The following is a 60,948-nucleotide window of genomic DNA, read 5'->3' as shown; positions in this document are numbered from 1 at the left end:
AATTGTATTGTATGTGGATTATAGCTCAATAAAGCTGTTAAAAAAGAAAATAAAAACAATCCAGGAACTAGGGACACCCGTAGAAATGGATTTCAACCCTAATTTCTTCTCACTTTATATTCGTTGGATTCAAAATAATGGTAGCTGGCAAGAGACACCACAGTGACTGTCTTGCTAGTGTGACTTGGGAGGATTTATGGCTGTATTAATTTAGGTTAGAATGGTAGAGTTGAGCCCATTGTTCATCTAAATTAGCTGTAACCAGCAGCTGTTTCAGTTAATCATTATAAGGACTGCAAACAGCACTCAAAGGAGGACTCAGTTCCTTCAGCAGTTTAAAAGAGTGATCTTAATGTGTTAAAATAATACCTTTTCTCATTCAGCACTTTTCCTTTCAAAAAGTAATGCTACAATGTTTCTTGAAATCTTATTTTCATTAAAACCAATGTGTTAAGTTTAAAATATTGCTCCAGATCTTTTAAACATTTCTTTTCTAGTTCTTAAATCTTGATTAGGAAAAGGTGAATCATTATTTACTAAATACCACATAGGTTCAAAATAGCTACAGAGAAAGGGAGTATGAGATTGAGCAGGTGGCAGTGCTTCCGTTTTCACACTCCGAAAAGGCCAAGGTTTCTTAGGGAAACATTCCTGGTATCTGTATTAATCAGTTTCATAGTTCCTCAGCTGGGGTGTGTGTGTGTGTGTGTGTGTGTGTGTGTGTGTATGTGCGCACTTCCAATTTCATTTGGCATGTGCTGACGACTGTTAGGTTTTTATAAAAATTCATTTCATTTCCCTTTTCAGCTTCCGTCTTGCTGCTGTGTGCATGCCAAAGTGTAATTCAGGCTTAACCACTTTGTGTGTAGGTTAGTTCATTGCCTTGTTTTATGTATGAGGAAGCTGAGACTCAAGGATGATAAGGTACTTTGATTTGGTTGAGTCACCCGTTAATGAGTTCTTCCAGTTGGAGCTCAGGTCTCCTGATTTCTGTTTCTGTTAGTGAAACATCTTCATTTTCTAGCCTTCAACCTGTATCTTTTCAAATCTTATACTTAGGAATAAATATCTGCATTGAACATCACTTTATGTTGGTTTTTCTTAGAACTGACTTTTGGACAGAAGAGGTGGTTATCTGTGTGTTGTAAATGGAGGAAAACAAATCAAAGGTGACTTTCCTTTTGGGCCATTCATTTTCCCAAGTAACAAAATTTCCCATTTATTTCTCCAATTGTAATTAAACAGCAGTAACTGAAGGACATCTAGATGTTCTTAACAAAAGGCGGCAAACAGAACCAGGACTCTGACCTAATGGATTTTAGAATAGGAATGTCAAGGTCATTGGAAATTAAAAATTTTCAGAAGTCTCTCTTACATAGATTACAAATCTCCTAATCTCCCTGCTTCCTCTGTGGTCTCCTTAAGATCCACTCTCCGCAGCGAAGAGCTTAAAAAAAATTAAACCATAGGTGTCTCTCCCCTATTTAAAACTCTCCAGTGCTTTCCACTGCACTCAGAATAAACTCCCTAATTCCTTTATTGGCTTACAAAGCCCTACAGGATGTAACCAATGCTTGTTTACTTCTCCAAGCGCATTTCCAAGCTTATTTCCTCTTACTTTCTCATACCTTCCCCCTCAAACCCTATTTAGGGCCTTTGAATTAGCTGTATCCTTTGCCTGGAATGCTCTTCCCTCTGATATTTGCATGCCTGTTAAGCCAACCACTTCTTAAATGTCTCCTCCTCAAAAGGGTCACCCCATCACAATCACCATCACATCATTCACTGTATTTCCTCTGCACAGAGCTTCACACTAACAGACATTTTTCTCCCCTTCCCCCCATAAGCTCCCTAGAACCTAGATTTATCTGTCTTCGAGGCAGCTCAATCAAGAGCCTGGAGGAGTGCCTAACATATGTAGGAGCTCAACAAAAATTTGTTAAATGAAGAAATGAACATACGAATATACGCTTTCTTCCCTGCCCCTCTCTCCCAACCAGGGCAAAACTCATAATGAGGATACACTTAAAATCGTCTTTCTCATCTATCAGGTATTTCCACCCTTGAGGAATAGATGTCTTCGAGGAGACTGCAACATCACTGGATTCGCCCTTCTGATTCTACCTTGTTTCTACATATTAGCTTTTCATCTAGAGCTTGGTTCCTCCGTGACCAATGCTTTTACTTCCCGATCCCAATACAGGGTAACGACGGAAGGGTGAGCACTAGGGCCCGGAGATCCCTTGATGCTAATTGTTGAGGTTAGGATAGGGCCGTTGGCCTGGTGCGCTGTGAGTGGTCCTCCCTAGAGATGCTGGGGAGAAGGGGCGGAGCTATCCCAAAGGATGATCCTTTCTTGGGCCGTCCGATCTGGTGGGGTTGCCGCTATGAGAAGGGCCCCGGGAATCAGAAGAAAGCAAAGCTAGCCTGGGGCGAAGAAGGAGCCCAGCTGACCCCAGGCGGTAAAACCAAGGGGACGAAGGAAAGGTAGCAGGGCTTTAAACCAAAACTGCAGAAAGAAAGCCAAGACTTGGATACTTTGCCAGAGGAAAGGGTTAAACAGTTTCCAAGGTAACGGACCAGGAAGCGCGCAAGACGTCTGCAGCAGGTTCGAAGGTCAGCCTCGAGTTTAAAGCTCCCCTGGCCCAGCGGAGTCTGGCCAATGGAGGGGCAGCTGGGCGTGGTCACATGATGCGCGGGGCGGTCCTGCTAGCTGCCCTGGAGCACGTGGGAAGGTTTTTCCTGTTCCTTCTTTCCTTTTTAAAAAAGCCCACCCACTTTTGCGCGGGCTTTGTCGCGGGGTTCTTCTCGCGAGAGGCGTGCGACCCTCTCGCGAGAGTGAGTGGGAGGCGTGAGGACTAGGAGGTGTTGCGGGCTGGAGTTGCTGCGGCGGAAGCCGGGGGTGGGCAGGCCGGGGGCGGGCCGCGGGGCGGGGAGGGGGGGAGGGTTGGGGGGCCGCCGCGGGAGGGGTCGCCCGCCTGCTTAGCAGCTCGTGCGGCTGGTCGTTGCGGGCCGGTGACATGCCTGTGAGCTGCGGAGGCTGCGGCCCCCAGGTGAGCCGGGCGCGGATCCGCCCGCGGCGTGAGCAGTGCCGTTGGCTGGGGTGGCGGCGGGGTGTAGGGCCGCGGTGGATGGAGCGGCCTGGCTCGGGCGCCGCAGCCCCTCCGTCTACCCGCAGTCCCTGCCCGGACTTCTGAGCTGCCCCGAGCTGCGCCTTCGCACGGCGGTGGGAGGAGGGCGGGAGGAGCGGGGCGGAGGTAGGAAGCTCGAGGCACCGGGCCGTGGGGGAGGGGTGTCCTCGGGCTCGAGACGGGTCTTCCTGGGGTCCGAGTGTGGCGGCCGAGTAGCATCCCCCTTGGATGACAAGCTCAGTTTCCATCCCGAGGGTGGTCTTCAGAGCCGGGTCCCCTCCGTGCGTGCTGCTGCGTATGCTTAGTTTGTGTTCGTGGTGCGCGCACAGGAGCATATGGAGGAGGAGGACATTGCACTTTGTCCTCGAACAGCATCCTTCACTGTCAGAACCCTTGAGCCCTGGAACCAGGCACAAACCAAATCTTGTGACAGAAACGGAAAGCGTCCAGCAGCTCCTCGGAGTGTTGAGATTTGGATTTGCTGTCAAATTTTCTTCAACGCTGTTAAATGGCTCAAATGCTGGCCATCAATATTCCGAGTGGATTGGGTATACTTACTCTTTTATTCCAGGCACTTAAACTGCCTTTATTAAAAAAAAGTGTATGTGACCAAAGTATTAAAAACGTTGGTAAAATGACAATGGCAGTAGAACCTAAACCACAGTGGTATGACGTGGTAACAGTTCCGCTTTCCCTCCTCTGAGACCTTATTAAACTGGAGGTGGTTTAGCTTAAGATGCTAAGGAAATTTCAGGGTGAGATATACTGCTGAGGTACATACCTAATGGCTTTAGTGCAGATTGTAGTTAAAAATTCTGGTTCTCTTTTCAACTTTGTAATTATTCAGCCCCTTGCAAAACTCATAAGCTTTACCTACCTTATTTCCACCTCGTTGGGGATGTTATATTGATTGATACTGATTTTGATATGTCTGGAAATAGAAAATATACTCAGAAAATTTAGGGTACTCAGCAATGCAAAGATTATTTTAATGTGTTATTATTATTTATGATTTTAGAATAAATGGCAGCACAGTTCCTAGCACAATCAGTGTTAGTTAAAATAGTGCCATTTAATGAATCCTTTTATATACACAGTCACGTTTTTCAGTTAGTATGCTGGTTATGCATACTTTTTTATGGTCCTTCTGGCAGAACTGACCCAAAGGTTGACAGTGAATTTCACTCTTAGTTGTAGCTGTGACTTAACAGCAGTTTATAAGTGATCAGAATATAAGGCAGTCAGAACAAATGGATTCCCAGGCTGGATGAGTGTCTGTACCCACATAGCTGCACTACTAATAAGGGCCTAGTGGTTTATCTCCAGGCTAATGATATTTCCCAGTTGTTGAGGATATGGGACTTGCCGAAGTCCCTGAACCACAGTGAGAAATTCTCTGGCTTCTGAACTCCTGGGATAAGTCTAGAAGCTGAAGAAGTCTTCCTTTGCCTTTTGAGGCTGGTAAAAGGATAGTACGTTTAAGTTGTTTTTCTTTTTTTAATTAAAAAAAATTCCAGGAACTTAACTGTCTGGGAAAGTAAATCAAACCAAATCAGATGATACATTTTAGGTTATTCTTAGGGAAATTTCTAGTTATAAATAGGCAGTGGAGCTGTCTATACTTGGAGAAAATGTGAAAAACTTAGGCAGTGTCTTTTTGAGAATGGGCGAAAGAGACCGGTATAGAGTTAAGAAGTTCTCTACCATTTCATCTTGGCGAACTGATTCTCAGGGATAGAAAAACGGAATTTTTTGCTGGTCTTTATCACTGTTTGGCAAGGGTTTCAAGCTTAGGATGTAGATACTTGTTTCATAGTGCCTTTGAAAAGTAATTGAAGTCACTTTGGGTAGGATAAATATTTAGGTAAGCTGAATTATCCTTTTTCTGTCAGGTGGCCTGAATTTTAGTAGTAAAATCAGCCATTTGGAGGAAATGAGGGGTGGGACAGGTCAGGAAAAGATCTAAGCTGGCCTGGGCTTGAGTTAAGGGTGTATAAACTGGGAAAGCTTATAAAGGAAAGGAAACAAAAATACTTCATCAATTTAAAAACAAACCAAACAGATCTGCCACTCATCTTTATATATACAAGTTTATTTTATTATAAAATACTAGCATAAAGGCATTTGAAATGTATAGGTTAGAGACTGTACAGAAGAAAAGTTAACATTTTTGGATTAATCTGAGAATGTTTCATGGGGAAAAAAAGAAGATAAATGGCATAGAGGCTTGGAACGGATTGGATGTTACGTGAATGAAAATGAGGTACAGTGTAAAAGAGTTTGTGTTTGGGAGTCCAGCAGATCTGTACATTGATGTTAGTGAAACTCTTTTTCTTCATCCCTGATAGGAGAGTTAAAAACCTCAAAGTTACTGTGAAGCACAGAGTGACTGCTTACGCAGTGTTTTTTTCTTTGACCTCTTCTGATGTCTTGAGATTATTTGGCTGCAAGGAACAGAAACCATTTGAATTAACTTACTTAAAAAGGGCGTTTGTCCTAAAGTTGCAGGACTGCCTCTGAAGCCCAGCTCAGCGTCCTGGAAACCAGAACATCTTCAGGCAGTTACTCTGCCAGTTTTTCTCTGGAAACACATGACATGGTCTTGTGTCTCTGTGACTCTGTAATGTCTGTTCCAATTTCTTTCAGATTGACTCTCTTTAAAGCTCTTGGGTTCTGCTTCCCCATACCTTTGGTTTGCATGAAACTTTGGTTTGCTGTGGTGACAACACAAGATATTTTGATTTTGTAGCATGGCTCTCAACAAATACCTCCATATCTTAATTCTGAACTTCTGGAGAGATACTTCAGTTGGTCAGGTACCTACTTGTAGTCCAGTTGGCTGAGGGTGGGGGAAGATGGAAATGGGAAAACGGGTGGGGGAGGAGATGTAGGTGTGTCTCACAGTTTGTACTTTTTCAGGCTGGGTACTGCAAGTTCTCTAGTGAAGGGGGTGTGAACAAGGGGGGAAAAGGTGGGTACTTCTGGTGTACTTTTAGCATCCTGCAGTTTTGAGTTTTTCCCTAGTACTGCGCTGAACTTGCTCTCAGCAATGATCTCCTTCAGGACAGATTCTCCTAGGTGTGTGAGGGGCAAATTATGTAAATGTTTTGTGCCTCAGTTTTCTTACGTGTAAAATGGGTACGATAACAGCAACTTCTGTTGTGAAAAACGTGAATTCTGTTTAACAGCAGTTAAGCAGTGCCTGCCTGGCACAGTGTAAGGATGTGGTGTGACTGTGACTGAGGGCAAGCTGTGTGGCGGGCACTGTGGCGTGGACTCCTGCAGCGTTTCGAGAAGGAAGGATATCATTCCTGCCATCAGGCATTTACAAGTCTACTGCTGACCACTCCATACTTAAAACCGTTTCTTGACTTCAGTGACACCTAAATTCTCCTAAATCTCTACCTCATCTGCTTTGACTGCCACTTATTTGTGGTTCTTTGTTTACCTGCCAGGAACCCTTTATCATGGTTGTCCTCTTAGATTCTCTCTTGATCCTCTGTTTTTTCCCTGTCTCTAGGATCCGCTTTCAAGCTCTGGATATGCGGATGATTCCTAGAGTAACATCTCTAGCTCTCACCACGCCAACTGAATGTATTTTTTAGGTACCCTTTGGATAGTACCTTGACATAAAATAATGCTGTCTGCCAGTTATTTCTTCTAGCTCCCCAAGCTTGAAACCTAGAAATTATCTTTCACAGTCTTCCTGTTTTTATGCCTCGTGTATTCTGTCGGTTAATAAGTTCTGCACAGGCTTTTAGAATGTCTCCTATGTGCCGAGCACTGGACCATCTGCAAAGCAGATCCGTTCACTCATTCCTGCTGCTGGCAGCTTAGGATAGAGCCTTATTACTATTTGCAAGAGCTGCTTAAATGCCTTTTCAGCAATATACTCTTAGAGTCATGGCATCACAGATGTTACTGATAAGGAAAACTGTGTTCCTGAGTTAAAATTCTGAACATATTTTTTGTTAAAAATAATCTTGTAGGTGGGAGTTATGCATAAGGTTAAGAACATTATTACTCTACCTTCTAGGAAGCATATTCACATTGAAAGCACAGCCTCAATATTTTAGGGTTTTTTTTTTTAAGTTGTGTTTATTTTTGGTATACAGGAAACTATAGAGAAGCAAATATCTTAATAGATAATCAATTAGGTTACAGTCACATCTTTTTTACATGATTGACTATTTTTTTGAAAGACAAAACAAAGTAGTAACTGATAGCTGTGGTATTTTTAGATTTTATAAGTTAAACAGCAGGTCTGTACCCAAGGAAGAAGCTAACATTTCCGTTCCTTCTATATGAGGTACTGTTTTTAAATGCATTATTTAATTGCATTCTCATAGCCATCCTATGAAGATGAGCCTCAGCTTCCTTATCTGCAAAAAAGGGATAGCATCCCTTTCCCACCACTGTTTGCTTATTAGGTATTACTCTGGTTTGTTTTTGATGGTTGCTCTGGGGTTTACAAGGTAACTTATCAATATCACTTCTTGTATAGTGTAGGGACAATATCTTTTCAGTTCCAGCACACCACATGCTATGTGTTATTTTATCATACACTTTACTTCTAAACCCCATATTACATTGTTATTTTCAGTTTAAAGTTATTCTTTAAGGAATTAAAAAAGGAGAAAATATTTTTTTATATTACCCTCATATTGACCCTTTGAGGTATTACCCTTAGTTTAGATCCAGATTTCCATCTGATATTGTTTTTCTTTTGCCAGTGGAATTTTTTCTTTTTTTTTTAAACAGTGATTCTAGTGATGGTTGGCTGGTGATGAATTCTCACAGCTTCCTTTAGTTCAAATTATTTTGCCTTAATTTTTGAAGGATATTTGGGAATAGATATCTGGGTTGACACTCTTTTTAGATTTTGCTCCATTGTCTTATTTTATGGTTTGGCATAGTTTCTGATAAGAAATTTGTTGTCTGTTTTTGTTCTTCTGTATGTAATGTGTACTTTTCTGTCTGGTTGCTTTTAAGATTTTTCTCTTTATCACTGGTTTTCAGAAATTTGGTTATGATGTATATTGGTGTGGTCTTCCTCATGTTTATTTTTCTTAGGGTTTGTTAATCTTCCTTGCATCTATCAGGTTATGGTTTTCATCAACTTTGGGAAATTCTGAGACATTTTGTCTTCATATATTGCCCCCTTCCCCCCCCCGCCACACACACTTTTTGGGATTCCAGTTATTCACCTTTTACAGTGAGTCATCGATGCTGCTTTGCTTGTTTGTTTTTAAGTTTCTCTGTGCAGCATTTTGGATAGTTTCTATTGCTATGTCTTTAAATTCACTGAACTTTTCTCTTGCAGTATCTAATCTGCTGTTGCATCTGGTATGTATTTTATTTTCATCTCTAGAAGTTCAATTTGAGTGTCTTCCCTCTTCTGTTCCTTCCCTTATCATGATCATGTTTTCCTCTCCCTTCTTAAGTGTATGGAACACATTTGTTCCAATAGTATAGTTTTAACATCTTTTCTGTTCATTCCATCATCTCTGTCATTTCTGGATCTGCACTTAGTGACTTTACTTCCTCCTGCTTATGGGTCATATTTATCTCCTCTGTTGTATACCTGATAATTTTTGACTGTGTGCCAGTCATTGAATTTATGCTGTTGCTCGCTCAGTTCTGTTGTAATCCTTAGGAGTGTTGGATTTAGTTGGGGTGTATAGGTAGCTTATTTGGAACCTGTTGGGTTGTTTTGAGGCTTGCCTTTAAGCTTTGTTAGGGTGAGTCCAGAACAGCCTTCAGCGTAGTGCTGACTTAGTTTCTCAACTAAAGCAGTTCCCTTCTGAGGAGTCCATCCATTACCTGATACATTACAAAGTTTTCCCACTCTGGTTGGTGGGAATGCGGACTATTCCCAAGCCCTGTCTGGCTCCAGGTATTGTTTGGCCTACTGCTCTCTAGAAGTTATTTCCCCAACCTCAGCTACTTGGCACGGATCAACATTCGGTCAAGGACCCTAGGGAAGCCCACCTGCAGATCTCTAAAGCTCTCACTCTTTCTGAGCTCTCCCTCCAGTATATCTGCCTTGCAAATTCTAACCACCTTGGCCTTCCCAAACTGTGACCTCTGTTTCTGCAGCTCGGTGAGACTGCCAGACTGCTTAGCTTTCCTCTCCTTGTGTTGTGACCTGGAAGTGTTTCTCTTCTCTCAGGGATCATAGTCTTGCGTTGTCTCTTGTCGGATGTTTGAAAAGCAGTATTTCATATATTTTGCCCTGTTTAGTTGTACTTATATTGAACAGAATATTTTTAACACTTGGACATTTGGGACTGGGCCAAAATATGTATTTGGAGCATTTATTATAAATATTATAAAAGTAGAAATTATTGGAAACTTTTAATTATATTTTCACAAGTAATTCATTAAATGTAGAAGTGTCCATTCCAACATTTAAAGGTCAACTTTGCTCTTTAAAAATAATTGCTTTTTATTTATTCAGCGGACGTTTGAATGCTTACTGTGCCAGAATACAAATACAATAAAAAACACTTTTGTCTTCAAAACTCACAAAAGGAGGGAAGCATGCAAACAATGGCATCAAAGGAATAAAGGGCAAACCACTTTGGGAACATAAAGGAGTTGGCTACTTGTTTTGGCAAGGAGGGATACAGGAGATGAGGCAAGCGTTCTCAAGAAGGGAGGTCCTTGAACTGATGTATGAAAAGTAAGTAGCAGTTCAGCTGATGGAAGAGAGGGTACATCTGAGGGAAGTTTAGGAGGATGATGGGTTAGGGTTTGGTTATTGACTAGATGTGATAGTCAGTAGTGACTGAGGGAAAGACCTACTGGCTTGATTGGTTTACTGGCTGTTAACTGATATAGAGAAAACAGGAGGAGATTGTTTAGAGAGGAAAGTTTTATTCAGTTTTTGAACATGCTAATTTTGGAGTAACTGGGATATTTACTTGGAGGTATCTAATAAAAATTGGATATAAGGAACTGAAACTCAGGTGCAAGAACTGAACTGGAGATGTATTTTGGGGAGTTATTTGCATAGTTAAACCAGAGGTAGAAATAAAATATCCTTGGAAAACTAAATAAAATGAGTACCAAAGAGGAGGTTAGAATTATTAGTCATTGAGTAACAAGTTATGAAAGAATTTTGGAAGGAGACTAATGTAATGGCTAAAGAGATAGATAGCTGTTTCTCAATCAGAAACCACATAGGGTACTTGTAAAAGATACAGATTTCTGGGTTCCATGTAGACTTCCTGAATTCAGATCTTGTTGGAGGGAGGTAATAGATATAAGCTGATCCATACAGGTACTGGAGTCAGAGAACTAGTGCAGGAGGAGGAGGGTCAAAATAGGACAGTATTGTTGATAGAGGGCTAGGAAGGAATTTCAGGGAGTCCTTGGCTCCGTTAACTCATGGTAAAAAAAAGATCAAGAAATATATGATGCTGACCTGAATACTTCTTAGGCCAGAGGAGAGGAGAGGAAAAACTTTGGAAATATTTTTCTTATTATAAAAGAATTTATGCACATCTAGAAACACACGTAATTGCATCTACCCAGATAAAATCAATGTTTATACCCATCTAGTGTATGTTCTCTTTTATATTGCATGTATTATATAAATGCACACATGTAGTCATAGAGGTTTTACACAAAATGGGATAATGTGAGCATGCTGGAACCTGCCTTATTTTATTTAATAATCTGTCATCTTTCCATATTATAGGTATTTGACATTTTATGACATTAAAAAAAAATCCTAGTTGTCACAAGTGGCCACTATCATGAGTTTAGTCTATATCTGTCATAGTATTTCCGAGGCCTGTAGAAACACACACACGAGTGTCAGAGTTGTGTGTGTATATAATTTTTTTCAAAAAAATCACAAGTAGCACACTATTTACATTGTTCTGTAACTTGCTTTTTCCCTTAATATATTGTGGACATACTGTCACATCAGTATGTGTTGCTCTCTTTCCAACAGCTGGGTAATAGTCATATGAAAGTATTATAATTTATTTGAATTGATGGGCTTCTAGGTTATTTTTAGCTTTTCATCCTTTTTTGTTTTAGTGAATATTCTTTCACATATATCTTTGTGAATTTTGTGCAAGTACACACGTAGGATAAATTGTAAGAAGTGAAATCGCGGAACCAAAGGGGTAGGTGTAATTTATTCAAAGTGTCCAATACCTGTTTACTGTTTATAATTGTTTCTCTATCTTTCATTTGTTTTCTCTTACATTCTGTGATATTTCTTAAAACTTTCTCGGTTGTAATATCTATTCTGCTTTCTTGCTGCTTCTCAGGGGATTTCATTTATTTTATGGTATTGTTTTTATATCCTGTGGCTTTCCTGAGCTCCAGCAGCTTACTTGTCAGTTGTCTGCGTTGTCCATCTGTACTTTCTTGTCTCTGATCTGCGTTTTAAAAAATTATCCAGGTTCACTTTAATTTGTTTGACTCTAGGGAAACGCCCTTAGTTATTCCCTATTTAGGACTCTTGTTTACTCACCAAGAATGGGACAGAAAACAAAAAAACATTAAGTGAAAAGTTTATTATCGTAACATAAAGGTGTTCCAAGGGAAAATACTATATTTTTACTCCTTTTGTGAAATCTGTCTAAAACTACATTCTCTCAAATTATGAAAGATGGTGAGGGAACCCTACTGTGTTACTTTCTCCCCCCATCTGCCTTTGTGTCTTTTCAAAGATGATTTTTGTTTCTTTGCTTTATCAGAAGTATGAGTCATGTCATCTCATGCTGGACTCACTTTTATGGACTGTTGCGTAGATATTCTCTCATAGGTTTTTTTTCTTTGTGAGGTTAATATTTTACTTATGTTTTAAGTTGAACACAAAGCTATGGAGTAGGATTCAGTAAGTATTTTTCTTCAATGAGTGAAGCAGAGTGTAAACGTGGAATTAAATTTAGTTTCTTTTTTATTAATATAAATTCTTAGGTACTATTCTAAAAACAGATAATGTGAGTTTCGGGTGGCATGAGTATATTTGTCTGGAGTGTTTTTCTTTCTTTAGTATATCTCTTATGTGGTTTTTGGTTTTGTTTTGTTTTTAAATGATTCTTCATAGGTCCATACTGGATTCTTTAGTACTCAGCTTTGAAAAGGGTGTTCTATTTAGGTCGGCTGTTCAGGAATATTGCAGGTAATGAACTGGGGTAGCTTGAGGTTTCAGATCCGGGATGTTGTATCAGGGCCCTCTGATCTTCCCCTACTTCTGTGTGACTGTTTCTTCCCTCAGGGGCTTGGCCTGTCGCACCTCCACCTTCAGGTGAGGTAATGGGTCAGTAGTTTCTTGCCTGGTGAAGCCTCCAGTGAGTTCGAGTTTAATCTTTGCTCGTGTTGACTTTAGTCAGCAGCTGCAAAGGTCATTGCTGTCTCTCATCTCTTTTCCCAACTCTGCCCTCTCCGCAAGGTTAGGGGTCTGAGAAAGTAAAGATGCTCTGTGTGCTGGTCCTCTGTCCTTCCAAGTTGTGTGTAATGGCTGCCCTCGTGTCACTGCGGGAATGCACTCTAGGTAGTTCAGTCTCTCTCCTGTTTCTGGCATCTAGAGTGCTTCTTATTTCTCTCTATTACAAAGTGTGATGAACAGCTTTTCAAGCCTGTATACACTACAGAGAAGAGGGTAAGAGCCTGGGTGCTAGAATTTGAAGATTTGGATTTGCATCTCAGCCCTCTACTGCTTACTGTGTGGGCCTGGTGAATTGTTAACCCCTTCCTCTTGCCTCTGTTTTTCTCACTGTAGAACTGGAGTACTGCTCTGCCAGTCCTAAGGATTAAATGAGATGTGCAAGGAAATCTCTTAGCACAGCAACTGGTGCATTATAAACTCTCCTTAGAACCCTCGCTGCTCCAGGAGCATCAGTTCCTTTGATGAATTCCCAGAAGTAGAATGGTTGTGTCATAGGCTAGGAATATTTTCAGGGTTTTGACATGCGTTACAAAATTGCCCTCCAGAAAGGTGGTGCCGGTTTACTCAGGAGATGAATTAGAGTGTTTGATTTTTCCGGCACCCTTGTGTTGGCCTCTATATTTTATATGTTTTATGTGAAGTTTGAGGCAAGTCCACTTGCCCCTGAGGGTTTTTGGCAGCTGAAGAGAACTGTATGGGGAAAAAAAAGGAGAGTGACTTGGCCTGGGACAAAGAAAAGAATTATTTTCTTGCCTTGGTTACATAAACCTGTGTATTTACACCTTGTTTTGAGAATTTTGGTCCTCTTGATCATTTTGGTCCGTAAGTAAATATTTTAATTTTCCTTTTACCTATGTTTTGTGGTTTCTCAAGTGCCTCATATAAATTTTCCATTTGATTCTTACAATAAACTTGTGCAGTAAGTAGGGTAGTATACATCGAGGTAATATACATAATAGACACACCCATGTAATATACATGGAGGAAACAGATGCAGAGATATTGCAATTTACCTAGAGGAAACAAAGCTAATGAGAGGTACAACAGGGACACATATGCTACTTTTCTGCATCCTGGTGTATGGTTCTTTATCTTGTGCTATTGGGACCTCTCTTGCCTTTCTGACAATTCTGCTTCAATTCCAGTCATTAATCAAATTTTATTGTTAAAGAGACCACTAGGATTTTTCTTAGTTCAGAATAGAATAGGAATTTTTTGTCTAAAAAATAGAATTCTTTGTGAAAAATCAGAATATAGAAATCTCTAAAGGGAGGTGCAGATGTGTGCCTGCCTGCACACACACTTCAGTTTTATCTCTGTTGTGGAAGAATATAAAATTAGAACTCCACTAAAATTTAGTTTAGTTTTTTTTTTTTTTTTTCAGTTCTGCAGGGGACTAGGTTGAAGTTTGCTTTTGCCTATAAATGTCTTCATAGTATAAATTGATATTAACTAAATGTCTTGAAAACCTCAACTAGGTAATTCTTAAGAAGACCAGTTTGATTGAAACTAATTAGCCATTTCTCAAATCTTTATTGATTCAATTTTTTTAGTGTTTAGTGATTTAGTATTCAATTCTCACTCCTACCCTTTACTGTAATAAAACAGTTTCCTTGTAAGACTCTGATCCAGATGGGCTATATTTGCCTTGTTCTCCTCTGTATCTATAGCATCTAGTGCAAGTAGATTTTGAATGAAGGGACAAGTTACTGTGGTCAGATGTGGATATTGAGTGGTTAATGCCCAGGTTGATTTAAGCTCTAAAAGATATTTCATTAAAACATTGATAAAAAGCTGAGACTTAGTTTCAGAGTTTCTCCCAAGGAGGGTGTGTATGTGTGTGTGTATAAACACGTCTGTGCATGTGTTTTAAATACTACGGTATTAATCATTTAACTTGGATATTTTTGAACTCTCGTCATTGGTATGCTGTTGAGATTCCTATATAAGGGCTTTGTTTTTATCTGATTTTATTTGATATGTACAGATTTCATATTCTCATTTGTTTATTTCATATTCTCATTTGTTTATTATTAAACCTTTCTGCCCAAGAAATAAGAATGTTTAGAGCATTCACAGTTGCTGTAGGGATAGAGTGACTTTTAGGAGGCAAGAAGGCTGAGATTCTTTTTGTGACGTTCTCTGCTTTAGATTTTTAAAAGGCTTTTGAAATATTATTGAGGCTTTCAAATATTTTCTTATTTGTAATAAAAAAGGGCGGTGAGATTGACTAGATAAGGATAAACTAGTTTATAGTAATTTTGAACCTAAAAAGATTTTTGTAATAATTTGGTATCTTGTTAAGGTGCCAATATTCGTATTTTTCAAATATTCATGTTGGATTGCTTAATAAATTTTTACGTCTCAGAATTCTTATGTTTTTTTTTTTTGTAAATGACTGAATTTAAAGAAGTTATCTTAGGACAAAATGCTTGCTTGAATCACTAAGATCAATAAAACAGTCATTTTCTTTTAATCTTTTTTCTTTAGGTCTTTTGTGGACTAACTCTTCACTGATTACCTACAACAGCAATATAGTTATGGCGACCTTCCAGACTTTCAGAAACACTCACATGAAAACTAGAGCATCTGTCAGAAAAGTAAGTTCACTATATTGGATTCCTTTTAGTGATAGTTTTAATAAAAATGTTGATCAGTTTTTTTGAAGTTGAAGTCTTGTTAAGCAGCTATGCTATGGTATTCTTGTTTTTAAAATGAATCTTATTATTGAATAACGATAAAATACTGAAAAGATTGGCATATATGAAAATAGTGATATGAAATCATGAAGACAATGAACTTTATTTCCCAAAGATCACGTCTCCCTATTTCTTCTCAGCAGATAGTTTTCTCTCTTCTTTTTAGCAATATAAGCATCAGGTGTGACTTTCCTTATACAGCTTCAGCTTTACCCCAAAATATTACCATCCATTCATTCACTCAGCAAATATAATATAAATTTGAGTGCTGCTTATATGCCAGGCCCCGTGTTAGGTATGGGCTGGATAATCAGTAGTGAGCAAATTGAATGTGATTCCTGATTGCTTTCTGCTTTCTTGTCTGAGAAAGAGCCCTCTCTCTTTTCCTCCCTTGAGACGATTTGGTTACCCTTTCATTTCTTGACATTTTTGTCTTTGCTAAAGCTGTCGGGGGGTGTTACTTAAAGGCAGAAAGGGAGGATGAATACTGGGGGATGGTCAGCAGTCTTGGTGAACCCTTTTTTTAGCTTCATCTTCTGCATCATATGACACTCTTGACAAGTCCTTACATGTTAAGACGGCCTTTGACTTCTTTCGTTACAGCTTCTTTCTTTTCTTCTCTCTTACGATAACACTTGTCTCCTTTGCACATCTTCTTTCCAGCTTCTAATTGTTAGTGTTCTTGTAAGCTGCTAGGCCTGCCTTTTCGTTTATTTACTCATTTCTTCAGAGATCTGAGAAATGTTTAGATTTGACTGCTAACTGGAAGAGAGTGGTTATCAAATTGAAAGGTGCCGGTGGAGTCGGAAAACAGAAAGTAAACTTATTTTGGAACAGTGTAGTAATTACATTTTTAAGTAATATGCCCCATGTGTTTTTCAGGTACCTTTAAACTTAGTAGGTCCCCTTTTTAATTTGAAAAAAGTATAATAAAAACTATTTTCCCTATTTCCACTTTCTGTAAAGTAGAGTATATTATACTTTTTTCAGATTAGCAATTGGACCCATAGCTTTAAATTAATATTTAAATTGTACTGATTGCTTTAAATTAATAATTAGAACTAAGAAATACATATATACAAAATATAGTAGTGAGCTAGTGATCTTGTTCTTCAGACGTTATACTACCTACCTATTTGACTTGAATTTACCAATATATTCCTGAAATAAGGAATTAGGCTGCAGCTGAAACTTTATACTATTAATTTAATGTCTTTTTTATTCAGATCATTATTTATATTAGGCCCATGATAAAGATTTGGTTTGAATTCACTTGAATACTTGGAAACCCTTTTAGATAAAAATACATGAATGTAAATATTATATACTGTTTATGTGTATGTGTGTTATGCACAGCCTCATAATTCTTTGATTGCTTCCTTGCTTTCTAGGACAAAATTGACCCAGTTTCACTTTCTACTTTACCTTCCTCGGACCTAGAATGGGCTATTTCTCCAAAGAACCCCTGAATAGTATTTAGAAATCAAGATCTGCGCTTTGTTCCTTCACTGTCATGAGTTTATAATGATTGCTCATGTTCAGATTTCACATGTTTTCCTTTTTTCAGTTCATGTTCATATCTTAGCCTGAAAACTTCCACTCATTAATGAAAACAGAATCACTTAAACTTTTGAATGTTCAGATATTGGGGGGAAAAACAGTTCAATAAACACCACATATACTCTTCACTTAGATTTACTTTCTGTTAACATTTTGCCACACCCATTCTGTGTGTGTACATATATACACACTTCCCTTTTGAAACTAAATGAGAGTAGGCTACAGACATTATTTTACTTCTCTTCTTAATATATCAGCATGCATCTCTTAAGAACATCAGCATTATTACCACCCCTCAGGAAATCGTTCATTCAGTAACACTGTCTAACATGCAGTCCATGCACAGATTTCCCCAGCTGTCTCAAGTATCCTTGTTACTTTTTCCTTGCCTCTCATCTAAGATCTAAGCGAGGTTGACACTCTGTGTTTGGGTATTGTGTTTCTTTGGTCTCCCCCAGTCTGCTCCAGTTCAATGGTCTAGATTCTTTTCTCATGATGGCAAATCTTTGGAAGAGTCTGTACCAGTTATCTTGTAGAACATTCCCATATTCTGAGTTCATTTGTTTTTCCCTGTGGTTAGGTTCAGCAGGAACACCTCAAAGATGATGTCATGGTCATTCCACTCTGTCAGATCAGGCAGGCAGTGCATATTGTTAGTGCCAGGCTTGACCAGGTAGATAAGTTGTAACCACCAGATATCTCCAATCTAAAGACACATAATCCCTTTGTAATTAACACTATTAATAAATAATGTGTAAGGTGATGTTGCAGAACAGTGTATCTTGTTCCCCAATAGCTTTTAACCCAGTGGATTAGGGTAATTGATGATCCTTTCCTAAGTCAGTAATTACATTGGAGGGAGTTACAAACGGAATTTTTAAATTTTGTCATTCTGTTCATATCTGTTAGCCAGCATTCTAATGTAAAGTAGCACACTCCCCCAATCCCCACCCTTTTTATCTGTCTCTTTTAATGGACTTGTAGTTTTTTTTTTAAATTCAGTTGTTATACTTCATTATCATTTTTATTTTTTGATGCTCAGATTATCCCAAATTTGGCCAATGGGAATTCGTTCAAGTTGGCTTCTGTGTTCTTTTGAAATAACCCAGTTAATCTGCATGTCCTTGCATTCTTTCACAATAAGATGTCCCAGCCACACTTCATACATTTCTGCCTCAGACCTGGAACCAGCCATTCTGTCAAGGGGGATCTAGTTCTTTTAATTGGTGAATGGTATTTAGAAATCAAAATCTGTGTGCTGGGTATGCTCATTGCTACTGAGGGTCATTGCTTCTATGATGTATCAATGGGAAAATGTAGTACATACATCTGAAGAATCTTGAGTTCATATTGAAAGTTCAAATTTAACATTGCATTTTTTCTTAATTGCTTTGATTTCATATTTGCATCCCTTCTCTTAGATAAGATTTCCACTAATTTTTAATTTATTAAAATTAGCGAACATTTATTGAGTTCATCTTGTATGTGACGTACTGAAATCTGGGGAAATAAATAGAGTAAAAGACAATCTCTGACCTCAGTAATTTGGTTTAATGGGTAGGAAAGACTATATATGAAAGCAGTTATTATAACATGTTGTGATATAGGTTAGATGATCTTAATGTGCAAACAATACAGTAGGAACTTAGAGATTTATTATGACTAAGGGATGGGAAAATCTTCACAGGTCTTGGGATGGGTAGGATTTCTACAGGGGAACATTGGGGAGTAAGGACATTTCTGATAGAAGAGCAGATCAACAAATCAGAAGGTAGAGAGAAATTAATGTTCTGTTTATGTCCAAATTTAATACCCATTTTTTTTTTTTAGAGGCAATTTTTTTTTAAAATACAATTTAATTCTATTTTAATTGATAGGAAATCACCTCCAAGTTTATGTAAATCTTTCAAATTCCTAGTACATTTATTTATTTATTTATTTTTGGCTGTGTTGGGTCTTCGTTTCTGTGCGAGGGCTTTCTCCAGTTGTGGCAAGCGGGGGCCACTTTTCATCGCGGTGCGCGGGCCTCTCACTATCGCGGCCTCTCTTGTTGCGGAGCACAGGCTCCAGACGCGCAGGCTCAGTAATTGTGGCTCATGGGCCTAGCTGCTCCGCGGCATGTGGGATCTTCCCAGACCAGGGCTCGAACCCGTGTCCCCTGCATTGGCAGGCAGATTCTCAACCACTGCGCCACCAGGGAAGCCCCCCATTTTTTAATGTAACTTTTTCCTCCCTCTGTTTCTTTGCACTTGTGACATCTTTCTCTTTCCAGTCTGGAATGCCTTCCCTCATTTTCATCATACAGCTGCTTTAAGACCCCTGAAAAGCCTTATTTTGAGTTATTATCTCTTTCTTTTTTTCCATCTCCAACTTTGTTATGAGAGTCATCACGTTGTTAGCATACCTTACTATTAGCTTCCACATCGTCTCCTTATATAAATTGCTGCTCCTGTTCTGCCAGTGACTTGGAAATCAGACATGTGATCTGTTAGGTTTTAGTGCAGGGTGAGAGTGAGAGAACCTGGCTGAGGGCCTCGTGGTCTCCAGTGGGTTGAGTGACTGGGCTGTGGCATGTGTGTGTTGAACACTTGGAGCTCTACTTTAGCCTTTTGTTCTTTCTTCCTCTCAGCTGAGTTGAGTTCTGTTACATCAAAAGGTTTCCAGTGAATATTCGTTGGAAAGTTAGTGACTCTTCATTTAATCCATCACCAGGATTTTTTACCTTGTCTTAGAATTAAGTAAATTAAGAATATCTTTTATTTTCAGAGCTTCAGTGAAGATGTGTTCCAGTCTGTAAAGTCTTTATTGCAGAGTGAGAAGGAACTATGCAGTGTATCAGCAGAGGACTGTTTAAAGCAGGATGAACATGCCAATTTGACTGAGGTTTGACAGATTACTCTCTATACCCTTTCCTAATGCAGCACAATGTATTTTCATGTATCTTTGTAGAACTGCATCGTCTATTTTTAGAATGCCTAAAATTTCTTCACATTAATACATGTGTGAGAAGTACCTGTTTTAAATATTAAATACCTGCTAACATTAGTGTATTATAATGAGCACATTTAATTCACTGCACAGGCATTACCTGCCACTCATCAGACACACAGCACTGTATTAGATGATTTCTGCTATGTTCAGTAATTGGGACTTTCATACTAAAATTTTCTACTCTGAAATAAAATATATACTTATTTCTTATATTTATTTTTTGGGTTATTGTTTTCTTGGTTGTTTAAATTCAGTGCTTTGGTTCAAAATGAAAAAGTAGTGGTACGTTTATTTTGAAATTAAGATATTTACCACCTTACGGATATGATATACTACTTGCTCATCTATTTCTCTGTTGCATCAGCGTTTCCAGCCTTTGTTTGAACTTACTACTATAAAAAGGAGTTAAATTTTTTTCAACAGTATAGCCATAGTCCATCAATACATTTATGTTACCAAAGAAGAGAGATAGGGTATTGGGCCATTGAAGCTCAAAACCAGTAAATATGTGAATTTAAAAATTTTTTTGAAATCAGGGTTCTAATAAAAAATCTTGATTATTATTTTTGGGAATGATTTTCTTTCATATTCCTTGAGAAACTGTATTTGAAGTAGTTCCATAGGATGGTGAGCACACCTTTCAGACCCTGTAATGGTCTCTGACCTGTGCCTCTTCTTTTTGTATCAGCTCAGTGCTGTGGCTCTTGGCTGTTCTCCTCTTTTTTATCCTTTTTTACTTTATTTTAGTAAAGCCAAGCCACTCCTAGTCTCCTCAGCTGTTGCCAAGCGTGACAAGTCTTCTGTGTCCTCTGCCCTCAAACAGTTTTCCAGCCGTCTCTCTCCAGTTGCTTACACAGTGCCCCTCTGAGCCCACATTCCTTAATCAATGGGAAATTCAAACTTCTACTGGCACCTTCAAAACCCTATGCCAGCTTATTTTCTCTTTTGTATTCAGTGAAAGGAAACTTGAAAGAATAGAAGGAATTTCTCATTTTAGGCTATAGATATCTCCAAGTATCTTTTTGAAGAAAGGAAGGAAACTTGTTATTTGAGTGTCTCTTTGTTATTGAGTGCCTATGATGTGCTAGGCACTTTCCTTCACATTATCTAATTAATCCTCACAACTGTGGGAGAGGAGGTGTGTTACCTTAAGTTTTATAGGTGAGGAGACAGGCTCCTGCAGGTTAATAACTTACCTAGGTACCTGGAAATTAACTGTAACGTTTCTGTGAAGTAGTACCCATAATTAATGAGAATAAAGATTCTGGAATAATCTAAGATTCTGACTTGCTTTTTAATTATCAGAAAGAAATCTCTAAAGTATATTGAGTGTTGCTTTGTATTTCAACTATGCTGTTTTCCATTAATGCTTGAGAATTGATTATCTGTATTGCTGCCATTTAAGTGCTTCATATTTTTAGTCACAGTACTTGCTTAGTAGACAGTTTACTAGTCTATCTTCAAGTGACCAAAATTTCTTCTTATGATGTCAAAGACATAAAAGGAATATAAATTTTTAAAATAATACTTTTTCAGGTTATAAAAGTGTACGTCATCCATATAGAAAAATAAGAAATACTGAAAGCATAAAAAAGAAAATGACTATCATTAATCCTGTGAATTAAGAAAGAAAAAACCATGGGGGAAAAGAGTAGAGAAAAATAAGATCACTTATAATTCCATCATTGAGAGTTAATCACTGCTTATAATTTGGTATATTATCATCCAGTATTATTTTCCATGCATATGTTTTTAAAAATAAGGTTGAAATTGTGTGCCTAGTCTATATCATATTTCTGTAACTTGTCCTTTTTACTTAATAGTGTGACATTTCCTCAGGCCATTAGATTTTCTTCAGTAATTTAATTTACATAAACTTTTGCAGAGAAATCTCTGTGTAAAGGCATTGAAGGAAAAAAGTGATGATATCCCAAAGAGTCAATCAGGAGGTAGCCTTGGGGGTGCCCAGGGAAGGCCTCTCTGAGGAGGTGACATTTAGGTTGGAACTTAAAGAATGAGGAGGAGCTAGGCATGTAAACATCCATGGAATAGAGATCCAGGTTGAAAGGGCACCACTCTGAAGCCCCTAGGCAAGAATGTTCTGGTGTGTTCTGGACCCAGAAAGGGGCCCATGTGTATGAATGAAAGTGAGGGAAAGTTGAAGGCACCAGCTAAGCCAGAGCCTTGGGCCCTGTGTTAGGACTTTGCACTGAGAAGCCTGGAAAGGTTTCGACAGGGAAATGACAGGATAATTCCTGGGGCAGGTGGGAGAGGATTGGAGGTGCACAGGTGAGAAGTGGCATCAGGGGCTATGGAGAGAAGTGGGTACATGTGAGATACGTTTGGGGACTAGAATTGATTGAACTGGCTAATGAAGTGGCTGTGGGGGAGGTTTAGGAACCTCAGTTCTGGAGCCAAATCTTTGGTGAAAATACTTTGTGATCATCTTAGAAAAAATTAATCATCCTGTCCACGACAGCAGCATTTTAATGCTTAGTGTGCTTTTTTTTGCTGTTTCTCAGCTCTGTCAACAGTCTAATTGAGACAAGACTTTAAAATTTTAATGGATCTTTATTCCTTTTTTATTCAGGTCACATTTCTAGGTTTTAATGAAGAAACAGATGCTGCTCATATACAGGTATGGTCGATTTATTGAACTGGAAAGGGCCCTGAGAGATTATGTGGAACAAATTTTAAGAGCATGGAAAATTTGCCTTATTAGCCCCAAATTTACATTAAACTATTCTGTTATCATTCCTATTTAAAGTTAAAAGATGACATTTTGAGATCAATTTTTGAGTGTGCCTTGGACATTTTCACTTTTAGTGTTTTCACCAAGCGTCCTTGTTATGACAGAAAGCAGTTTTAGGTTAAGAGACCACAAAAGTCACTTATCTGAGAAGGTTGCAAACTGCAGGCTGATGTTTTCTCCATTCTGTCATAATGTAGACTGAAAGGTTTATTTTTTATTTTGATGTTTTTATAATCTAGCTTCAACAGTCATATTCTTATGTTTTTAATTGAGATAGAGTTAAATTTAAAGGATAAAATTTGTAAAAAGTTGTGAAAATTTTAGCCTGTTTGATTTAGGCAGGTATTTGTAAAGGGACTGACAGTTGAGATTAGGATCAGCAAAGGAAAGCTCCACAGTTACGTGAAGAGGAGTTGAAGCTCGTGTAGATGTGGTAGGTGTACTTTTTTTCACCTTGTACCGCTTCTTAAAATTTGTGATTGCCGTGCTTCCTTTTGTGGCAGTAAAGCATCTCCTAGTAGAAGAAGCAACACTGCATTATTTATAAAGATAATGCATATCAGGTGATGATGAATGAAAACTCTGCTGTGTGTCTTGATTGTGCTCTTGCCTGAAAGAAATAGTTTAGACAGAAGGCACAAGAGAAGATATAGTCCCGAGAACGTAAGGCTGAAAGAAGTATCCAAAATATTTCTTTCATACTCTACCTCCTCTTTAAGAATTACTGATAAAACCAGGAAAATACCCTATGAAGGGTCAAAGATGTTAATAATTCTTTTAACTGGGCAAAACAGTTACATCAAAAGGACAAATGAGAAGAAAAACAAAGGCATTTTCTTTTCCTTTACATCTTCATAAAATTTTCAGTAAAGTCTGATATAATACCTTAGAGAGGAAAGGCAGAAAAATAGACTTGGATTTTATAAATATGTAACTTAAGCTCCAAAGAAGTATATTCTATAGGCAAGAATCCCATTTGAAAAATTCCATGGTTGACCAGAGCCTCCCATCAAGCCTCTTAGATAGCCTCAACCACCAGAGGGCAGACAACAGAAGCAAGAAAAACTACAATCCTGCAGCCTGTGGAACAAAAACCACATTTACAGAAAGATAGACAAGATGAAAAGGCAGAGGGCTATATACCAGATGAAGGAACAAGAAAAAACCCCAGAAAAACAACGAAATGAAGTGGAGGTAGGCAACCTTTCAGAAAAAGAATTCAGAATAATGATAGTGAAGATGATCCAGGACCTCGGAATAAGAATGGAGGCAAAGACTGAGAAGATGCAAGAAATGATTAACAAAGACCTAGAAGAATTAAAGAACAAACAAACAGAGATGACCAATACAATAACTGAAATGAAAACTACACTAGAAGGAATCAATAGCAGAATAACTGAGGCAGAAGAACGGATAAGTGACCTGGAAGACAGAATGGTGGAATTCACTGCTGTGGAACAGACTAAAGAAAAAAGAATGAAAAGAAATGAAGACAGCATGAGAGACCTCTGGGACAACATTAAACACAACATTCGCATTATAGGGGTCCCAGAAGGACAAGAGAGAGAGAAAGGACCAGAGAAAATATTTGAAGAGATTATAGTCGAAAACTTCCCTAACGTGGGAAAGGAAATAGCCACCCAAGTCCAGGAAGTGCAGAGAGTCCCATACAGGATAAACCCAAGGAGAAACACGCAGAGACACATAGTAATCAAAGTGGCAAAAATTAAAGACAAAGAAAAATTACTGAAAGCAACAAGGGAAGAACGACAAATAACCTACAAGGGAACTCCCATAAGGTTAACAGCTGATTTCTCAGCAGAAACTCTACAAGCCAGAAGGGAGTGGCATGATATACTTGAAGTGATGAAAGGGAAGAACCTACAACCAAGATTACTCTACCCGGCAAGGATCTCATTTAGATTTGATGGAGAAATCAAAAGCTTTACAGACAATCAAAAGCTAAGAGAATTCAGCACCACCAAACCAGCTCTATAACAACTGCTAAAGGAACTTCTCTAAGTGGGAAACGCAAGAGAAGAAAAGGACCTACAAAAACAAACCCAAAACAATTAAGAAAATGGTCATAGGAACATACACATCGATAATTACCTTAAACATGAATGGATTAAATGCTCCAACCAAAAGACACAGGCTTGCTGAATGGATACAAAAACAAGACCCATATATATGCTGTCTACAAGAGACCCACTTTAGACCTAGGAACACATACAGACTGAAAGTGAGGGGATGGAAAAAGATATTCCATGCAAATGGAAATCAGAAGAAAGCTGGAGTAGCTATACTCATATCAGATAAGATAGACTTTAAAATAAAGAATGTTACAAGAGACAAAGGAAGGACACTACATAATGATCAAGGGATCAATACATAAGGCAACTGCTAACAGCTATAAAAGAGGAAATCGACAGTAACACAATAATAGTGGGGGACTTTAACACCTCACTTACACCAATGGACAGATCATCCAAAATGAAAATAAATAAGGAAACAGAAGCTTTAAATGACACAATAGACCAGATAGATTTAATTGATATTTATAGGACATTCCATCCAAAAACAGCAGATTACACGTTCTTCTCAAGTGCGCACGGAACATTCTCCAGGATAGATCACATCTTGGGTCACAAATCAAGCCTCAGTAAATTTAAGAAAATTGAAATTATATCAAGCATCTTTTCTGACCACAACGCTATGACATTAGAAATGAATTACAGGGAAAAAAACGTAAAAAACACAAACACATGGAGGCTAAACAATACGTTACTAAATAACCAAGAGATCACTGAAGAAATCAAAGAGGAAATCAAAAAATACCTATAGACAAATGACAATGAAAGCACGACGACCCAAAACCTATGGGATGCAGCAAAAACAGTTCTAAGAGGGAAGTTTATAGCTATACAAGCCTACCTAAAGAAACAAGAAAAATTTCAAGTAAACAATCTAACCTTACACCTAAAGAAACTAGAGAAAGAAGAACAAACAAAACCCAAAGTTAGCAGAAGGAAAGAAATCATAAAGATCAGAGTGGAAATAAATGAAATAGAAACAAAACAATAGCAAAGATCAATGAAACTGAAAGCTGGTTCTTTGAGAAGATAAACAAAATTGATAAGCCATTAGCCAGACTCATCAAGAAAAAGACGGAGAGGACTCAAATCAATAAAATCAGAAATGAAAAAGGAGAAGTTACAACAGGCACCGAAGAACTAGAGAGCATCCTAAGAGACTACTACAAGCAACTCTATGCCAATAAAATGGACAACCTGGAAGAAATGGACAAATTCTTAGAAAGGTATAACCTTCCAAGACTGAACCAGGAAGAAACAGAAAATATGAACAGACCAATCACAGGTAATGAAATTGAAACTGTGATTAAAAATCTTCCAACAAACAAAAGTCCAGGACCAGATGGCTTCACAGGTGAATTCTATCAAACATTTAGAGAAGAGCTAACACCCATCCTTCTCAAACTCTTCCAAAAAATTGCAGAGGAAGGAACACTCCCAAACTCATTCTATGAGGCCACCATCACCCTGATACCAAAACCAGACAAAGACACTACAAAAAAAGAAAATTGCATACCAGTATCATTGATGAATATAGATGCAAAAATCCTCAACAATATACTAGCAAACAGAATCCAACAACACATTGAAAAAGATCATACACCACAATCAACTGGGATTTATCCAGGGATGCAAGGGTTCTTCAATATATGCAAATCAATCAATGTAATACACCATATTAACAAATTGAAGAATAAAAACCATATGATCATCTCAATAGATGCAGAAAAAGCTTTTGAGAGAATTCAACACCAATTTATGATAAAAACTCTCCAGAAAGTGGGCATAGAGGGAACCTACCTCAACATAATAAAGGCCATATATGACAAACCCACAGCAAACATCATTCTCAACGATGAAAAACTGAAAGCATTTCCTCTAAGATCAGGAACGAGACAAGGATGTCCATTCTTGCCACTGTTATTCAACATAGTTTTGGAAGTTTTAGTCACAGCAATCAAAGAAGAAAAAAATCAAAGGAATACAAATTGGAAAAAAAGAAGTAAAACTGTCACTGTTTGCAGATGACATGATACTATACATAGAGAATCCTAAAACTGCCACCAGAAAACTGCTAGAGCTAATTAATGAATTTGGTAAAGTTGCAGGATACAAAATTAATGCACAGAAATCTCTTGGATTCCTATACACTAATGATGAAAAATCTGAAAGAGAAATTAAGGAAACACTCCCATTTACCATTGCAACAAAAAGAATAAAATACCTAGGAATAAACCTGCCTAAGGAGACAAAAGACCTGTATGCAGAAAACTATAAGACACTGATGAAAGAAATTAAAGATGATACCAACAGATGGAGAGATATACCATGTTCTTGGATTGAAAGAATCAACATTGTGAAAATGACTATACTACCCAAAGCAATCTACAGATTCAATGCAATCCCTATCAAATTACCAGTGGCATTTTTTACAGAACTAGAACAAATTATCTTAAAATTTGTATGGAGACACAAAAGACCCCGAATAGCCAAAGCAGTCTTGAGGGAAAAAAACGGAGCTGGAGGAATCAGACTCCCTGACTTCAGACTATACTACAAAGCTACAGTAATCAAGACAATATGGTACTGGCACAAAAACAGAAACATAGATCAATGGAACAAGATAGAAAGCCTAGAGATAAACCCGTGCACCTATGGTCAACTAATCTATGACAAAGGAGGCAAAGATATACAATGGAGAAAAGACAGTCTCTTCAATAAGTGGTGCTGGGAAAACTGGACAGCTACATGTAAAAGAATGAAATTAGAATACTCCCTAGCACCATACACAAAAATAAACTCAAAATGGATTAGAGACCTAAATGTAAGACTGGACACTATAAAACTCTTAGAGGAAAACATAGGAAGAACACTCTTTGACATAAATCACAGCAAGATCTTTTTTGATCCACCTCCTAGAGTAATGGAAATAAAAACAAAGAAAAAAAAAAAAAGAAAAATTCCATGGTTAAACTTTAGGACTGCAGGTTGACATTTGCAGCTAAAAACTATTAAATGCCTAAATTGTCGTGGATGTGTGAGATAACCCTGTAAAATTTTGTTATAGCTTGGTATCATTATGTTTAAAAGGCTACAGAAATAGTCATTTAAAAATATTTTAGTACATTTTATTTTTGAGTTTTTACAAAATTGATTGTGGCCAGGAAACTGCGTATGTTAAGTATTAATGAAGTGGAAAATTTATTAACCAGTAGACCTTATGATTTTTTTATAAGGCCACATTATAGGGACTTTAACAAAAGTGTTATGCTACAGTGTTATTTATTGTGTTATTGCTTTAAATTAGGATTTGGCTGCAGTTTCTTTGGAACTCCCAGATCTTCTGAATTCACTGCACTTCTGCAGTCTAAATGAAAATGAAATTATTTGTATGAAGGATATAAATAAATCATCAGATATAAACAATGGTCCTCTAAACCAGGTAACTTTTATATATTATTTCTAATGAGTTTTTGTTGGCAAATTTTACAGTGACATTTGATTTAGTGTATTAAACTTTTAAATGCTTGGGTGAAGTTTCTTTTTGTTTAATGCCATCTCAAGGAAATATGATTCATAAGAAATCTAACTCAAGAATCTTTGAAATCACTGAAGGGTAAAATAATTTTGGTCATAGCTTTAAATTAGATTTTCCATGTGTGAAGCTCTATAAGTGGTATGCAAGTACATATTAATTTTTTTCTAAAATTTGATTATTTCTGGATTTCTTGAACTGCTACCTGTGTATAAGTCATAGGAATTTTTCCCTCTTATTTCCAGTTTCAAATTTGTGTAAATATTGTGCTGTATGTTTTAGAGAACATACTTTAACTCATTTTCTTGTTTAAAAAATTCCATATAAAATGGATATCTGAAGATATGTTCTTTGTTTATAAACAAAAATGTCATCATTTCCAAAAGGTCATTAGTTTTGTGACATTGAGCTTTTAGTTCTTTATTAAGTATTACTTTGTTGTTAATACTTCAAAGAAAACTGAATTGTATGTTTTCCCTCCTGAAAATTGAATTATTAGTATATTTAAAATTTGAATTACTTATTCCCTGAAGTATAAAATACCACTGTGTTCGTTATGAGATTTACAGATAAAGGTAGAACTGCTCTCTTCATTTCCTTAATTATATTTTTCATTTATACTTACTTTGTTTTATTTGCTAGGATACAAGAGGTGATTAGCTATTTTATCTAATTTCTAGTTTTTTGAATAAGTCATTTGTCAATATTTACATTTTTAAAAATAATATGGAAAAATCTGGCGACTTCTATTTTTAATCAAAGCTATAAACATTATTGTAAATTGAAATACTAGGGGAATTTAGGTAAAAGGAGGGGATGATTCTTTTATGATAGGAGAGAATGTGGTATCATACTAAAAGCTACGGGAAAATGGGATACAGAAAGACTAAGACCTGGTTCCTGTCCTCAAGCAGTTTACAGTGTAGTTGGTGAACTAGGTGAATGATCAAATAAGAAAAATCACAGGACTGTACAATAATACAGGAAAACATAATTGTCAAAGGAATGGATAGCAGGTTCTGTAACATTTAAGGAGATAGAATAGGTAGAATTTGAATACCTGGATAAGAGAAAGATGGGAGAAAAAGAGATTGAGAAGTGAGAAGTATTGTAGAGAAAGAATGAGGAAAAGAATTAAACATTACAAAACCAGGGAGCCTTTCAGGATGCATGTGTTTCTTTTCTTCTTCTTCTTCTTTTTTTTTAAAATGGGATCATGTTATTTCTAGGCTTCATTTCCAGGTAATATGTCTTATAAGTATAATATATTTTGAAATTAAAATTATTCTTATCATCTCTTATCTTTCCCAAGAGTCATCATCCTGGAATGCTTTGTGTCATGAGAGTGTCATCTACATTACCAAGACTCAGAATTGATTTTATCTTTAGTCTCCTAAGTAAATATGCTATGGGTATAAGGTACACCCTGGACACATGTTTGCATCAGAAGTGCCGACTTGAGGCCACTAATGAAGATGATGACGATACTAACCAGTCAGTATCTTCCATTGAAGATGACTTTGTCACTGCCTTTGAGCACTTAGAGGAGGAAGAGACTTCAAAGCCATATAATGATGGTTTGTTCTTTACTAGATTTTTTTCTTGAAATAGAGAATTAAGGTGTAAAGTTCAGTTTTAAAAGTTTTAAGGCAGACTTGTTCAGTTGAAATTTATTTTGAAATTTGATCAAGTTTAAGCATCTAAATCTTTTTTTCTGATTGAGGAATTAATTTCCTTGTGATTTTAAGTTCATCGTTATCTGGTTTTTAGTTTTGTTCTTTCTCTTCTTATTTAGGTAGTACTGTTCAAGTACTGTTTCCCTTATTACATTAAGCGTTTGGAACATGCCTAAGTTCAAATTTGAGCAGACTTAGCTGACAGAGTCACCTAAATATTAGTGTTTCTAACATGCGACAGTGTGCTAGGCATTCTGTAGACCAGGTATTCCCAGATGTGGGGTAAAATAAAGCATGTACTTGCTTTTAAGTATGATTTGGGATGAACCTGTTAAACAATATAGTGTAGAAGACACAGTACAAATAAATATTTCATGCTTCAAGTCTACTTATTCCCATTGATTTAAATTAATTAAAAAATTCTGTTCAAGAATAATAATTTTATTCTTTTTCTGTAGGAATAAACATTACTGCACTAAGGAGCCAGTGTGATGCTGCTTCACAGACTATTTCTGGTCACCGTTTAGAAACCCATGATTTCAGGGTTCTGGTTGGCTCTGGGTGGCAGAAGTCATTGGCTAAACCTTCTGCTTCTTTAATAAGTATTCTGGGACATAAAGAACTGCCTTCTGTGAAACCTTCAGTCACGACATCAGTTTCTGAGCCTTGGGTCCAAAGGAGTTTCTATAGGTCATCTACTGCTTCAGATAAAGATAGTGATGCTGATGTGCAGAAACAGTTGTTCTCTTCTTCTCCTGCCTACTCGTCTGAATCAGAATGCTCAAGTCCAAGTCCTGTTATTTTCTTGGATGAAGAAGGATATCAAAAAAGTTTAAAAGCAAAACTTGAGTTACCTAAAATTCCTGTGATGAAAGATGATATTGAGGATTCAGACTCAGAAGTAAGTGAGTTTTTCGATAGTTTTGATCAGTTTGATGAACTAGAACAGACTTTGGAGTCTGCTTGTCCATTTCTAAAAGATCCTGCCATAGGGAAGCTGTCACCAAAAAAAGGGCACAAACATGAAAAATTGTGTTCTGTAACCACTACAATGAATCCTCAAAAATTCAAGTTTGATCGTCCAGCTCTCCCAGCTAATGTTAGGAAGCCAACTCCTCGTAAACCAGAATCCCCTTACAGTAACCTGTGTGATGCTCCAGATTCTCCCCGCCCAGTGAAGGCATCAGGGGAAGACAGTGGTTTGTTTAGCCCTATTCGATCCTCTGCTTTTAGTCCTCTTGGAGGCTGCACTTCTGCTGAATGTTTTTGCCAAACAGATATTGGTGAAGATAGGATTCATGAAAATCATGATTCTGTGTATTATACCTATGAAGATTACGCAGATAGCCTTTCATGTGAAGTACTGGGCTCGGTTCTTTATACCCAACATACAAATGCAACATCCAACATTAATGGTATTAAAAAGGGAGAAAATAAAATGGTAGCTCTTAAGTGTGGAAGCCTTGATCAAAAAAGTAAATCTAAAAATAAATCCTCAATGATTAAAGATAGCATTCAGAAATTTGCAGCAGATCTTGTGGAGAAAAGTTTTGGCAGTGCATTTAAAGACTTACAGAAAGGAGTCTTTTCATGTACCAATGCTTTGTGCCAATTAGCCGTCAAATTGACATCATCCGTTTTTCAGATGGCATTTAATGAACTGAGAAGGCAGCGTGCGTTTTCGTTGAAAGAACGTGCCATTAGTGGTCTGGCTAATTTTTTGGTGAGTGAAGCTTTCGCAAATGCTCTAAAAGATTTACAGTATGTAAAGAAGCAGATCTTTACAAACACTGTTGCTAGGTTTGCTGCAGATCTTGCTGAAGAACTTGTTTTTGAAGGCATCATGGAAGTGTGTCAGTTTTCGTATCCTCCAACACCTGCATCTCCACAGTGTCTGTCATTTGACTATGAAGACAAAGTAGTGAAGTCCTATGCAAAAGATTTGTCTGAATCTGTAATACAGGAAGCGTTCATTGAGCTGTCTCAAGTTGACGTGACCTTCACGACAAAGGCAGCAGTTAGTGTTTCCACAGATAACATTAAGTACGTGAGTGCAGAAAATGTAGTGCCATCGACACAGACTTCTACATTTTCCCCTACTTCTAATGGTCAAACAATTATGGTGACAAAACCAGTGCAGGAATATAAAAAGGAATACACAGTACAACAGGCCTTGTTTTGTACTTCTGGAGTTGTTACTTCTATACCAGTGCCCTTGGCAGGAAGTGCCCTTCTCCCATATCATGTTTCATCTAATATGTATCAGGCAAAGTCTCATCCATCATCTGATGATAGTAATTTGAATGGTGGTTCTACCCAAGCAGGGGTTGCCACAAAAAACAAAGAAGAGGAGGTAGCTTGTCTCAGGAATATTTGTTTACCTTCAGAACACCATCCGGGTAACCAGAATGATGTTAAACCAACTAATGATGATATTGAAATGGAGAGCTCTTCAAAAGTAACGAGTGATCCTGTGATTATTAGCAATTTTTCTGTGGCAGTGGTGCATACAGTAGTAAATGAAACTTTAGATTCAGTGACATCATTCAAAGTTACAAAAACAATGGATAAACACAAAGACTGTTTAACTAAAACAGTAAAGGGAAAAACCCCTCCTTTTCACTGTGATCAAGCAACACTGCAACAGAGTGAGGCTAGCAAGAAGGACATGTTTGCTGATCGATTATCTAAATCTATTGTTAAACATTCCATAGACAAAAGCAAATCAGTGATCCCAAATGTAGATAAAAATGCACTCCACAAGGAAGACTTGCCTATTCCTGGAGATGAGTCACAGTTGACCTCGGAAAAGTTCCCCAAGTTTCCTGAAGCTCAAGATCATTTAACTCACTGTTCACTTTCAGAAAGAAAGGATTGTGTTCTGGAATGTAAAGGTTATATGGCTCATGGATTTTCTTTAGAGACACTACCACCTTGTCCAACTGCAGCAGGTCAGAAACCCGATTTGAAGGAAATTGCTAAGGACAAATCTGTGAAAAAGCATAGTTTGAATGATACAGCACTTGAGCCCTGGCGTTTTGGGCAGGAGAACCCTTTTGCCCATTCACATAGTTTCTCATCCCCAGTGCTCACATGTGCAGATGGTTTGCACGTGGAAGATAAACAGAAAATCAGAGACGGGAATGTGATACCTGATACTCCTCCATCAACTCCTCTAGTCCCATCCCAGGCTGCTTCTGAATGGGACGTCAGGAAGTTAACCAAAAAGCTCAAGGGGGAGTTAGCAAAAGAGTTTGCACCTGCCACACCACCTTCTACACCTCACAACTCGTCTGTCAGCAGTTTGTCTGAAAATGAACAAAATACTATAGAAAAAGAAGAGTTCATGTTGAAACTCATGCGATCTCTCTCAGAAGAAGTAGAAAGTAGTGAAGATGAAGAGCAGCCAGAAATGGACGTGAAGCCAGAGCCCTCAGGGAAGAAAGTTCAGTTTGCAGATGCGTTAGCAGTACACATCATTTCTCTCGCAACCGAAATGGCAGCTTCCCATTTGGATAATAAAATAATTCAAGAACCCAAGGTTAAAAGCCCTTGCTTAAATGTACAAAGTCAAAGAAGCATATCACCTACTTTTTTAAATTGCTTAGATGAAAACTTACAAACATTATGCGATTTTGCAGGTGATATGGCAGCGGAGGTCATTACAGAAGCTGAAAAAATAGCAAAAGTTAGAAGTTGTATGCTTTTCAGGCAGAAGAGGAACAGTTACGTTGATAGTGACCAAGATTATAGATCAGAAGAGAAGACGGATATAGAGGCTGTAGCACACCCAGGAGAAGTAGATTCATTTCTTCTTTCATTACCACCAAGTTCTTGTCTGTCAGGTCTGACATACAAGTATCCCAGCTGCGAAAGTGTGACAGATGAGTACGCAGGTCACATTATCCAAATACTAAAACAGGAAGGTGGTGATAGTGAGTTAATAATGGACCAGTATGCCAATAGACTTGCTTATCGGTCTGTTAAGTCAGGATTACAAGAAGCATCTAAGACAGCCAAAATGAAGTGCAACTCAAAAATGTTCCCTGTGCAAAGCTCACAGGTGAAAACCAATGATGAACTGTTACTATTCTTAAGTAAAGAACACCAGCAAGGAGTGGATAAAAAAAGACAAAGTAAAATAAGTGGAGGTTACCTTCATAAAAACCCGACTTGTGAATGGACACGGGATACATGCAGAAATGAGTGCTTGGAACTGTATAGTTTTTCAACCTCTCTCGCTCACAACATTACAAAAGATGTTAAAAAAGAGCTGACGACATCTACAGTTGGCTTGCCAAAATCCTTAACAGATTCTTGCCTTTATGAAAAAAATGGATGCGACGAAGATGCCGAGTCTCACCTCGAGCCAGAATTTCCCGCGTCTCTTCAGCCTTCCTCCCAAAATCACAGGTTTTCCCACAGTACGGGCAGCTTGAGTGGGTGTGGTTATGGAGAGACTGTTGTTCAGGCTATCGAACAGTATGCTAACAAAGTAGTGGATGACGCTTTAGAGCTGAGTTCAGGATCTGTAGTCTTCCACATGTCTGAGACCACAAAAGCGGCCGATAGGGTCACTTATGCAGAAAAGTTGTCACCTCTGGTAAGTCAGGCTTGCAGGTATTGTGACCGGAAGGAGCTCCATGACTGCACTGGAAATTCATGTCCACGCTTTCCCAGACCAGATTCACTTGCTAGTAGTAAGCCAGTTTCTAATTCAAAATTTAGCAACATCTACCAGAAATCTAGAATTTTTCATCTCGATGTCCCTCAAATTCACATTGATCTTGATAAGAAGACAGTGCTTGCTGAGAAGATAGTTGCGGAAGCGATTGAAAAGGCAGAGAGAGAGCTGAGCAGTACCAGTTTGGCAGCTGATAGTGGGATCGGACAGGACGGTGTCATCTTTGCTGAAAGCCTCACTACTGAGATAATGACATCGGCGATGAGGAATGTTGGACAGGCTGTTAGCAGGTAAGTTTCCGATTTCTTTCGGGTCTTATGATGAAGTGAAAAGTTAACTTGATCATTTGTGTCTTAGGTCCTGTTCAGCAAGACATGATTATTTTTAATCCTAAATTAACAAAAAATATTCCCTATTACATTTGTGTACTGTTTTATAGCCTACCTGTTACTTTCATAGACACTGTCTCATTATCCCACAACAGCCCTTTGAGGGAAGGAAGGTACGAACCGTTCACTGAGCTGGAAGATGTGGCTTAGCGTGGATAATCACCTTGCCCAAGTTTACAAAGCTGTGAAGTAGGTAAAGTTGAATCAAAGAAACAGCTGGAGAATTTTATACAGCAAATGTTGAGTATCACCATGTTAATGTACTATGAGATTAAATTTTTATTTCTGTTCACAAAGGTAAGTTTTCTTAAAAAGAGTGTAACTTAACCAAACTGCTCTGAAGAAAGCAAAAATTCTCCAAATACTTCCACTCCTGCCACCACTCCTCTTGATAGGCCACCATCTAAGGGGACTGTTCTTCCTGATGGTCCTGCGGTGTTCTGCATTTCAGTAACCGTGTCTTGTGCTCAGCGATACTAACGCCTTAGTTAAAATATTCACTTTTAACCTTCTTTCTCCCTGGGAAGACATCAGGACCAGCTTGTGTTATTAGTTTGTAGGATTATTTTTGTTAGTCTCACAGAAAGAGAAAATTTCTTGAATTGAGGAGGAATTTAATTAAGCCAAACGATAATGCCGGATATTTTAGTAGCTTTTGTCAAAGCCATGACAAGCACTGCCTCCTTTCTTGGTCATCTTAAAATAGGGAGATGCAGGAAGATAGTGCTGGGGGTGGCAGTGGGCAGCAGCCGGTGGGGTGCAGTGCAGTTTTCAGTAGGTAGTAGGGAAGCTGCTCTGACAAAGTAACATTTGAGCAAAGAGCCAAAGGTGGAGAGAGAATAAGGTTAAGTGGGAATCAGGCGGAACAGGGTTCCAGGCAAAGGAGTGGGACTGTGCATGTTGGGGAAGCCTCAGAGAAGCTTGTGTGGCTAAAGCAAGGGAGCCAGGGAGAGTAGGAGACCAGTGGAGGTTGCGAGAGGTTGTCACACCTGATGTATGCTATAAGGATTTGGACTCTTATTTTGATTGACGAGAAGCCACTAGAAGGTTTTGACCAGAAGATCAGCATTTTCCCTCTTCATGTTTAAAAATGTGGGGCAAGATAGGGGTATGCGGTTAAGAGATACCAACTACTATGTGTAAAACAAGCAACAAGGATAAATTGTACAGCACAGGGAAACAAATATAGCCATTATTTTGTAAAAGCTTTAAAGGGAGTGTAATCTACAAAAATATTGAATCACTATGTTGTACACCTGAAACTAATATCATAAATCAACTATACTTCAATAAAAAATTAAAATATCACTTTAAACTGTTACTCCAGAATAAAATGTAGAAGGGACAAATACAGTAATTGAACAGTGAATGACATTTCTTGTGAAGATGGAATAAAAATATAAATGTCTTTTCATTGAGAAAAAAATGAGAGAGGTTATGATCCAAGCTCAAAATCTTGAAGAGATTTGGCTAGTTTGATTATAGGCTTGACAGTACTAGAATTCCTTGAACTACTTTTTTTTGTTCTTAAATTAAGCCAGAAAAGGGGTAATTTTTGGTACAAATAAAATACCGTCTTACAAAAAGTTAGGAACTTGTGCTCCTTCATAGAGGTTCCAGTTGAAAATATGAACTGCTTTAAAGAGAATTTAAATAAATGGTGTGCTTGGGATGGATCCATAATAGATGAACAAGGTGAGTTAGGGATGTTGTGTAGGTGCCTCAGCTAACTTTGAAGTTAGTATGCTCTCCTGCCACGTCTCTTTATTAGCAGACACAAACCAAAGGTTAGATGGACACTGGTCTAGCTCTGAATATCACTTCTTGTTTTTGTCATCTTTATCATCAAATGGATAGACCTATAATTCAGAATCTGATGCTTTTGGACTTTGTTTCTTTCTTCCTTCCTTTTTTTTTTTTTTTTTTTCCAGGCCAAAAGAAATAGAAGACTTTCAGTCAACTGAGTCTTTTGGTAGCCAGCAGATGAATCTCAGTATTGGTGATGACAGCACTGGTAGCTGGTCCAATTTAAGTTTTGAAGATGAACACCAGGATGAAAGCAGTAGTTTTCATCATCTAAGTGAAAGGTGACTATGATTTTGTATGTAATTGCATAGTTCAGGTACTCAGACCTCAGAAGTAAGCTATAAATTTACATTGAGTTTGATTTTAAAATTCTGAATTTGAAAATCTGTTATTTTCAAAGTGTATTTTATTGTTCACAATATATTTCTAATGGTTTTGACATTTATTAAATACAATAACTAGCTGAGCTAATTTTCTTTGAATGTGCCAATAGTTGATTTGAAAAATACTTCATACATTTGATTCTATACCCTTTAAAAAGCTTTACTTGGACTTCTCATGAATTTTTGAGGAAAAAATTTTCTTTCTCACTTTAAAGAGGGTACTTTTTTTTTTCTCTAAAGGATAGGAAAAAGAACAGTTATCTGTAAAAGGCATCAAAATGCCTGTAATTTTCTTGACATGAAAGTAGTATCTTTTGGGGGGAAGGATTCCTTACTTGTCCTTTCAGGAACACTGTAGCTTGAGCATTTATACTTGAATCACTGAAAATATATAAACTCATTATAAAAATATGGTTTTGTACAGCAGAAGTCACTTCATATATCATTTTCTCAGTTAACTTTGTTCATTAAAATAGTTTTGGAATATTTTATTAATTATGATAACAGTTGTTTCTTATATTCTTAACTCTGTAAAGGCCTAAATGGCTTTTCACCTGTTAGAACACATCATCTCAGAGTATTTTGTTTGATGCTTGGATTAACCAGTAAGTCTTAATATTTTTATAAAGTATCTATTTTGTCATAATTTCTTAAAATGTGATGTAAACCACCAGTATTTTACAAAATCTAAATCCAAAAAGGCAGTCTTTAAAACTGGTAGCAGGAAGTGGGGGTAATATCATAGATCATCATTTGGCCCTTCCCATAACCTTAGATTAGAATATTGAACACTTAAATTCTTCTCTCATCTTTGAGAAGCAGGCTTCTAGAATTTCAGTTGGGGGTTGACGTTGCTTACGGAATCCTGGTGTTAAAGTGGGAGAACAAGGGTTAGAGGCTAGTGGCATTAGGAGGACTGTAGCTGGTTGAACGACTTGGTATGGAATGTTATCTAATTTGACGAAAAGAGGGAGGCGCCTACCAAGGTCTGTCCTTGGTTCTTCCTCTTCAGCATTATTTTATTAGTGATGTAGAACACTTAGTATTTGTGAGTGACTCAAAACAAAGATGAAAAGGTAATCCCATTAACAGAACCAAGGTTCAGAAAGACCAAATCAGGCTGAGGCTAAACTAATAATGTTTAACATAGGTAAATGCATTTAGGTTCAGAAAATTAATTATTTGAATTCAGGATGGGGAAAACCTGACTTGATAGCATTTTGTCAGAAGAACACCTGTGGTTTTAATTGACTATAGAATTAATAAGAACTAATGATGCTGTGTGGCCTTAAGGTTCAGGCACAAAGAAAAACTTAGTGGGGCTCATCCAGGGTTGGTGGTGTGCTTGCCTCCCAGAGATGAAGATTCCCTGGGTCATTGGAGGGTCCCAAGATTCTGCAGGCTTGATAAGTACCTCCGATTATTTTAAAGCAGGTGATTCAGAGACCACACTTAAGATTCAGAGACCTCACTTAAGATACATGGCTTTAGTGTGGAAATGGGTCAGAATTTTAATTTTGTAATTTTTTTCTGTGCTTAGATAATCATTCTATTAATAGAAGTAAATATGGTGTTTGAGATCATTAATTTTCTCTTTCTCTTCGGCTCACAGCTCTCTATCCATTCTGTATTTCCATATTTTCTCATTTTTGGTTTGTCTGGCAACAGACTACATGGGCAAAAATTCTGGTTGGTTTAATGGTTTTATAATAGATCTATATTTGTTTGAACATAGGGTCGAAAAGACACTGATCAGTTTTAACTTTTATTCTGTAATGCATTATGGTTTGTGACAGTTTGATAGTGCTAGAGTTAATATGGATATGTTAATTATTGAGATGGCCTGGAAACTAGAACTTTTAAATAATCATCCCCTTTTTTGGTAACCTTGTCAACATTTACTGATGCATGAAAGATGATTTTATTTTAATTCATTTTTTAGAACCAAAATTTTGGTTTGTGTGAATATTAATTTTTATAATTGTCTAGCCTAATATGGGGAAATATAGCTGCTTATCACTGCAAACTAATGTGTGCTTACTAATTATTTTAATGATTAGAATTTTTTTAAATTGCATGTTTAGATTTTAATCTGAAAAACTGAATTTAGTTTTGTTTCTGAACGCAGTTGCTTTTTGTGTTGTATCGCTTTGCCGCACTTGTAGAACGTAGCTGCTTTCTTCTTTTGATTAGGTAGCGTGAGAAGGTGTCTGTGTGGCGTTAGTGACTGGCTGATCAGACAAGTGTAATGCTTGATTAGACCTTGGTTATTCAATATTCTGAAAAAAATGTATATTATTTGCCACCTACTGAATTATACATAATTAATGAAATGAAGGTAATTGACATAATAAGAGTATTTTAAAATCAGAAGACAGCTTTTCTCCTAGTAGTTAGAAAAGGTCTATTTGGGACTGTGTTTTGGTGTCTGCCATCCCATTCCTTTCCCCATCCTCCATCACCACCCTGGCCCATCACTGTTTGCACTATCTAAAGACTTGAGAGAATGTTAACCTGTGGTTTTTTTGTTTTTAAACTTTATCCAAACTGAAGAGCATTGGCTTTCTACAAATTATATTCTAAGCTTTGCCATAGACAGTAATTTCATTGCGAAACTTCTTAGTTCATGCATTCATTAAAAGTCATTGTCTTAATCTGTAAAATAAATACACATTTAGAATAATTTTCATGAACTTTTGAGGACAAGTAAGAAAACTCCCAAATCTCTGAAGCTGTCAGATACCTTGTACAGTAGCAGCGATGGTCTTTACGTAACTCCACAGATGCCGCACCCACGGTGGCAGCTTCAGAATGTCCGCAGTTACCACTGACGCATGCTGTTCCAAGGAAAACCAGGGTCGTCTTTACCATTCATTTGCTAGTTCAGCTCTGTTCTTTTCTTCCTCTGGCAGTAATGGTAACAGCAGTAGCTGGAGCAGTCTTGGTTTAGAAGGAGATTTGTATGAGGACAATTTATCCTTTCCAACATCAGACAGGTTGGTCCAGTCCAGAAACCTAAACACTGATGAGTCTTTCACCACTAATGCATGATGTCATATTCTTAAAAGAATGTGGGTTACAGTGCCAATGTGTATCAACCTGCTTTTCTCCTATATTTTGACATGATTCTGCTTGATAAATTTACATCTAATGAAAAAATTCAACTACGCTAAGATGTGACTGACATCTAATTGCAAAATGTGTTTAATTCTATGCATGTGTTGCACTGCTTGCTATTTTTCATTCTACCAATTACTGTTTCATTAAAAAGAGCTTGCTTCCTACAGGATTTCTGTTGTTTTGTTTTGGTTTTTTGTTTTTGTATGCAGTTTTATTTATAAGAAAGGTATAGAACAAATGTTTTTACTATGTTAAAAAAAATACAAATGGCATCAGCAGAAGCATTAATAAATAATTATTCACGGCATTCTGCAATATTCAGATGCTGTGTTATCTAAAACCAAATTAGAATATTTTGGCTTTAAATTATTTTAAATTACATTTTATTATGTAATTACTTGACACTGTATAGATATCGTGGTTAGGTAGAACTTCTCAGTTATTGATAACTTACCTTCAGGCATCATTTGCAGTTCAGATTTTAACATGAAATGGTGTGAGAAGCAAAGCTTCCTTTTTATTGTCATTTCTCCCCTTTTAAAATATCATATGTCATATTGTATCATTCATTTTTTACCACGTTTTAAGAATTGGCTTTAGTACCATTATTAATTAAAGCTTTTTTTTTTTTTTTAACGGCTTCTGCTACTTCATTCGATAAGTGATGGGCCGGATGATAGAGATGAAGAGCATGAGGATGATGTAGAAGGTAACTAACTGACAATTTGTTTTTTCAAAGTGTTTGCATGTTTTTTTATAAGGTTCTTTAGAAAAGTCTTTAATGTTTGTGTTTGTACATTTTCATCAGATAGGCGCTGGGTTGTTACAAATCAGGGTTTTTACATTACAAACCAGGGTATTCTTTTTTGTTTTGTTTTGTTTAAATTCATTGGTTTATTTGCATAAGATTTTACTAGACTTGGAATATTAAGCAATACAGACATACAAAAATAAAAGACATTTATAATAACCTATATGAAGTCAGATTAAATGGGAAATACTAACTGAAGACTTTTAGTAATAACTGAGAAAAAATCATTTTACATTTCACAATGGTATTTTTTCCCTTCCCTTTTGGTTATTAATGTCTTTTGGGATCCCTTCAATACAATATTATTCATTTAAACTATTCAATGTAACTTGAAATAATATTCGTTAGAACAAACTTTGATTTATTTTTAAATTGTTTTCCATTAAAATTACAAAAATTTGTAACTAGAGTAGACCCAAGAGAAGTTCTTGTCCAAATTTCTTATTGTACAGATAATACAATAAAGGAATTGAAAGATGAAGAAATATTCCAAATCAAGGTATTCTTGACTAATCTAACCAGTGTCAGATCCTTTGCTGAGCAGTTTGTGTTATTTGATTGCTAAACTAAGGAAGTACTCATCAGTGTAAAGACCGAACTACTTTAAAAGAATTATTCAATTATTTGAGAGAGAAATTCATGATAATCTCTTCATATAATTATCTTTTTCAAAATATAAAATTCTTACATTATGAGATATAATTTATTATCATATCACATGTCAGTTTGTTTTGCTGTCAACCTTACATAAATCAATAAGTAAAAATAAAAGATATTTTAAAATAGATTCTTCCTTCCCTCAATTCCAGTCTTACACTCACACATATATTTGAAGAAAATATTCGTTTCTTCCTTTAATGAACATGGTTCCAAAGATATAAATACTAGATACCATTGGTCACAGGCTGTTCAGTATTGTTTTTGTAACTAGGAATAAACTGGGAGGTTAATTATATGTAGATATGTCATTACTCAGCTTTAGAGATTATAGTCATCTCTCATTATATAGAAAATTATAGCTAACTTTCAAATTTGTTAAGTTAGAAATTGGTAAATTAGGAGATGGATTGATGTATATTTATAAATGATTCAAAATTATGGAAATCCTAAGGCAACAAACTTCATTTTTTTGTTATTGTTTGTAATTGCAGGATGTCAGTTCTTTCTCTTTTCGCTAGGGTTGAGTAACCTCCCCAAAGACAAGTCATTCTTAGGCCAGGCAACCAGGAACCCTGAACTGAGAAATCCAGTGGTACAGAGAACATTTCAACCCCATGACCTCTGCAGAATTTACAGAATGGCCCAAAGACTTTGTCTGGTACCATCGTCTGCCAGACCCATTTTTGACTGAAAGTCAGAGGGGAGAGAGGAGAGAAATGATAATACATTTATGTTAAGAGAATAGTGTGGACCAATTTTTTTAAATGAAAAATTTTAGGGGTCAATACGAATCCTAAAAATGATTAGTAGTGGTCTAGAATGCCCTGCAAACTGTAAAAAAAAGAATCAGGGACACTGACCAACAAATGTCCATTACTGGTGCAAATTGGTGCCATGTCTACCAGCATGCCCCACTGCTGGCCTCTTGTGTGGGAGGCCCACCACTAAGCAGCAGTGTTAAACACACGATATTGGTGCACGGGCATTAGTTTTATAGTCAACAGGGATTCATCTTTTTTATGTTGAAATCATAATTTTCATTAAAACTTAAACTTGAGAACAGTGTCTTATTTATAATAAGGGTGTACCAGAAAATTCCCTGGTCTAGCTTTTGGGAGGTAAGTGGTTGCATATGACTTTTTTTTTTTTTTTGTATTTTGCCTAAAGAGTGAAGTGATTAAGAGCATGGAGCCAGACCGCCTGTGTTTATATCCTGGCTCAGCCATTTCCGGCTGTGAGACTCTGGATCTCTCTCTGCCTCAGATTCCTCACCTGTAAAATGAGATGATAGCAGTTCCCTCCTCACAGGGTGCTTGTGAGGATTAAAGGAGTTTGTATATGTAAAGAGATTAAAACAATACTTAGGATGTAATATGTGCAATACAAGTGTTCACTGCTGCTGCTATTTCTCTTAGTTCAGAAAGCTTTCTTAAAGTCCATTTAATATATTTATTTGAGGTTTTTATTTGTGTTTTATTTATATTTTGATTGTAATTGTAGCATTTCAGGTTTTTTTTTTCAGCTTTACCTATAGATTATATTTTGACACAAATTATGGCATTTGGGAATTGGCTCTTGAATTCAATACCTGAGAATAGAGTTTTGCATTTGTGCTGTCACAAATGATCAAAGCTGTTCCTTTGTTTTAGCATTATTTTGCCTTTTCAAAGTAATGCTTTAGTTGATGTTATGGTGCAGTTAAGAAAAGATGAATTTTTTTCTAGAATTCCTTGGACTCTTAAGAAATGGAAAATGCTTATATGTCCTTGGAAAGCAGAGCACTGAGAGTTGAATTGATGAGTTTCACTTCATATCGTTTCAATTTAAATATTAGGTTCAGAGCAAGATGGAAATACTCTGCTAATTGCGAATGTTGACATGGAGCCATGCACAGTAGACCCCCAGCTAAGGATTATTCTTCAGTGGCTCGTTGCCTCTGAGGCCGAAGTTGCAGAACTTTATATTCATGACTCTGCAAAGAAGGAGTTTATACAAGTAAGTACCTACCTTATAGGGTGGTTGTGAGGACACGGTATATGATGTTCTGTGTCACATGGTTGATAGAAAGTGGGTAAATGCCCAGGTAATAGAGTCCAGTGGTTGGACTCAGGTATCAGCTCCGCCTCTCTCTAGCAGTGTAACCTTGGGTAAGTTCACCAGTCTCAGTTTCTTTATCTGTACTGTGGAAATGAGTATAGAATTTACCTTGCAGAGGTTTGTGAGGATTAAATATAATACTGTAAAAAAAAATGCTTAATCTACTGCCTGGCACATCCAAAGTTTTCAAAGTTAGGTGCCTTTAATAAGCATTTCATGAGTTTTCTGTCTTATCATCGATTGGATGGACCTATGACTTCAGGTCAAATGCGCTGGAAAGAAGGAAATCAATCATAAAGAACTTGGGGAAATAAGAGATTTACAAAATTATAGTTATTTCTGGGCAAGTGATAGTGTTTGTGGAAATAAACCATGGAAAGGATGAGTCATATGATGTATGGTCTTTACACTCTGTAATGCTTGGGTCACTGATGTAGAACTGAATGAATCAATCCATATTAGAAATAGGGCCTTACTGGCAGCAGAAGTTCTGGGAAGTACTCCTTGGTGTGAGCCCTCCCAGAGTCTGCCATTAGCCCCACCAAAGAGCCTGGGTAGGCTCCAGTGTTGGGTCGCCTCAGGCCAAACAACCAACAGGGAGGGAACCCAGCCCCACCCATCATCAGACAAGCGGATTAAAGTTTTACTGAGCTCTGACCACCAGAGCAACAGCCAGCTCTACCCACCACCAGTACCTCCCATCAGGAAACTTGCACAAGCCTCTTAGATAGCCTCATCCACCAGAGGGCAGACAGCAGAAGAACTACAGTCCTGCAGCCTCTGGAGCAAAAACCACATTCACAGAAAGATAGACAAGATGAAAAGGCAGAGGGCTATGTACCAGATGAAGGAACAAGATAAAACCCCAGAAAGACAACTAAATGAAGTGGAGATAGGCAACCTTCCAGAAAAAGAATTCAGAATAATGATAGTGAAGATGATCCAGGCCCTCGGAAAAAGAATGGAGGCAAAGATCGAGAAGATGAAAGAAATATTTAACAAAGACCTAGAAGAATTAAAGAACAAACAAACAGAGATGAACAATACAATAACTGAAATGAAAACTACACTAGAAGGAATCAGTAGCAGAATAACTGAGGCAGAAGAACGGATAAGTGACCTGGAAGACAGAATGGTGAAATTTACTGCCATGGAACAGAATAAAAACAAAGAATGAAAAGAAATGAAGACAGCCTAAGAGACCTCTGGGACAACATTAAACGCAACAACATTCGCATTAAAGGGGTCCCAGAAGGAGAAGAGAGACAGAAAGGACCAGAGAAAATATTTGAAGAGATTGTAGTCGAAAACTTCCCTAACATGGGAAAGGAAATAGCCCCCCAAGTCCAGGAAGCACAGCGAGTCCCATACAGGATAAACCCAAGGAAAAACACGCTGAGACACATAGTAATCAAATTGGCAAAAATTAAAGACAGAGAAAAATTATTGAAAGCAGCAAGGGAAAAATGACAAATAACATACAAGGGAACTCCCATAAGGTTAACAACTGATTTCTCAGCACAAACTCTACAAGCCAGAAGGGAGTGGCATGATATACTTAAAGTGATGAAAGGGAAGAACCTACAACCAAGATTACTCTAACCAGCAAGGATCTCATTCAGATTCGAAGGAGAAATCAAAAGCTTTACAGACAAGCAAAAGGTAAGGGAATTCAGCACCATGAAACCAGCTCTATAACAAATGCTAAAGGAACTTCTCTAAGTGGGAAACACAAGAAAAGAAAAGGACCTACAAAAACAAACCCAAAACAATTAAGAAAATGGTCATAGGAACATACATATCGATAATTACCTTAAACGTGAATGGATTAAATGCTGCAACCAAAAGACACAGGCTCACTGAATGGATACAAAAACAAGACCCATATATATGCTATCTACAAGAGACCCACTTCAGACCTAGGGACACATTCAGACTGAAAGTGAGGGGATGGAAAAAGATATTCCATGCAAATAGAAATCAAAAGAAAGCTGGAGTAGCAATACTTATATCAGATAAAATAGACTTTAAAATAAAGAATGCTACAAGAGACAAGGAAGGACACTACGTAATGATCAAGGGATCAACCCAAGAAGAAGATATAACAATTATAAATATATATGCACCCAACATAGGGGCACCTCAATACATAAGGCAACTGCTAACAGCTCTAAAAGAGGAAATCGACAGCAACACAATAATAGTGGGGGACTTTAACACCTCACTTACACCAATGGTCAGATCATCCAAACAGAAAATTAATAAGGAAACAGAAGCTTTAAATGACACAATAGACCAGATAGATTTAATTGATATTTATAGGACATTCCATCCAAAAACAGCAGATTACACTTTTTTCTCAAGTGCGCACAGATCATTCTCCAGGATAGATCACATCTTGGGTCACAAATCAAGCCTCAGTAAATTTAAGAAAATTGAAATCATATCAAGCATCTTTTCTGACCACAACGCTATGAGATTAGAAATCAATTACAGGGAAACAGAACGTAAAAAACAAAAACACATGGAGGCTAAACAATATGTTACTAAATAACCAAGAGATCAATGAAGAAATCAAAGAGAAAATAAAAAAATACCTGGAGAAAAATGACAATGAAAACATGACGATCCAAAACCTATGGGATGCAGCAAAAGCAGTTCTTAGAGGGAAGTTTATAGCTATACAAGCCTACTTCACGAAACAAGAAAAATCTCAAATAAACAATCTAACGTTTCACCTAAAGGAACTAGAGAAAGAAGAACAAACAAAACCCAAAGTTAGCAGAAGGAAAGAAACTATAAAGATAAGAGCAGAAATAAATGAAATAGAAACAAAGAAAACAATAGCAAAGATCAATAAAACTAAAAGCTGGTTCTTTGAGAAGATAAACAAAATTGATAAACCATTAGCCAGACTCATCAAGAAAAAGAGGGAGAGAACTCAAATCAATAAAATTAGAAATGAAAAAGGAGAAGTTACAACAGGCACCGAAGAACTAGAGAGCATCCAAAGAGACTACTACAAGCAACTCTATGACGATAAAATGGACAACCTGGAAGAAATGGACAATTTCTTAGAAAGGTATAACCTTCCATGACTGAACCAGGAAGAAACAGAAAATATGAATAGACCAATCACAAGTAATGAAACTGAAACTGATTAAAAATCTTCCAACAAACAAAAGTCCAGGACCAGATGGCTTCACAGGTGAATTCTATCAAACATTTAGAGAAGAGCTAACACCCATCCTTCTCAAACTCTTCCAAAAATTTGCAGAGGAAGGAACACTCCCAAACTCATTCTGTGAGGCCACCGTCACCCTGATACCAAAACCAGACAAAGATACTACAAAAAAAGAAAATTGCGTACCAGTATCATTGATGAATATAGATGCAGAAATCCTCAACAAAATACTAGCAATCAGAATCCAACAACACATTAAAAGGATCATACACCATGATCAAGTGGGATTTATCCCAGGGATGCAAGGATTCTTCAATATATGCAAGTCCATCAATGTGATACACCATACTAACAAATTGAAGGATGAAAACCATATCATCATCTCAATAGATGCAGAAAAGGCTTTTGACAAAATTCAACACCGATTTATGATAAAAGCTCTCCAGAAAGTGGGCATAGAGGGAACCTACTTCAACATAATAAGGGCCATATACGACAAACCCACAGCAAACATCATTCTCAGTGGTGAATAACTGAAAGCATTTCCTCTAAGATCAGGAACAAGACAAGGATGTCCACTCTCACCACTATTATTCAACATAGTTTTGGAAGTCCTAGCCACAGCAATCGGGGAAGAAAAGGAATACAAATTGGAAAAGAAGAAGTAAAACTGTCACTGTTTGCAGATTATATGATACTATACATAGAGAATCCTAAACATGCCACCAGAAAACTACTAGAGCTAATCAATGAATTTGGTAAAGTTGCAGGATACAAAATTAATGCACAGAAATCTCTTGCATTCCTGTACACTAATGATGAAAAATCTGAAAGAGAAATTAAGGAAACACTCCCATGTACCATTGCAACAAAAAGAATAAAATACCTAGGAATAAACCTACCTAAGGAGACAAAAGACCTGTATGCAGAAAACTATAAGACACTGATGAAAGAAAGATGATACCAACAGATGGAGAGATATACCATGTTCTTGGATTGGAAGAATCAATATTGTGAAAATGACTATACTACCCAAAGCAATTTACAGATTCAATGCAATCCCTATCAAATTATCAATGCTATTTTTTACAGAACTAGAACAAAACATCTTAAAATTTGTATGGAGACACAAAAGACCCCGAATAGCCAAAGCAGTCTTGAGGGAAAAAAACAGAGCTGGAGGAATCAGACTCCCGACTTCAGACTATACTACAAGGCTACAGTAATCAAGACAATATGGTACTGGCACAAAAACAGAAATATAGATCAATGGAACAGGATAGAAAGCCCAGAGATAAACCCACGCACCTATGGTCAACTAATCTATGACAAAGGAGGCAAGGATACACAATGGAGAAAAGACAGTCTCTTCAATAAGTGGTGCTGGGAAAACTGGACAGCTACATGTAAAAGAATGAAATTAGAACACTCCCTAGCACCATACACAAAAATAAACTCAAAATGGATTAGAGATCTAAATATAAGACTGGACACTATAAAACTCTTAGAGGAAAACATAGGAAGAACACTCTTTGACATAAATCACAGCAAGATCTTTTTTGATCCACCTCCTAGAGTAATGGAAATTAAAAAAAAACAAATGGGACCTATTGAAACTTAAAAGCTTTTGCACAACAAAGGAAACCATAATCAAGACCAAAAGACAACCCTCAGAATGGGAGAAAATATTTTCAAACGAATCAATGGACAAAGGATTGATCTCCAAAATATATAAACAGCTCATGCAGCTCAATATTAAAAAAACAAACAACCCGATCCAAAAATGGGCAGAAGACCTAAATAGACATTTCTCCAAAGCAGACATACAGGTGGCCAAGAAGCACATGAAAAGCTGCTCAACATCACTAATTATTAGAGAAATGCAAATCAAAACTACAATGAGGTATCACCTCACACCAGTCAGAATGGGCATCATCAGAAAATCTACAAAGAACAAATGCTGGAGAGGGTGTGGAGAAAAGGGAACCCTCTTGCACTGTTGGTGGGAATGTAAATTGATACAGCCACTATGGAGAACAGTATGGAGGTTCCTTAAAGAACTAAAAATAGTATTACCATATGACCCAGCAATCCCACTAGGCACACACCCAGAGAAAACCATAATTCAGAAAGACACATGCACCCGAATGTTCGTTGCAGCACTATTTACAATAGCCAGGTCATGGGAACAACCGAAGTGTCCATCAACAGATGAATGGATAAAGAAGATGTGGTACGTATATACAATGGAATATTACTCAGCCATGAAAAGGAACGAAATTGGGTCATTTGTAGTGACGTGGATGGATCTAGAGACTGTCATAGAGAGTGAAGTAAGTCAGAAACACAAAAACAAATATCGTATATTAATGCATATATGTGGAATGTAGAAAAATGGTACAGATGAACTGGTTTGCAGGGCAGAAATTGAGACACAGATGTAGAGAACAAACATATGGACACCAAGTGTGGAAAGCAGCGGGGGGCGGGGTGTAGGTCATGGTGTGATGAATTGGGAGATTGGAATTAACATGTATACACTGATGTGTATAAAATTGATGACTAATATGATAATAAATTTTTCAAAAAATAAGCATTTCATGTATTCATATGAAAAGATAGAGTTATTCTTTGTATTTAATTGAGTCATGATTGTGCCTAGTAATTAGTGTGTCTCTTCTGTTAATCCAGTTTCATTAGTATGAGAAGCTGGCATAAGCAAAAGCCAATAAACATTTAAACATTTAATAAGGGACAGTAGTTCACTTTGAGCATTTAATAGGGTTCTAATAATAGAACATTCAGGTTAGATGCACTAATAGGATATTTTTATTGATAACTTACTGTGTGCCAAGTACCTTTTTTTTTTTTATAAATTTATTTATTTATATATTTATTTATTTTTGGCTGTGTTGGGTCTTTGTTGCTGTGCACGGGCTTTCTCTAGTTGCGGCGAGCAGGGGCTACTCTTCGTTGCAGTGCGCAGGCTTCTTGTTGCGGAGCACAGGCTCTAGGCGCGTGGGTGTCAGTAGTTGTGGTGCGCGGGCTCAGTAGTTGTGGCTCACGGGCTCTAGAGCGCAGGCTCAGTAGTTGTGGCGCATGGGCTTAGTTGTTCCGCGGCATGTGGGATCTTTCCAGACCAGGGATCAAACCCATGTCCCCTGCATTGGCAGGTGGATTCTTAATCACTGTGCCACTAGGGAAGTCCCCAACTACCTTATCAGTCAAGATTTTTAGTTTACAGTCTTAAGGTTTTTGTCCAGGAATTTTCCTTATCAGAACTTTGGTTTAATCTTACTATGTAATATAGAGTAGTCCAAAGAATAACCAATATAAGATAATCAGTAATAACAAAAAACGAATAATCAAGTTACTCTTGATTCCTGGTTCAGAATTTACAAAGATACTGTTGAAAGAGGTATGTTCAAAAGATATTATGTAAAAAAGTTTTTTTGTATTTTGTTGTCTTTATTTACACTTCTTGGATTTTTCCAGTATAGATTTCTGTTTTGAGGCAGAAGCAGAAAATAAGACAGAAAGGGATGCTCAGGACGTGAATTGTCAAGGAGAAAGAATGGGTAGGGGAAGTATTAGAACTGACCTTAGGGAGGCAAACATTTTCAGGTCATTTAGTCTTGGATGAACTGAGGGCTAAGGAAGTCCTTAGGCAGAGCTGAGTGTAATGGTGCTGGTGTAAGGGAACCTCATCCCCACGTAACCTAAGAAAACATTCTTGCAGTTCCTCAAAAAGTTAAACACAGCGTTATCATATGACCCAGCAATTCTACTCCCAGGTATATACCCAAGAGGAATGAAAACATATGTCCATGGCAGTGTTATAATAGGCCAAAAGTGGAAATATCCTAAATGTCCATTAACCGATGAATGGATGAATAAAATGTGGCATATCCATGCAGTGGAATATTATCTGTCAATAAAAAGGAATGAAGTAGAGATATGCTGTACCATGGAGGAAACTTGAAATCATTATGCTAAATGAAAGAAGCCAGGTCACAGAAGACCATATATTTTATGATTTCATTAAAATGAATGGCCAAAATAGGCAAGTCTATCGACTGAAAGTAGATTAGTGATTGTCTAGAGTTGAGGGGGTTTGGAGGAGTGGGGAGTGATTATTAACAGGTAGGGCTTTTTTTTTGGTGTGATAAAAGTGTCCTAATATTGATTGTGATGATGTTGCATTCAACTCTGTGAATATAATGAAAACCATTGACTGGTATATTTTAAATGGGTGATTGTATGGTATGTGAATTATATTGCAGTAAAGCTATTTTTAAAAAGGTTAAGCATATTTATATTACAAAAAATTAGTTTTTACAGAACTAAGTAGAAAAAAAATGAGTGAAGACATGTTCTGATTGGTGGTGATAGTTTATTTAAACGTGCATTTATTTACTTTTAAAAAAAAGAGCTATAACTGATATATAACATTGTATTAGTTTCAGGTGTACAACATAATGATTCAATATTGGTATATATTGCAAAATGATCGCCATAGTATTTAATATTTATTTACTTTTTTGGTTTTTTTTTTTTTGGAAACATTAACATTTTGTAACTTAGAAAGCCATGTTTCCGTTGAGGCTAGAGTGCGTATTCCAGGGAAAAAAACACACTATATGTTGTGGAAGGAAAATCCACATCCTTTTATTAAACTTGACATTGTCTTTATTATTTTATGTTCCTAATTGAGGGTATGGCAGATGTATTTAGTTAGGTTAAGAATTTCCTGTAGAAATGTAGCCTCTCTACGCCCACACAGAAGGCGTATATCTGCTGGGTGAGGTTTGTGGGATTCTGGCTCCAGCAACCCCAAAGTGGCATTCTGTGGAGGAGAGTACTTATAAAAGCCAGGAAGGAAAAATGTTTAATTTGTGTAAAGAGTGGTGGTTTAGGGGAGAAGACCTTGTTACAACTGGGAAACAGTATTTTACTGCAAACACCAGGATTCTTAGTTTTATCTGATGTTGGACTTACCTTTCTTTCTTACTAGCTTTCAAAACGATTACAAGAAAAAGGTTGGAAAGTGGGAGACCTCCTGCAGGCTGTGCTTAAATACTGTGAGGCGATGGAGAAGACGTCCAGCGAGGAGAGATCCGAGTCCCTGTTTGATTGGCTCTTGGAAAATGCATAGAACAAACTCCAAACCAGTGTATTTTATTATTTGTTTTGAGAGAGGAAGGAACAGATTAAGATGCATAGGGTAAAATTTGAATAGTGAATATTAACATTTAAAGTGAATTGGGAGGAAGGTAAATATAGCTTTTAAAGTGTGTTGTGTCATCACATGGTATATATAGTTCAAACTTTTGTAATCTCTCAAATATTATCTTTGTTTATTCTTCTATACACATGTGTAGTGTGTTAATACCCTAAGAACATGTATTTGAAGGCTTTCAGGGACATTGACTGACAGCATTCTTTTTGCGTCCAAATAGTGCTGCTAGAAATTGCACTGAGGTGGCTGAGGGTGGGTGACAGGGATAGGGAGTTATATTTTGCTCCTTTGCAAGCAAATGGTATCCTATTAATAACAAATCTCACATCAAAAAATAGCATCGAGGCTAATTTTTTTTCTGACATCTTTTGTCCTATTTTTAAGGGTCAATTTTATTTTCATAGTTCAGCCATTGGTAGCTTTTTGAATCCCCCAAGTTATTTAATTTCTTAGAAACATGAGTAGTTTAGGTTTCTATAAATATCGTAAGTGGTAGTTTCCCTAGCCTTTCATCAAATGACATTATTTGCTAATGTTACCAATTGTTCTGGCATGAAAGCAAGTGTGTGTGTGTGTGTGTGTGTGTGTGTGTGTGGGGAAAGGAGAACTTTACCTTGCTAGTGGTTGGTGCCCTCTTTTATTTTACTCTTTTCTTGTTAGAAACCCACTGTTAACATTAAAAAGGTGCTTTAAAATAAAATGTCTATAAAGATTGTGCAGTAAGAATTTTTATTTCTTTTTCACTCTTTTGGGTCCCCAACTTATCCTATAAATGAAAATAAAGGTGCAAAACATGTTGAAATTTTAAAACTTACTGTTAATTTGGAAATGCATTTAGAGAAGCCCAATAATTATTTTCACTGTTGGGATTTTGGGAAAAAAAACACCCCACTTTAGCAAAGATAAGCTTTTTCTAGAAAAAAATGGGACCCTCCCCTGAATCCCTTCCCCAGTAAAGTGTAGCTGCACTGTTTTGTAAAGTCCTCTGATATGGTCTTTCTGGGCTCTGCATTTTCTACTACTTGTCTTTAGTAACTGCGAGTTGACTTGAGTAGAGGACCAGGATTGTGTTTTGTATGTGAGGGTATGTGTGTGTGAATTTTTGGTTCTTCCATTAGCAGATTTTGTAACCCTAGAGTAAATCATTTTTTGTTGGAGGCTTTGGTTTTGCTCTGTTACATTTTCTTTTTTCTTGAGCACTGACTGTTCTGGAAGCTGCACAAAGTATAGAAGACATAGCACCCACCAGGGGACAAGGAATAAGGGCCCTTACATTAATTTGAATTATAATTACAGTAGAGAAATTATTTTATTGCTTTTTAAGAAAAATACCAAAATCTATTTAAATATTTCAAGGTTACACTGTGTAAGCTTTGGTTTTTCTCAATTTAAGATAAAGAAATAGAGCAGGCCTTAAAAATAAATTTTCCTGAAGTTTCTTCAGGTATTTTTTTAAGGTGGAGAAATGCAGGAAATGTATATAACCAGAATTGATTCTGTCTTTAGCTTCTCAGAACTTGATATGCAGCAGCACTGGACTGGGTTTTTTAATGTTAGGAACCAGGTTGTTATAACATAGATTGATTGATTATTAAGCTTAGATTGAATTTTTACAAGTGTATAACTGTCAAGTTGTGTTTGTTGACTTCGATGTATGTACGGGTTTTATTAACAGCAAAACTGAGTTCTGAATTTCTTTTAAGCTAAAGTGACAATGTATTAGTTCTGTAAAACTTTCTGTACTTGAAAATGTTTGTTTATTTCTCTTACGGTAAGATTTTCCTCATATCTTTGTTTTCTTTGCATTATCTGGAGCTGTGATGGATTCAGAATTCCCTTATTCAGCCACTGCGGACTGACAGACCAATCCTTAGACACTAGCATGCATAGTGCTAATCACAGTGGAACTCCACACTTCTATCAGTTCAGTGCAGGGGTGTAGAGAAAAATATTAAGTGTTGGCAGATGTGAAAAGAAACGGGAGTTAAGCTTCCGTATATAGAGAGAAAACATTGGAGTTTATAACAGTATGTTTTAATCAAGAACAGTGTAAACTTACTTTGTTTAAAGGCACTTTGTGATTTTTCCAAAGACGTTGTAGATCTATTTGGTTGTTCAGCCTTCAGAACAGATCTGTTTGTTGAGGACGACTCTGTCTTACTTTGTTAACAATATACTTGGCATAAGTAGATTTATTATGACAGTGTAATACTGCCATTCTGCACACGTTGGCCCTTATGAAGTATGATATTTTATTCAGAACTGTTAAAGTTGTGTTGTGCTTTGGGTTGAATTCTCTGTTGTATCAGTTTCAGAAACATCGAAGGATCTGTGGAAAGAAAGTGAAGGAGGCCTCTGATGGGGTTTTTAGAACATTGTTTCAGACTGAAATGGGGCACTTCTTTCATATTCTTCTTTTCCCAAGCCAAGATTAAATTACATTTATATTTTGGGTATTATTAATTTTGATTTTGAAAGTATTTCCTGATTTATACAAAAGGAATGACACGGAAGAAAATTACAGTATCTATTGGATGCTGTGACACAATTTAATGGAGTAATAAAATCTTTGAGAATATTCACTCAGTGAATATATGTGATAACATCTTCATATTTTGAAAAATGTTCCACTTACCCTTTCAGATATTTGATGTGAATTAATTCAATTCATAATACTTTCATTTTGCTTAAATAAAGGTTTTATTTTGCAGGTAGGAGAAGTTAATTACTTAATTAAATGCACCAGGTATAAAGTGGAAGCTAGTTTACCCACGTGACTTTGATATCATGCACGTTCCCCAAATGCAAAATTTAACCTTGACTCATCATCAGAGTCTAGATGCAGATGTCTTCTTAGTTAATTATTTAGCAAATATTATTCTTCCACAATTAAAATGATCAATTTCCCATCAATCTATTGCTTTAAATTTTGATTTTTCAAGGGAAACTTTCCACAGAATTTTTAAAGAGTAATGCATCCATATTCAGGGTGTAGGGAAAATACTTTCCACTTAAAACCCTGGCCACCTGTCACCAGCACATGAGAATTAGAGCTTCCGTGGGAATTATGAAATTGTACTAAAATGACATGCATTTTTTCTCATTTTTATTAGAAGACCCTGCACACACTTACTCACTCACTGTATTCCTGTTCTGAAGATGCAGATACAGTGTTGGTCACTCTTGTCACTTTATTTATTTATTTATTTGTTTTAACCGTCCATGTACATTCCTTTCACATGGGTAGAAGTATAGTTCTAGAAGTTCATTGTTTTGTTTTTGTTGAAATGTTTGAATACTATTTAATATCAGGTTTTAATATTTCTGGATTTACTACCTTTGGTTACTTGTGCAGTGTTAAAAGTAATTCACATTTTTGTTTAATATACCAGATATAGAGCAAAAGCAGCTTTGAGTAATTGTAGCTGTTTGTGCTGAATTACTACATTAAGATCTTGCATAACAGTAACTTTTTTTTTTTTTTGCTTTTCAGTAATTTAATATGTTCATTTACCAAAATACGAACTAAAATTTTGTTTTAGCAGTGGCTCAAAATAAACATTTCAGAAATTACTTTTGTAATAATGTGCAATTAATTGTTCTTTTATCTTTTTCCAGTTGTTTAAGTCTGTGATCTTTCTCTCCCAACTAAGAATTCCCCAATAAACTTAAGAAATGCCTGGCCTTGGTTATCAATCTGTAGTATCTTGTTAGCATACTCAGTATTGAACAAAAAAACAAAGGCATCGAAGTGAAATTGCTGTGATAGAAGGCACATTGAACAACCTCAGTACTTCTAACATGGTTTTCAAGAAGAACGGAAGCTAGGAATATTTTTAATAGGACAGTGAATCCTAAGTTCTTATTCAGGTGCCTCTGAATGCTGACAGAATGACTTGAAAGGCTATTTGCCCAATTTGTTTGTGGATTTTAGTGCAAAGTATCGATGGAATATTGTGATTGCCTTGAATATGAGCGTGTTAGGAAACACTTCTGGCCTGGATTGAGCACGTCTTCCATAGGATATAGAGATCAGACCTTTGTCATGCTGTATAGCATCAGGCACTTGAAAGTTACTAGGTGCCAGTTGTTTATTACTAATGGAATTTGACTTCGTTTTAAGTATTTTAAGCCTAGAAATTAGAGAATGATTTTCTAGCTTTTCATGAATGTTTCAGAATGCTAGGAAATAATGATAGCATATAATGGCTTGGGTGCGAGTGCCTCCCAGTCACCAAGAAAACAATTAAAAAAACGCTTTGCAACAGTAAGCAAGATTGCTTAGACTGCAATTCCAAAAAGGAAAAAAATTTCACAAGGAATGGGAAGTTGTGACAAATGACATTTAAACAACTTTGCACATTGCAAATTGGGATAATTTGTGACCTGTGTTTTAACTGGGATAGAGAGGGGGGTGAGGGACAGGGCTTGAAGAATTACCTCACATTTTTTAAAGTATGAAAGATGGAAGAAGTCACTCTTGGTGCTACTATGCAAGAAGTAAAAACTGAGCCTTTTGCAGCATCATTTACAGCAGGAACAATAAAGAGTGCAGGAAGGCTACTCCTTGGGAGTCGTGGTTGCATTTTTTTCTCCATCCTTTGTAGTTTTGTAATCACCTCACTCTCATTTTACTTTTGTGCTCTGGGGCAAGGAGGATAATATTATAGATAAATATTATCTATAGATAAAAAGAGACATTTTCAGGAGAGGATTGGCGCCTCCAATTTGACTTTTTAGGTCTTTCCTCCCGCCCTTCTTTTAAACAGACACCTAGATTTCTTAGTTTAGAGCAAGAGATTAAAACTGAACTCTTGTGTGCTGAATTCTGCCCACTGATATGCTTATGCTTTGGTCCAACGTGAGATCTGATTTTTCAAATAATTGCCAAAACTTAGAAGTAAGGAGATCTCACATTTAAATAGGTTTTGTATTTCAACTTTGCTTGAAACACTGGATGCCCTGGAGTACTGATTGGAATTGGACTCCTGTGTGGCAGCGGTTTGCCAGGAGCTAATAATGATTGCTCCTTTAGTCCAGTCCTTCTGTTTCTTTTTGCCTCTGGCCTGACGTGCTCCACTTGGCTCATTTGTGTTGCCCGCTGGGGTCCTATAGGTGGCTGAGATGCAAACTGACTTAAAGCAGGTGAGATACTTGATGTGCTTAGAAAATCTGAATGATACTCCTGGAACTCTTGCCTCCTCTAGGATTGTGCAAAGAGGGGAAGGAAAGTCTAGAAATTATAGACTTGGTGAGTTTATTGCTCTGAGCAGAAAACAAATCATAATTGTTAAAAGCATAGATTTTTAAGTATGTAGAGAAGAAAGCAGGGAGAGCCAGCCTAGGTTTACCAAGAGCAGATTCTATCAGATTTACTTTTCCTTTTTCAATAGAACGGGCATGTTCGAATACCAGAGACATAGTAGCTAAATATTTTAATGAGGCATTTTATATGGAGAAAGGAATGACTAATTGTGGCTTCCTAACTCTTTGAGAATGTAGAACAATAGTTTGATCAACAGTCTGCTCGACAGTTATGCTAGAAGCTAAAAGAGAATAACTTCAAAATGCTGGTTAAAAAAAGTCAAATCTAGAAATTCGTATCCTTCTAAACTACTTTTCAAGAGTGAACATAAAATTAAGGTAATTTCTAATAGACTGAAAGAATTTACACTTAACCTGTGCTGAGAAGAAAAACAACTGGAGTGGATACCACTTTTCCTAAGAAGGAAATTGAGCTCTGAAGAAACAGGGAAGAAGCGATGTTTAAAAAAAATAATTAAAATAGAAAATGAAAGAAGGAGCAACCACCCAAATGCAATGCTTGTTCACATAATAATCCTGTTTCCTATTTATGGCAAGCACTTCATGTCATTGAATCCAGACTTCATCTTGTCATTATTATTCCTATTTTTCCTGTGAGAAAACTCAGGGTCAGAGAGGTGAAGTTTTTTACACAGCAGGCATAGTTGTAACGCCCAGGTCTGCCAGGCCCCAAAGCCCAAGTTCTGCTCATTACACTACACTGTGTCACCATAATTAAAAACCAAAATATGAAAAGATGACAACTAAAATCACCTGTAATAACGTAGAGACAACAACTATTTACATGTTGGTGTGCTTCCAGTTTTTTTCCTCCCATACATATATTTTTCATGTTGGGAATTTCCCTTATTTCATAAATATTTGTCAAAAACATTTTTCAAAACTCCACACTCACCTTTGGACTTTTCAAGTTTGTTAGTCAATGAATCTCACCCCTCTCTTAGCTGGAAATATCTTGACCAGAGCTCTTTGGTCTGACTGATACACAGTTGTATTTTCTTTGCATTCCAACTACTTGGTGTTTTGAGCTCAAGTTGGTTCAGCTGTCAATCTTTACAATATAAGTATTTTAAGTAGATCTTGGAGAAGGACAGTATGTAAAAAGGGTCTCCGATTGGCTTTAAGAAACCAGGCAAAGGTATTTATCTCAGCTTGACTCTTTTTCTTCTTTCCTTGTCTTCAATCTTATTCTGCCCAGCAGAGCTGACAGCAGTAGAGGCTATTTCATTCATGGTGTCCGTGTTCCTCAGAACACGGTGAGAAGAAAATGTTGCAAAAAGAACAAATGTCCTTTCCAAACTCTAGGTTTCCTTTTTCAATTGTCTGGTGGCTTTCTCATTGCCCTCTTGTCATTTCTGATTCAGCATATCTAAAGTGGAGTTCATCCTGCCCCAGCAAAGATACACTTTCTCCTACATACTTTACCAAACATTGATCTGGCCATCCAGGTTGAACACCCTTGAGTAATCTCTCAATTATTTTTGACCTCTTCCTCTCCACCCTGCCTTCCCACTGCAAGAGGAAGGAGAGATGGTAGGTCTCGGGGGAAGCAAGTAGTCCTCCATTCAAGGGAGTGGGGAAAGAAAGTGAAATGTTAAAAGATGTTCAGGAAAGTTTGCAATTGGTGGGAAGTAACCCCACACTCCATAGGTGTAAGAGACATTCCGTAAAGATCTACCTTGCACCTCAGTGATTTTGAATCAAGTATGTGTGGTTATAATCATTAATACAATTATTTACATGATACAATATACTGAGTCTGGCAAAAGGAAGATACTCATTAACATCAGGTGATTGATAGGAGTCACCAAGACATGAGCCACATTTCACGATTCAATTGTCTCTAAGGTAAGTTAAAGAAAAGCACTATAAATCAGCTTGTTTACTGACTGCAATTTTTGCCAGTATGGTAGATGACCAACCCTTCCATTAAGAAATTTTTAAATTTCCTAAATGCATTGATAGGCTGGCATGAAGGCAGAAACCTAATGAAGATAGAAATGCAGAGTTGTAAGCAGACCCTGAAGTCAACTTTGGCTTTGAAGGCATTTGCTGAACCCAGTAAACTTGAGTGTGTGTGTGTGTAGCATTCGCATATCTATCTATATTGCATTTACATGTATCTATATTATCTGTCATCTATCTATCTGCCTCTCATCTATCATCTGTTGAGAAAGATTTATTTTAAAGAATTGGCTCACATGACTGTGAAGGCTCACAAGTCCAAAATCTGCAGGGCAGGCAGCAGGCTCTAGACCCAGGGATGAGCTGATATTGTGGCTCTAGTCTTCTGGAAGAATTCCCTCTTTTTGGGGGGACTTCAGTCTGCTTTCTCTTACGACCTTCAACTGATTGGATGAGACCCACCCACATTATGGAGTGCCATTGGCTTTACTCAAAGTCTATTTATTTATTTATTTATTTAGTTTTAAAAATTTATTTTATTTATTTTTATTTTTGGCTGTGTTGGGTGTTCGTTGCTGCGCCTGGGCTTTCTCTAGTTGTGGCGAGCGGAGGCTACTCTTCGTTGCGGTGTGCGGGCCTCTCATTGAGGTGGCTTCTCTTGTTGTGGAGCACGGACTCTAAGCATTCGGGCTTCAGTAGTTGCGGCACGCAGGCTCAGTAGCTGTGGCACACGGGCTAAGTTGCTCCACGGCATGTGGGATCTTCCTGGACCAGGGCTCGAACCCGTGTCCCCTGCATTGGCAGGCGGATTCTTAACCGCTGTGCCACCAGGGAAGCCCCCAGTCTATTGATTTAAATGTTAATTTCATCTAAAAAATTCCTTTTCAGGTAAAATACCTTTACTCCGGACATGTTTGAGCAAATATCTGGTACTGTGGCCTAGCCAAGTTGATGCATAAGGTTAACCATCACAGTGAGCTTTTGGCCCTGGCCAAAGTGAAGACTATGCCCAAAATATAAAAGTGAACTTGGGGTCATGGGGCAAACAACTCTCCCACCCTGAGGATTGGAAAAAAACTTTTCTGTCTAAAACTTTGGTAGTGACTCGAGGAAAAGTCTTCCCTGAGAATGATAAGCTAATTCTCATGTGAGCTTTTGCAGTCTAAATTCACCCTACCTGGGTGGTCTGAAAAGCCTCAAGCTGAGAATTCAGTTTAATATTTTTCTGTAAATGTCCTGAAGCATCTGTCAGAGGCAAATAAATCCTCTTGAATAGCCCATGTTCATCCTAGGCTTCAATTATTCCCAAAGATAAAGTTCTAAGAAAAATGAGAAGCTTACTTAAAAAAATTACAAGACCATGAACATGATTCAGCAGAAATGACAGCGTGGAAACCAGCTGAAAAACTTCATATGTTGGTATTGTCAGACACAGATTATAAAGTAGCTGTATTAGTTTGTTTGTTTTTTTTAAGACAAAGGGGAGCTTACAG

At 37.2% G+C, this 60,948-nt stretch overlaps 1 protein-coding gene across 5 annotated transcripts; it reads left to right on the top strand.

Annotated features, from left to right (window-relative positions):
- Positions 1 to 2,498: 2,498 nt before the first annotated feature.
- AKAP11 (A-kinase anchoring protein 11) lies at positions 2,499 to 55,798 on the top strand. Of its 5 annotated transcripts, none has more exons than XM_068527060.1 (12): positions 2,499 to 2,616; positions 15,037 to 15,146; positions 19,572 to 19,688; positions 22,387 to 22,434; positions 27,949 to 28,083; positions 29,489 to 29,753; positions 30,311 to 34,826; positions 36,857 to 37,012; positions 40,027 to 40,110; positions 40,897 to 40,943; positions 43,540 to 43,700; positions 52,001 to 55,798. In XM_068527060.1, exons 2-12 carry the CDS (start codon positions 15,087 to 15,089, stop codon positions 52,139 to 52,141), a joined length of 5,730 nt encoding a protein of 1,909 aa, XP_068383161.1. In that variant the 5' UTR covers positions 2,499 to 2,616; positions 15,037 to 15,086; the 3' UTR covers positions 52,142 to 55,798. The 5 variants fall into 5 exon arrangements, with proteins under 5 accessions (XP_068383161.1, XP_068383158.1, XP_068383160.1 ...); XM_068527057.1 differs by lacking the exon at positions 2,499 to 2,616 and adding an exon at positions 2,958 to 3,053; XM_068527059.1 differs by lacking the exons at positions 2,499 to 2,616; positions 40,027 to 40,110 and adding an exon at positions 2,958 to 3,053.
- Positions 55,799 to 60,948: the final 5,150 nt, after the last annotated feature.

Source organism: Eschrichtius robustus, chromosome 18 (genome assembly GCF_028021215.1).
Source record: "Eschrichtius robustus isolate mEscRob2 chromosome 18, mEscRob2.pri, whole genome shotgun sequence".
Taxonomy (NCBI): Eukaryota; Metazoa; Chordata; class Mammalia; order Artiodactyla; family Eschrichtiidae; genus Eschrichtius; species Eschrichtius robustus.
The sequence above is the reverse complement of the archived record's forward strand: the minus strand, read 5'-3'. Positions and strand labels throughout refer to the sequence as shown.

Coding starts and splice junctions, on each gene's coding strand:
- AKAP11 (XM_068527060.1), top strand. CDS start 15,087: ATGGCGACCTTCCAGACTTTCAGAAACACTCACATGAAAACTAGAGCA. Junction 29,754..30,310: donor TTCAAAGCCATATAATGATG/GTTTGTTCTTTA, acceptor CTTTTTCTGTAG/GAATAAACATTACTGCACTA. Junction 43,701..52,000: donor CAAAGAAGGAGTTTATACAA/GTAAGTACCTAC, acceptor CTTTCTTACTAG/CTTTCAAAACGATTACAAGA.